At 37.3% G+C, this 72,089-nt stretch overlaps 1 protein-coding gene across 1 annotated transcript; it reads right to left on the reverse strand.

Annotated features, from left to right (window-relative positions):
* Positions 1–30,146: 30,146 nt before the first annotated feature.
* LOC114922672 (S1 RNA-binding domain-containing protein 1-like) lies at positions 30,147–50,464 on the reverse strand. Its single transcript, XM_029284441.1, has 4 exons — positions 50,382–50,464; positions 49,913–50,065; positions 35,444–35,628; positions 30,147–31,688 (listed from the first exon to the last, which is right to left on the reverse strand). Exons 1-4 carry the CDS (start codon positions 50,462–50,464, stop codon positions 31,399–31,401), a joined length of 711 nt encoding a protein of 236 aa, XP_029140274.1. The 3' UTR covers positions 30,147–31,398.
* Between the last annotated feature and the right edge of the window lie 21,625 nt (positions 50,465–72,089).

Raw genomic sequence — 72,089 nt, forward strand, 5'->3', positions numbered from 1 at the left:
TTACCATTCTTCTTTATTCTTAGATCTCCAACAAGTCACTTTGTCTACATATAGGTAGTTCTCAAATTGCAACAGTTCATTTAGTGTCTGTTCAAAGTTACAACGGCCCTGAAAAAAGTGATTTATGATCATTTATGATCCCATGATTAAAATTCATGGGATCAAAATTCAGATGCTTGGCAACTGGTTCATACCTCTGACCGTTGCTATGTCCCAAGGTTACATTTTGTGACCTTCTGATAAGCAAAATCAATGGTGAAGCCAGATTCACTTAACAAACGTGTTACTAACTTAACAACTCCAGTAATTCACTTAACAACTGTGGCAAGGAAAGTCATAAAATGGGACAAATCTCACTTAACAAATGTCTCATTTAGCAACAGAAATGTTGGTCTCAATTGTGGTCATAAGTCAAGGATTATCTGTATTTCAACTCATACTCACCTATCTGTTCATGTCATGTAGGAAAATATGTTTCACCTGGATTACATTCATTCAGATGGTTGTACAATTTTTCTCAAAGCTTGCCTTTGGTTCTTCCATTATCACTGTTTACTACAGCATAAAATGTAGCTATCACCAACCTATGGATTTATGCTTTCATACACACCCACAATAATTAATTCATTCATTCTTTCATACTTTTTTACCCTTTCCATACATAATCACACTTTCCATAAGATTAGACCTCCTTCATTCAGATTTATTTCATCCTTCCTCTTTTTCTTAGATGCACAAAGATGTACAGTATATGTTTTCTTTTGTTTAGTTATGTTCTTTAACTTTTTCTCCTCTTACCTCCCAAGTGACAATTTTCTATATACCATGGACATCACCAGAAGGGGCCATAGATACTGACCTTTGCTGCCCACCATTGCTTTGGCCAACTGAGACTTTAACATGCTCTACTTTTTAGTAAGCTGAAGAAACAGCCATTTGTCCAAAATGGTATAGGGTTTCCTGCCTGAGCAGGGGGTTGGACTAGATGACCTCCAAGGTCCCTTCCAACTTTATCATCATTATTATTATCAAGTAATAATTTTGTTATACCCTGCCACATGCCTGGCATGTATCAGTCAGTTCTGGATCATTTTGGCAATATTATAAGTGAAGCCAAAACTTAATTCTATCCCAATTGTACTCACACTATTCTATGCAAATAAAGATCTTTAATGTAAAGACTACTTTGCAACCCAACATACTATTATGCACATCCCAACAACTTGGTGGAAACATGTAGTGCAATAATGCATACTCTGGATATCCTCTTTTTTGTATTTCTATCATTATAAAAATATTTAACAAATAATATTAGAATGTATTAATGGGTCATGTCAGCTTCATACCAAACGCAGTTCAATAGCATCATCCAATGCAGTATTTACTAATACAATACCTCTGAAGTCCTCATGCAAAAGGAACCATTTATAAGGAGGTTTGCCTATTTATAGACCCAGGCTTGGGAGAATATAATATATTTTTTTTACTGTAATCTGTTCATATTCAAAATTTCAGGAATGCCCTCAGCACTAACAGAACATTTCCTATTTTAATCAATAAATGTATTAAATCATTTCTTGATTTAAAACGATAGATCTCAGTACAGATGGTTTTTATTTGTCACTTTTGTTTCCAGAATGTAGAAGTTTCCCAATGGCACTCATTCAGAAATTTCTTCATTTGTTGCTGCATTTCACCAAAAGTATAAAAAATAACTTAGATTTTAAAAAGGGAAACAGAAATCAGCAAAGCTGTGTTTATATCATTGTGGCTAGTCTGTAGAAAACCCATCTGTAACTATTCTTACAGCTGAAATACTTTACTCATTCAGAAAAGTTTTAAAACTATAAATCTCATTGTTTACCTTTTTCCAATCTAAGTCCTTTTTTTGTGAAATGTAACATAGGATTTTGATCTTGTGGATGAAAGATTAAGGAAATTTGTAGCTGTACTTCTAGAATAATAGGATAAAATAGTTTTTTTAAAAAAAAGAAAGAAAAAGAAATGTACATTAATCTGGGTGAAATTTCTACACATATATTCAAAACAATTTATCAAAACTCTTTGCCCAATTTACAAAACACCCATTAAACCTGCCAGAAACATGCATATTTGTGATACAAGTCAGTTTAAGCTACCAATATCAGTTATATTAGTAACGTAAACTGATTGTCTTCCCCTAAAACTTACAAAATTGTACTTTCCCCTCTCTTAGTTGCCTTTAAAAATTAAATGGTAAAATGCACAAATACTGTAGCTCAACCTATTTTTTTCATACTACCTAATAGTAGTATGAAGCAAATTTGAATTGACTCCTTCTGTCTTTTTTCCTTAACGTATTTGAGATGAAATGTCTTGTTTAATGACTGCATCACTTAGTGACAGAGCTGCTGATCCAACTGGAATTGTTAACCAAGGGCTTTATATATAGGTCCTTGGCATATCCCAGCTGCATCAGTTCCATTCCCCATCCCTCTGGATTTCATCCCATAGATCTGGATGGACCTGAGGCTTTGGTCAATAGGATTGAGAAGACATTTTTATTCATGAGGTACTGCTGTGTTTTGATTAGCTTGTTATGCTTTCCTCATAGCAACGTAATATAAAGAGACTCACAGCATGAGGTTACAGTAATGTTTTTGTTACAATATGATTAAAGCGGCAAGCATTTGGCTGGATCCATTTTAGCGATAACCAGGGAAAAAGATGCTCAGAAATGTGAAAGCCCAGGAGGGAAAAAACCCTTTGTTTCCATCCATTTTTCTACCCAAGAATTTTCTTTCTTAAAATGGAGGTGGTTGGAAAATAATAAAAAAAGGACTGAGAAAGATTTCCTGAATTTTTTGTTTGTTTGGAAATGCCCTAAATCAAGAAATGTACAAATATGTGAAGAAGTAGGGAAGCATTTCTCTATGGAGGTATATTCCAAATGTGTCAGTTTCCAAAAGGACACAAAACAATAAAAACAAAGGTTCAGATATAGACCATGCTGATATTGGTAGTTTGTATTGGATTCAGAAATGAATCTTGATTGCTGCCTTTCTTTTCTTTGCCTTCTTTTCAAAACAGAAAAATAAAGTTTCTTTATCTATTTGATATCGTAGAAAAAAAATCCAGAATATATTACTTTCATAGTTTCATTACAGTGATTCTTGTCTTTTTAATGTTAATATTTTGCCTGCCTGTTTCTCCTAAACAGACAGAAATATAGATGAGAAATCTATACTGCATTTTATAACAACTAAATAATTAAAGTAAATTCTATCAGCAAACATATTGTAAATTTACCATATGTGTTTTCAATGTATTTTTATGTGCAATTTATGAGAATAGAATCAGTAGGGTATGTACTTTGCTATGCTACTATCCTTAAGATGTGGTGGACTCACCTGGATTTCAGCACAATTTTTTGCATGTATGGATATAAATAAAAATAAAAATGCAGATAAATGTAGACACATTTTTTTGACCACATAAATCTCTTTAAGACTCTTCTTCAGCTTTTCAGCAAATAGTCTAAAATATGCCTATTTATATACTTGTAAAATATCACGTATTGAAATACCAATTATCAATGTAAGTAAACCAAATTAATAAATGCATAAAGCGATTTTCTATTTTTATTGCATTCATTTAAATTTCTCCCAAATTTCTATTTCATCATTTTTATCATCCTCAAAATTTCCACAAATTTTGCATCTTAAGAGATGCTATGCAGTCCAAAGTACCTGTGTGTGGATCTTCTAAAGGAGCCCTGGTGTCAGGCACTGCAGACTCTACCATCCCCATAGGCTGATTTTCTAGCCTGAGAAAATAGGGAAGACAATGGGAAAGACAATATGATCACCTGATGCATGTGGTAGCTTCCCAGTTCAGCTGCAGGCTTGATATAAGAAAGCCAAAGGCTTCAAGAAAGCTGATTAAGGGAGGTTCTACATGCCTTCTCATATCAACGTTCTAGTTTTTTTATCCCAATTTGTGAAGCTGAGTTTATTGTCCTTTTGGGAATGCTGTTCCATCACCTGCTTATCTTATAATTGTTCCCTTTCCTCAAAATCTTAAGTATAGACTTTCTTTCTTTCACAGCTGCTTTGGAAGTATAAAATGGCCAGCCACTCAGGTATGAATCAGCAACATGGAGCTAGCCTCTTCTGCTATATCAATATTGCCCTGCCCTGTTATGTGCAGATGTTTGATCACAAAACTACAGAGGACTGACAGAGGATCTTAGCTAGGTCAAGACTGTAAATTTGGCATCACAAATCATAAGGGTTAATGCCTGTCATCTATTAAAGTAATATTCAGTTAGTATTATTATCTATTCACTATGGAATACTGTAAGCACAGTAATCTAATGTGGGTGAATAATAATTTCAGCTAGAGGCTTGGAAAGGATACAGAGCAAAAAAAAATTTCATTCATCCTATTCCTCTAGCCAAATATAACATAGCATATTCAGTTACTGAAAAGGGGAAAAAATCAGAGGTATGTAACTTTCTCCAATTTCTATTTACTCACTTTCTAAGGAAAAAAAAAGAGGTAATTCTGGTGGATGGAAGGAATGGCACAAATCTCATCTCTAAACTTTGAAATAATCACCTTGGTCATCATCAAATGCTCCCAAATTGAAGAAACACACCACCTACTGAATAAGATATTCTCTGGGATCAAATTCATACATGAACAGGAAAGAGACAACAGATTCCCATTCCTCAACATCGACATAAGGAGACTAGACAACAGAGAACTGGAAACCTGCATCTACTGCAAACCCACACACAAGGATCAGATCCTCAGCTTCATATGTAACCACCCCACCACGCACAAAAGAAGCCATGTCCAGATGCTCTTCAGAAGGGCCAGAACACACTGCAGCATTACAACATTAAGAAAACTGGAAGAGAAATGACTGCTTGTCATCTTTCTCCTAACGGCTATCCAAAAAACTTCATATTCGGACACATAGCACCCAAACCAGAACACCCCACACCATGCAAAAATGGGGTGTTGGAAAAGGGGTGTTGGAAATGACAGCCAGAATTTTCCAACCCCTAGGAATAGTAATAACCTACAAACCCACAGCCACACTCTGCCAGGAATTATCCTGAACCAAAGACAAGATACAAAAGGATGAAAGAAACAATGTAATCTACAAAATCAGCGGTAAACATTGCAACCAATTCTACGTGGGACAAACATCACATCAATTAAAAACCAGGATCCATGAACACCAGCTGGCAATCAAATGCCATGATCCCAAATCCTTAATCTCTACCCACACCAACACCAAACAACACCAGTTCAATTGGAGCAACACAAAAATCATTGGCCATGCTACTACCTGTCATGCTCATGAGTTCATCAAAGCCTGGCATTCCACAAGCAATTCCATCAACAGACACATTGATCTACAACCAGCCTATGAACCCCTCGGAATCCAAATCAACTGCACAGCCAACCAGAGACAGCACCGACCCTCAACCAACGTACACAAGCCCCCCCACCAGTAGTTCACCTTCCAATGATCCTGACCTGATGTAACCTCCCTATCACAACACCCATCACAAGACTCACTGATGACTCACATCTGAACCATCACAAGACCCATCACAGACCCTCACTTGACACACCCAAACCTGAAGCCCTTATAAACAGAAGAACACTGAAACTCACATCCCCTAAACTCTTATAAAAATGTTACCTAACTGGTAACGAAACATCCAGAAACCAACCCACAAGCTCAGAGAACGAAACTTCACCCTCAAATAATGAATTATTGTACTGCAAAGGTTGGTTTTATAAAAGAAATTGTCATACCTATTCAATATAACAAAATAGTGGACTTGTACCATATGGGCCATTTATCCAAATTATCTGTTAAACAACCAAATCCCCAGAGACCCTTAGAATTAGGGGCCCGAATCAAATAGTTTGCCATACCAACTCTGTAATATTTGTAGAAAAATGCATCTGTAGCACAGCTGGAGCAGCTGTGTTGGAAAATCAATCATTTTCTGGCAACTGAGCAACTGATTTTCCATCAATCACTACATAAGGCATTCTGTTTGCTTTATAAAACACATAAATTCTGCAAATGCAATAAGTGTGTTCCAACTGATGCAGCAAGAGATAAAAGGCAGCTTGAAAGCTGCTATCGGAGTTAATTTGAAAGATGGTGCATTTAGTTGTACCTGAAATGCTTCATTACAATAATAAACAGATGAAGAGCTCAGACTTTGGGGGGAAGTGAGGTTGGTATAGAAAATGTTAGAAACAATAGCTCTTCTCCGTTACAAGCATTTTGTGCTACATGACAATGTAACTTCTCTTTCTCATAAACCAGTCATTCATGGAAAGGAACTTATTTCTGGGTAGACCAAAAGCTCATAAATCCCATGTCCTTCCACAATTTTCTCCAACTCAGAGTCTAATAATTTATTGGCCTATCTTTTCCCATCAGGTTGCCCAGCAAATCTTACCACCCTGCTTTCAGGTGCTTTGGAAAAATAGGTTGACCCCCTCTTTTTTGTGGCAGCCCCTTAGATATTGAAAAGATGCTATCATCGCTAGCCTTCTCTTTGTGAGGCTAGACATACCCAGTTCCGACAACTGTTCATCGTAATTTAGCCTTCAGTCCCCTAATCATCTTTGTTGCTCTTCTCTGCACTCTTTCTAGAGCAGGGGTGTCAAACTCGCAATGTCACATGACGTGTCATGACGTATCGTGACTTTTTTTGCCACTGTCAGCAATGGGGTGGGCACAGTTTTGCTGTGACATATCTTGCCCGCGGGCCAGCAATTTGACAACCCTGTTCTAGAGTCTCAACATCTTTGTATCACGGAGAACAAAACTAGATGCAGTATTCCAAGTGTGGTCTTAACAGTGAAGTATAAAGCAGTACTAACACTTCACATATTTTTGATACTATACCATTTTTGATGCAGCTGCAGCACACTGCAGGCTCATATTTAAGTGTTTGTCCACTAAGACATTAAAGTAATTGTCTGAGTGCTATGCTGGAAACTATGCTTAAAATATGCTTAAAAACAGAGGGATAGAATCAAGATCACGTGAAGTATTTATACCACTTTACAATGCCTTGGAATACTGCATCCAGTTTTGGTCACCACGATGTAAAAAAGATGTTGAGACTCTAGAAAGAGTACAGAGAAAAGCAACAAAGATGATTAGGGGACTGGAGGCTAAAGCATATAAGGAAAGGCTGCTGGAATTGGGTATGTCTAGTTTAACGAAGAGAAGGATGAGGGGGACATGATAGCAGTGTTCCAATATCTCAGGGGCTGCCACAAAGAAGAGGGAGTCAAGCTATTTTCCAAGGCGCCTGAAGGCAGGACAAGAAGCAACGGATGGAAACTAATCAAGGAGCGAAGCAACCTAGAACTAAGGAGAAACTTCCTGAGAGTTAGAACAATTAACCAGTGGAATAACCTGTCTCCAGAAGTGGTGAATGCTCCAATACTGGAAGTTTTTAAGAAGAGACTGGACAGCCATTTGTCTGAAATGGTATAGGGTTTCCTGCCTGAGCAGGGGGTTGGACTAGATGACCTCCAAGGTCCCTTCCAACTTTATTATTATTATTATATAGTGGCTGTATTTCTCACTCTTCAAAGCTCAAGGAAAAGAAAAACACATTCATTTCTTTCATTTGAACGTTCCTTGTAGAGGTATCCATGAGTCGTGTGTGTCAAAAATCAAGATGGTGATCACAACCAATAACCAAAGCTTTGGCCTCTTTTAACAGTGGGTGCTGGAAACCACCCAGACTCGTTTTATGAGATGGGCGACAAATGAATTCAATATACCCTAAAAAACATTAAAAAATATTTTATCATTTTCTTTTAATTACTGTTTTTAACTGATTGATAAAATCCACTTGATTGAACAGCTGCATATAGTCAACAGCAGGATTTATTGATTTTATTATAGAATGTAAGCTGCATGTTATGATTAAACAAGAACAGATTCCAGTTTTCCTAGCGTGGAGATAGCTGTCAAAATGACAGATCTGGAGACAGATCATCCATAAGCATTGTGTCACAAAAGCCAAAATGGAGCTTTGACTCTGCACCAAAGACACACATCTTTTTCACATTCACCATGTATGACAGGCTAGCAGGCTAGCTTTGGTTGTACAGTCACAACCATCACCATGACTTTTTGACATCTTCCTTCAGATGACCTTAGTTGTGGATGGAGGGGAGACGAAGTAAGTCAAAGATGCACTTCCTTTGCCCTTTGCAAACTGTTTAAATATNCATGCAGATATTGGGCGAAATCCTCGGCCTTCCCCTCCAGGGAATCCCCCCCCCTCAATTGAAGGAGGGAGCGGGTCACCCTGAAGAGGGCGGCCGGGCGACTATCTGATGACGCGATGAGTGAGGAATAGTAGTTAGTCCTAGCCACTCTCATCGCCACTAGGTAGGATCTAACATGTGTCCTTACCTGTGTTCGAGCATATTCAGTTACTGAAAAGGGGAAAAAATCAGAAGACCCATCACAGACCCTCACTTGACACACCCAAACCTGAAGCCCTTATAAACAAAAGAACACTGACACTCACATCCCTTAAACTCTTATAAAAATGTTACCTAACTGGTAACGAAACATCCAGAAACCAACCCACAAGCTCAGAGAACGAAACTTCACCCTCAAATAATTAATTATTGTACTGCAAAGGTTGGTTTTATAAAAGAAATTGTCATACCTATTCAATATAACAAAATAGTGGACTTGTACCATATGGGCCATTTATCCAAATTATCTGTTAAACAACCAAATCCCCAGAGACCCTTAGAATTAGGGGCCCGAATCAAATAGTTTGCCATACCAACTCTGTAATATTTGTAGAAAAATGCATCTGTAGCACAGCTGGAGCAGCTGTGTTGGAAAATCAATCATTTTCTGGCAACTGAGCAACTGATTTTCCATCAATCACTACATAAGGCATTCTGTTTGCTTTATAAAACACATAAATTCTGCAAATGCAATAAGTGTGTTCCAACTGATGCAGCAAGAGATAAAAGGCAGCTTGAAAGCTGCTATCAGAGTTAATTTGAAAGATGGTGCATTTAGTTGTACCTGAAATGCTTCATTACAATAATAAACAGATGAAGAGCTCAGACTTTGGGGGGAAGTGAGGTTGGTATAGAAAATGTTAGAAACAATAGCTCTTCTCCATTACAAGCATTTTGTGCTACATGACAATGTAACTTCTCTTTCTCATAAACCAGTCATTCATGGAAAGGAACTTATTTCTGGGTAGACCAAAAGCTCATAAATCCCATGTCCTTCCACAATTTTCTCCAACTCAGAGTCTAATAATTTATTGGCCTATCTTTTCCCATCAGGTTTCCCAGCAAATCTTACCACCCTGCTTTCAGGTGCTTTGGAAAAATAGGTTGACCCCCTCTTTTTTGTGGCAGCCCCTTAGATATTGAAAGGTTGCTATCATCGCTAGCCTTCTCTTCGTGAGGCTAGACATACCCAGTTTCCACAACTGTTCATCGTAATTTAGCCTTCAGTTCCCTAATCATCTTTGTTGCTCTTCTCTGCACTCTTTCTAGAGCAGGGGTGTCAAACTCGCAATGTCACATGACGTGTCATGATGTATCGTGATTTTTTTGCCACTGTCAGCAATGGGGTGGGCACGGTTTTGCTGTGACATATCTTGCCCGCGGGCCAGCAATTTGACACCCCTGTTCTAGAGTCTCAACATCTTTGTATAACGGAGAACAAAACTAGATGCAGTATTCCAAGTGTGGTCTTAACAGTGAAGTATAAAGCAGTACTAACACTTCACATATTTTTGATACTATACCATTTTTGATGCAGCTGCAGCACACCGCAGGCTCATATTTAAGTGTTTGTCCACTAGGACATTAAAATAATTGTCTGAGTGCTATGCTGGAAACTATGCTTAAAAATATACTTAAAAACAGAGGGATAGAATCAAGATCACGTGAAGTATTTATACCACTTTACAATGCCTTGGTAAGGCCACACTTGGAATACTGCATCCAGTTTTGGTCACCACGATGTAAAAAAGATATTGAGACTCTAGAAAGAGTACAGAGAAGAGCAACAAAGATGATTAGGGGACTGGAGGCTAAAGCATATAAGGAAAGGCTGCTGGAATTGGATATGTCTAGTTTAACGAAGAGAAGGACGAGGGGGGACATGATAGCAGTGTTCCAATATCTCAGGGGCTGCCACAAAGAAGCGGGAGTCAAGCTATTTTCCAAGGCGCCTGAAGGCAGGACAAGAAGCAACGGATGGAAACTAATCAAGGAGAGAAGCAACCTAGAACTAAGGAGAAACTTCCTGACAGTTAGAACAATTAACCAGTGGAACAACCTGCCTCCAGAAGCGGTGAATGCTCCAACACTGGAAATTTTTAGGAAGAGACTGGACCGCCATTTGTCTGAAATGGTATAGGGTTTCCTGCCTGAGCAGGGGGTTGGACTAGATGACCTCCAAGGTCCCTTCCAACTTTATTATTATTATTATATAGTGGCTGTATTTCTCACTCATTTCTTTCATTTGAACGTTCCTTGTAGAGGTATCCATGGGTCGTGTGTGTCAAAAATCAAGATGGTGATCACAACCAATAACCAAAGCTCTGGCCTCTTTTAACAGTGGGTGCTGGAAACCACCCAGACTCGTTTTATGAGATGGGCGACAAATAAATTCAATATACCCTAAAAAACATTTAAAAATATTTTATCATTTTCTTTTAATTACTGTTTTAACTGATTGATAAAATCCACTTGATTGAACAGCTGCATGTAGTCAACAGCAGGATTTATTGATTTTATTATAGAATGTAAGCTGCATGTTATGATTAAACAAGAACAGATTCCAGTTTTCCTAGCGTGGAGATAGCTGTCAAAATGACAGATCTGGATTCAGATCATCCATAAGGATTGTGTCACAAAAGCCAAAATGGAGTTTTGACTCTGCACCAAAGACACACATCTTTTTCACATTCACCATGTATGACAGGCTAGCAGGCTAGCTTTGGTTGTACAGTCACAACCATCACCATGACTTTTTGACATCTTCCTTCAGATGACCTTAGTTGTGGATGGAGGGGAGACGAAGTAAGTCAAAGATGCACTTCCTTTGCCCTTTGCAAACTGTTTAAATATCCTTTGTGAAGCAAATGTTTATATAGTGCTTAGATTCAATGTCTAGAAGCCATTGATTTTCCTTTGATGAAATGAAGAAAATTTATGCAACAAAGAATTGGTTAGCTTTTAAAGGAGTTTTGCCTACTCCTTATCCTTGCTGCAAAAGATTAAAAAGGCTCTCCCCTTTGGATATGTTTTATCAACCTGAGACTTATTTCTGTATCTTTAAGTAAAAACCTATATTCTGGATCAAAACTCAATCAATCTTCCACTCCAGCAAATTTGTCCTAAATATAAGAAAACAGTGGAAACTTCCCATTTATTAATTTTTTTAAAGGTGCAACAATCATTAAAAGGTCTGAGCAATCTGATTTATCTTGAAAAATAATATTCCTAATTTAGCTCTCAACCCATCCCTTTCTCCGCCCACCCCATCTGTATCATTGTCAAATGTAGCTAAGGAAATAATTTACAGATTTCTATGCTCACATGTGGTTAAGCTCTGCAACCCTCCGCTGTGCATAGGTAAATCTCTTCCCCTTTGGGACCCTGATTATCACATTATCTCAAAGATGTTGCATTTTTAATTTCTCTCTGTTTCTTATAAACTCTGTTAATAAAATCTGCACCCTGTGGAATCCCCTCTGCTCATTAGCTATGATCCACCCTCTGGCGACAAAAGTCTGTTTACATTAGAAAAGAGATGATAAAATATGCTTGTTGCAGCTAGCCATCCCCCTCTGAGGATTATATCAGGAGACACGGCTGTCGATTCCTCCCTTCTGAACCTGGCTTTCAGCTGCCCTAGCATAGATTTCTTTCATTTCACTCATTCGGACTTTTAACAAACCGCTACAACTCTCTCCAATCAATTTCTTAAAACACAGTTTAATTATTTAAACAGAGTGAGCTTTTGCTCTCCATCGAAATCACAATCTTTACCCCTCGTAGAACAACATTAAATCATTGTTTAATCCTTATTACTGCCGTAGGCTTCTCTTGCCTAGTGCTGCACTGCAGAAACTTAATTTCAATATTTACCACTTAGATCACTTAAGGGCTGTCAGCTTTAATAACATTTTATCAATTGGATACTTATATTATTCTCAGTTTCATAAAAATAACAAGGCTGGGTTTTGCATTTCAATCATAGCTGGGCTACTCTGCTGATTGTTCAGGGACTTCATTAATGTTGGTCTGTAACGTGAGTGTTTTTCTTAAGTAATACAGATAATACAGTATTTACTAAAGAGCGTTGCTCTTTAGGAAGTACAATAGAAAAACACAAATGAAAAGCTGTAGCAAACAAAGCAAGTACAAAACTGTTCCTTTTGGAAGCATTTTTGTTGTGCACCCTTATTCTGAGGGGAAAAGGCCATATATTCCATTTTTCCATTGTCCTCCTGATGTAATATGTTCTTCCATTGATGCATAAGAGACATTTCTAAGTTTGACAAGTATGCAGTTATTTGCCCTGAAATGCTTGGGGAAAGGTCAAAAATTTAGAGAGGTGCTATATTTAACAATGAAAAACCTTCCTGTATTTGTCTTTGGGGCTACCCCAGTGTGTCCTTGAGAGAAAGTTACAGTAAAGGACTTCTGCATGGGAGAAGTGAGGACATCAAATATTTATTTTTCAACAAACATTTGGTTTTTTCTGCTATGTAACAGAATAACAGAGTTGGAAGAGACCTTGGAGGTCTTCTAGTCCAACCCCCCTACTCAGGCAGGAAACCCTATACCATTTCAGACAAATCTTATCCAAGCTCTTCTTAAAAACCTCCAGTGTTGGAGCAACCACAATGTCTGGAGGCAAGTTTTTGATTAATTGTTCCTACTGTCAGGAAATTTCTCCTTAATTCTAGGTTGCTGTTTTTGCCCCCACTCCCCTAATCATCTCTGTTGTTCTTCTTTGTACTCTTTCTAGAGTTTTCTTCTTTGGCTATAGCTCTTTCCAGGACTCCTCCTTTTGATAGTTTGTTCATACTTTTTGACTCTTGATATAGACCATTCTTATTTTATTGTTGTTATTATTCGGAGCCACTTTCTGTCATATGGAAAGAGGAAAAATGTGGTGTCCTGTTTCAATAGAGGATACAACAATTCTACCACATCATGGAGATGATGATGATGGTGATGATGATGATGATACCGTCTTGTTTTCCAGAAGTTGAAGGCAGAATATATAGTGCTCCCTCTACCAGAACTTCTTTACAACGATCAGATGAGATTAAAGAAAGAATAGCTTTTTACCATTTACTCCAAAGTCAGTCATGGCTGGTCAGGTACTAATTCTGGTTCTGGTTCTGGTTCTAGTTCTAGTTGTACTTCTGATCTGTCTGTCTGTCTGTCTGTCTGTCTGTCTGTCTGTCATCCATCCATCCATCCATCCATCCATCCATCCATCCATCCATCCATCCATCCATCCATCCATCCATCCATCCATCTATCTATCTATCTATCTATCTATCTATCTATCTATCTATCTATCTATCTATCTATCTATCTATCTATCTATCTATCTATCCATCTATATCTGTCTGTCTGTCTGTCTGTCTGTCTGTCTGTCTGTCTGTCTGTCTGTCTGTCTGTCTGTCTGTCTGTCTGTCTATCTATCTATCTATCTATCTATCTATCTGGATTTTATCTGGGATTAAAATTGGTGCCATTTGAAAAAGTAAACGAGTAGCTCTATAAATTTGTTTAATATTAAAAAATAAATGAAACATTATCTTAGGCAATATGTTCATTTTCACAATCACAACTCATCCTAACCAAGAGAGTTTTAATTTTTTTTCACCTTTCAAGATCTTTTTAAAAAATTATTTCTATAACCCAGAATTATATATTTTCAAATGTCTTTATTGCTATCAGGCAGGTACAATCTCAGATATTTCATTGAGTCTTTTGTAATTTGGCAACCAAACTTTTTCTGTACATTTTTGGTTTTTTATATTAATTTTTGCCTCCAAAATTTTTTGTTTTTTAATCATCTGTCTTATTGTGCTTTGTACATGCATAATATTTAGTGTTACATCACCTGCATATTTCTATTTAATTCCTCACCTTGAATTTTGATACCTGATATTTGTTTTCCCTTTCAAATCTTGCTTGCTAATACTTCTAAAGCAATCACAAACAGTAAAGGAGAGATTGGACATCCTTATCCAGTATTTTGTTTATGGAAAAGTTTGCAGTTAGTTGTGACCTTTGCTGGTGATATATTTTTTTCTACCTGGGTTTTATATTAACCTCCAGGATTCATTTTATTTTATATTGCTAGTAAAAATGGTCACACCATGTTGTCAAAAGCAATCACATTTAACAAGATTTGCACTATTTTTTTCTTATTAATATATTCCAATGAGTTTATAGTATTATAATTCTGTGGTTACCCTTCATTCTCCTCTTGTGAATATAACTTCTTTGAATTATATGCATTATTTCTGCAAACAGTTCCTTAAATGTTAGCTAATATTGTGGGGGGAAATTTATAGGCAACTTTCAATAAAGAAAGTGGCCTAAATGACTGAAGTTTCTCTGGATCATTCCCTTCATATTGAATCAAGATAATGCGTGCTTCTTCCCATGCTTATGATACTAGTTCGATTTTTTTATTTCATCCACTGCTTTTGTCAATGATTCCACCAGTTCTTCTTCTGACCCTTGATAATATTGTACTGTCAGCCTGCCTGAGCCTGGTGGCTCTCCAATTTTATTTTTATTTTAACTGTTTATTTATTTTCTTTAATAGTGATGGGTTTACTTTATATTTATCTGTGCTATTCATTAAATTTTTTAAACGCTGAATCTTCAATACATTTTTTCAAACATGTTTTTTCAATATTAGACCTAACATATATTTTCTTGAAAAACATAGGTTTTTTATATGATTTCCAATCTTATGTACAGAAACTTGTTTCCTTTCTTTTTGCTGTCCATCCTTTTTTCCCCCCTAACCTGCTATGTCCCAAATTTCCCTAGTTTGTTTGTTTGCATTCTCAAAATGATTTTGTTTGACAAACTTTACAGTATCTACTTTTGGAGTCCTTCATTTCAATTAATCTAGTTGTGTTTTAGTCTTATTCGATTCTTTCTAGGCTTGTCTTTTTGGATTAATTATAATGTATTTATTCTAATTGTTGAAGTTTTTCTCCCACTTGTGCTTTTCAGGTATTGTTTCCTTTTTTCCCTGTTTGCCACAAGATATATGAAATTTCCTTTCATGTATGCTTTGCTACCAGACAGTTGCTTCTGGCTTCCTACTGTTCTCTTTAAAATTAATTCCTCTATGCATTGTTTAACCAGTTCTCAGATACAAGCCCACATGATCAGACCAAAAATGAAATCAATTAATCATTTCCTGCTATAAATTCCATGTTCCCCAAATATTGCATGGCCATTGGTCATAGGAACTGTACTTCCAACATAACTGAAGGATGCCCACATGGTGTATATATTCATGTTAACTAGATGGAATGACTTAGCAGGCTACGTCAACTCATTTATTGCTTTGATTTTTGGAAAGCACTTTTTTCTTCCTCCAAACAGCAGTTCAGTTATCATAAGCAACTGATAAGTGCTGTTCTGTAGCTATGTTATTTGCATACAGAGGACATGCTTGTCAAAGACTATCGTAGGACTTAAAAGTAATAGTCTTCCATATTGTTACCAGAGTGAGATCCAGCATAAGTAAGCTTCTAAATTTAGGAGTGCGACTACTCCTACAAGGTACAAATTTTGGGCACAGAAATGTCAGATGCCAGCCTTCTGGCTACTCCATGGCTTCCCTTTTGTCTCTTGGTGTGATGATGACATTCCATCAATGCAAGTTGGTTTCTGTACCCAGAATAAAAGGACATTCTGTCTTTTGCCTAAGGCAGCAAAGTTCATGCCCATTTGTGAAGTGATCCAATCATTAATCTCTTTGCCAAGAAACAAGCAAGAGAAAATGCAACTAGCTGCTTAAGAACAGTATGACCCTTCCTAGGCTGGGACCTGAGGTTCGGCAGCCACAGAATGTTATACTTCAGTTAGTGTTGGTGAATGACTCAATCAAGATCTGATTCACAACTGGGCTACCACTCCACTATCTTTATTTTTTATATACTAAAATATTTCTAATAGACCTTGTATAGATAAATCTCAGAGTTCAGTCAAAAAATGTAAGGTGCAAGGAACCAGAACAACTCCACAAACAGGCCAAAGCAGTTAATTTATTGTTGATCATACTACAAGAATCTCACCAGACTGGCTGAATTCTCTTGGGAACCACCAGACAAGGCTCTTCTAGTCTGGTCTATGACATTTCCACTCCAGGAGCAATTTCATACTGGTGAGCCTCTTAACTCCCCTCTCCCATTCAGTCAGTGATTCCATTACAAGAAAGCAGTAAAACAATCAAAGAAACAAACTCTATGAAAAAAAGATAGTACAGTCTGAATACAAATTGGCGAACTGATACTGAATCCCAAAATGTTGGGTAAATAAGTAAGTCTTCACTAGCTACCCAAATGAAGGCAACCATGGCACCAAAGTTACTCCTGGTTGGAAGCCATTCATAACTCGGGTCCCACAACCATGAATGCTCTGTTTCTCATTTCCACAATGGGTGCAGAGAAGAACCCCTTCTTCAGATTTCAGTGCTTGAGCAGATATATACAGAATCCTTGAGAGTACAGTATGTTAGAGATTAGTCATTGCTCACAGTTTGAACTCAGTTCAGAAGCAAATTGGCAGCTTCCAAAAGATGCTCAGGGTTCCAGTTTGGTTAATTATCCAGAATCAATTAAGTAAAGAAAAAAAATAGAAAAAAAGGAAAAGATTCAACATTAGATTCACACTATCAAGATTGCCTGCAATACCATTGCTCAATAAAAGCTGTATTGTTGGGAGAGAAGGAAAAAGTAAAGAACAGGTCTGAATCCTGTGCTTTTTCATCTGCAATCATACCCTCTTTTCCTCATTTCACAAAATAATTTATTCTTGGAAGGGAAAAGTATCAATAGAGAGATATTCTAAAACAGGGTAAGCAATATCCAGCCCTAGGAACTTATGGGGATTCCTATATTGTTCAAGTATTATTGATAAAAAAAATAGTAGTGTTTCCCACAAATCTGAAGCACTTTGCACATTAGAGGCAAACACATCTTGTGTTAGTTTTCTAAAATAGAGTTCACGTACTTTTTCCAAGTTCTTATTCCCAGGCTTCTAAGAGGCCTCAAAGGAAAAGGCGAAAAAGAAGAAGAAAAGCACTGATAAAATCTCCAAAATTAGACATCTTTCTCCAACACATTACATGCTGCTAACTTTGCAAAAGGTTAATGTTCATCCAGCGTTATTCAGCTAAGACTAATAGAAATGGCACTGAGTTTTACGATTATGAATCACATTTTGGCACCAAAGTGTTAAGCATCGGCTGTCCTACCTCTCCAGAAACTAACTGCAAGCCACCTTCAATAGATCTCTTCTTAATGCAATGCCCTCAAAAGGACATAATTAGACCAGAGGGAATTTCTTCCCAAATTGTGAATTTCCTCAGTAACACCTAAGTATGAAGGCAAGCTAATACAGTGAGGGAATATGGGATTAATTTTGAGATTGTCTGATTAATGGATTGCTGCCCATCAATAATTGACTTACGTTTTCCCCATGGTGCCATCTTTATTGGAATCTGGCAAGAGCATCTGCCTACAGAGTCTTTCAATCAGTCCTTGCAGCTGGAAGGATCTTTGGAGAAGTCACAATTGTGAAGCCCATGGGAGTGAGTACTTACACAAAGCAATATACTGTAGAGTCAGGCATATAAACTGGAAAAATTCATCGACGGCATTTCCACTGCTCAGCTCAGCTCTGCACGGAAGCTGTTAGTGGATTCCTGACTTGTTACTATTTTTCCTTGCACAAATTGGTGTCAGAAAAATGATTCAAGGGCATCTGGTTAAATTGCAGCGAGGCCTTGAACAGAATTCTGGGCATTCTGCTTCTCCCATAGGAAGAAACTTTCTTCCCATGTAATTAAAAAAATTTAAAGCATGCAACAGTTAAATCTTGCAAACAACCATGAAACCAATTAGAGCATAAAAGAAAAATGAAACAGCAAGCAAAATAATCAATAAGGCATCATTGAACATCTTTGCTTAAGCAATAACTGGAACGGAGTTGACAAATTCTTTTCTAAGACTCTATGCCCAGGATACAGATTTAGGCTTCAATTCACTGCCTTCCTGCCTCAGCCATCAGAAAAACAAAATCCATTGAGCTCTTTTGAGGACCTTGTATTGATTTCCCTTTCAGGCCTTGCTAATCCATTCACATGTTCCGTTTTTCCTTATCTAAGGAATCCTGGGATTACAGATAAATATCAGGCACTTTTTCTTTCTAATTAAATTCTGTGTTGGTTGATTAAAATTTATGGCTATAATACTATGGAAGTTGGTTGGGATTTACTCTCTTCAGAGCTAGACTGTCATGTTCTTTGTCAGTCTGAAGTCTTATGGCTGTGAAGTTCATTTCGTCACCAATCCTGGAAGATAAGAGGATTCAGCAGAGTCTGAGCCATGTTGCCCTCACCCAGTTTTGTCTGGAAGAGCATCCCCTCAATCTTATTTGAGGCAGGAGGGAGAGTGAGAGTAGGGAACTAAGTAGCTTCAAAAACAGGAGCAGTGCATAGACTCTTTTCCAAATAGAAGTGCCAGAAGTGGTTTCAGAGACGAATTTTCTCCACTGAAGCCTATTAGCTATGTGGAAAATTAAGTTGGCAGTTACTGCAGATTTTCTGTTTCTATATAAAAATACATTTCAAGAAAATGAATAATTACTTATTTGTATGAGTAATTCTATTTCCTATAAATAACGTAACAACCATGCTTGCATTTTTTAAATAAAGAAATGTGAAATAACCTAAAATGTTTACTTCTATTATGTGCTGTAAAATGAATAACTTAGTTATATTTTACCTTCTATCCCAAAGGTGAAAACCTACATGATTTGGCCCAAGAAAACTTGGAGAAAGTAAAGTTTGTCAACATTGTCCAAAATTTTTAATGTTTCTGTTTAAGCATTAATGCTTAAACAGAAGCAGTTAATACATGTTAACTGAACAAGAGACTTTAGGAATGACTTTGTATGCCTTTTTATAGAAATCCTGTCTTTCAAAGTGACAGGACGAGAATGCCATGCTTAGGAAAAAGCAAACCACTCAACTTTCTTGCCTCTGCATCCTCTCTAAGCTGGACAGTATAGAGACAGTATAGAGGCAAGTATACAGTATAGAGTATAGAGACAGTATAAAGGCAAGCAAATTCCTACCTGGAGACAATAGGCAAGCAAGCTGTAAAAGGCTTTATGATACTTTGAACTGATCTACCTAGTGGCAACTAGTACAGCTCCTTCAAAATAGATGATATTCTGCTGAACTGGTTAAAGCCAGGCAGGTGGTGATAGCAATAGCACTCAGCAATAGCACTTAGACTTATATACCATCCCATAGTGCTTTACAGCACTCTCTAAGCAGTTTGCAGAGTCAGCCTATTGTCCCCAACAATAACATTTTACTGACCTCAGAAGGATGGAAGCTGAGTCAACCTTGAGCCGGTCAGAATCGAACTCCAGTTGTGGGCAGAGTTAACCTGCAATACTGCATTCTAACCACTGTGCCACCCAAGGACAGTGTGGGCCCAGACCTCCTGTTCTATTAGATCTGATTGATGCTATCCATTCTGCTGAAAGATCTAACAGAAGGAGGGGGCTGCACCATTTCCCATCATTTCTTGCTGCAAGTTATCCATAAGAGCAACCAGTATGGCTTCCACCAAGAAGCCAGGCTTGCACTCCACTGAAAGGAATCCAAAGAATCCATCTCATCCAGTCACTTTCTCAACCACTTGTCTAAAATAATACTTCTACTTCTGACTCAGGTAAGTATGTAGGACAAAGAGAACAAAGTCTCCTCATAGTTTTCACTATTTCTACTGCAACAGAGAATGGTGAGCTGCTTGGAGAACAGGCTGGAGCTGGGCTGCCCTGGATGAGGTAGAACTGCCCTTGTGGGATTGCTCAGCTAGAGAGTTCCTAGCTACTTGGCTGATAACAAAAAGCTACACGGGTTTGAATGGGAGATGACCAGGCAATTCCAGGGCTCCAGGTTAGGGTAGGAAGTCAAGGGGAAGGCAAATCTCTTCCACACCGTTGTAAAGAAAACAATATGGGAATGTCCTTGATGCTGAGTTTAATTTGAATAAAGATTGATATTTCACTGCTAATAGAAACTTCAATGCCATCTTGAGTTGAAGGAAGTGTTTTAATAATTTTTGCCACTTTATTCCCTTGATTTGAATTGCTCTGTAATGAAACAAAGATATATTACAAAGATATATATAGCATGGGGAAAGACCAGATTTCTTTTCTCTAACATAAACTATTTTAATTTGTTTTGGAATTCACTGGGCTTCATTCAGTTCTTTAAATTTGGAGATCTGATCAGAACTGAGAAGATAAGGAGTGCTGCTGGATCAAAGCATCCATCTAGTCCTTCAGCTAGTTCATTTATTTGTTAACCATAACCAGATGCCTCCAGGATGAAATCTTATAAACAGGACATGAAAGAAAATGGCTCCCCCATCTGTTTGTTTGCTTCTTTATTTGCCTTGTTTCTTCATTTGCTTAAAACATTTATATTAATTATTTCAGTCTTCCTGAGCAATAATTACAAAAAGTAATTATCTCTTATATTTTAAAAAGACACCACACAGAAGGAAAAGGAGAAGAGGAAGGAAAAGGAGAACAAGATTGATTTGCTTGCATAAAGTTCTCATATGTAAATAACTCTTATTACCCTAGCCAGTGATGTACTAGAAAACTCAAAGAACTTCAGATTTAGGATGCTGTGGCTGATGGTTAGGACTCTTTTGCCAGAGAAAAGTCAAAACAAAGCTCTGAATATATCACTTGTAACATTTTCTTATGCTACTATTTCTAAATTGTGATGTATACAGGTACATCATCTTAGTTTTAAGCCTAATACAAGATTCCTAGGCACTGAACTCTACTTTATGTAACTCTTAATCCTAGAAAGAGGCTGGTGGCACTCCTGTGGTCCACTTTCCACACATTAATCCTCATCTTCCCCATTGGAATTCCCCCAGCAACTGCAGTATAGTTCCTACTCCAGCCACTCTATCTCTGATTCAAATCCAATTTTTTCTTCTACTGCTAGTTTCGTTCTCTTAATCTCAAACTAAATCCTTCCTAAAATGGAAGCACTAGGTAAACTAATAGAAGCTGGCTAAAACTACCTATAGATAAGGATAAAACCAAATCAAATATCTACTTTAAAACTCATGGTATCATTCTGTCTAGTCAAATTGTGTGTGGGTCTTCCTCGGGTCCAAGTTAAAAAGAAATCCTGAAAACGCTTCTGAAGGAATTAAGACTTGTCTTCTTAGACAAAGAAAGAGAGAACAGACAGTAAAGAGAACCATCTCTGGTTTCTCCACCAGAGCTAGATAAATAGGAAGGTATGTAGAGTGAGGTGCTTTCTTGGGTTTTTCATTTTTCATTGATTCTTAAGAATCAATGTTTTTCCTAAGATGCTGTCTCTTCATTGGGCCATTCCATTCTACTACTGTTTTTAATCTACAATCCTTGAAAAATCCATTATCACCTTGATTTCTGCTGGCATCAAAACACATAGACAATTAGCAAAATTTTATGATTGTTCTATCTCAAACTGCTGCAAGTCCTGAAGTGACATAGTTCTACACAAAAGTAATGAACAATAAAAATGATGCACACCTCCAATCCCTCTCTGTAATACTCTAACACTGTAGTACAGTTTTCTAATCAAGGCTAAAAAAATCTGAGTGGTGCCTATGATGGAGGACTACACAGCTATCAAGCTATTCTGATCTTTGAAAGACTTAATAAGGATGATTGAAGTCTGGGAAATTGGAGGAAGCTGGGATTTTCAGGTGTTCCTGAAAATCAGGAAATAGACTGTCCATATGCTCCACTCATTTTGAATAAACTACAGTTGTATGGTTGCTAAAACTTATACTACTAGCATTAAATCAATTCAGCTTTCAACCAAGCCAATATCCTTGGACTACAGACATCTGGAGATGGTTTCATACTAGCACACAGTCATCATGGGAAAATCCCTTAGGCAGCAAGATGATTAGAAGACATATAAAGGTGAAGATGATTCAGTAACTAATAACCATGATAGCTCTATGTTACATTTAGATTCAGAGGTTTCAAGTCTCTGACTGGCAAATCCTGGGAAGCAAGGGCGATTTAGATTCTGCTTGTGCACTGCCTCTTTCCCTACATAGAGTGTAAGATGTTCACATCAGTTAGCAAATGCTAGTTGGCAAGGAGGAGCAGAGAGATGTAGTCAGAAATATGGTATCAGCTAACATGCTGGGTTCAGGTGCAATATTGTGTCATTGCTAGTCATGAAGAAAGACACCACTTCAATCTTGTGTGGAGTTGAGAATGTGCCCTTGCCTTTGTCTCAACTGGAACAAAAAAATACAAACCAAGTTTGCATTTCCCAAAGGCATCTGTTTTATTGAAACAACTGCTACCACAATTGCCCTTGAATTCTCAGAGCTTGAGAAAAGCATGGTAAAAATGGTAGTAATTAGGCTGTGATGACAGGAAGCTGAAAACTGCAGTATCTAAAAGGAAAATTGACTTTGAGAATAATAGAAAGTCTGATTCCAAACCTTTAGGCAGTGAGAAAAAAAAATGGGATAGTAACAACAGGGCAAAGAAATCAAAATGATTTTCGGAAAGTGTGAAGTCTGTTCTTTGATTGGCACATTGCCCTCCCCCCCAATTTACCACATTTTTTGGATTATAAAATAAAACAAAAAAATACAAAAAGAAATAGTAGGACCCAATGGGGAGAGAAAAAGGAAAGAGAAGTGAAGGGGAGAGGAGAAAAAGAAAAAAAGCATTGACTTCTGACATTCTCTGTTGCAGTAGAATAAAGCATTAACATCGAACTTCCATTTTTTACTTTTCCACAATAGTATGAACTAGCTGTTTCTATAATGACAAATCAATCCAATCAGTAAAACCCAAAATCAAAGTTTCATTTTTTTCCACCTCAAGCACAAAATCCAGAAGTGATCCCCATGTGGAAACAAAAGTACCTATGCTCTTTTTAAAAAAAATAAAAACAGTCAATTTAGCCATCTCTGCCAGCTCTATCAGCTTCTGTAGCCATTCATCCATAGTGGGAATTGAAATATCCTTCCATTTTTGTGAATACAATAGTCTTTGCTCTCATTGACATATATAAGATCAAAGTTCCAATTTTTTTTTTCTAAGTCTTTTTCCATTTTACCCAGAAGACAAATTTCTGGTTTCATCTTTATCTTTACTTTAAGAATTTTCTGTATTAAGATATGAATCCTACTCCAATATTTCTTTGCTTTATCACATGTCCACCATCAGTGATAAAAGGTCCCTTCTTTACACTTACATTTCCAACATTCATTTGAAATACATTCTGGATAACTTATCTGGTGTTAAATACCAGTAGTACATCATGTTATACAATTTTTCTTTTAAATTGTAATTCAGTGTTTTAAGTTTTTCATCCACATATTCCCCCATTATTCCTCCATCACATTATGTGATGCCCACTGAATCATACAGTGCCCACTGAATCATACAGTGTTTTACATGTTCACTTTCAAAATTCAATTTCAATAACGTTTTATAAACCTTAGCAATAATATGTTCATCACTACCGCATGGTAAAACATTCTAACAAGGGGAAAGTTTGTTAAAAGATGAAATGCAGGCAATATGGGTGAGCTATGAGAGCTGACAAAGTTTGGGATTGGCTCTTTGTACAAACTGGTCTAGTGCCTTTCAAAGAAAAACGTTTCTGATCTCCACATTCTTCTCTGGCTTGGATTGAACTATTCTTTCTCCCTCTCTTTACTGTAAATATACCATATACTAATTATGTCATTTCCTTGGTGGTAAGCAGAGCTATGCAAAGTATAGAAAAAGTATGAAATAGGAAGCCAAACAAATTAAGGCATTCGATAAGAAAAAGAAAACATTATATTTATTTTTTAAATTTATATGCTGCCCATTTCGCAGTTCAAGGCAACTAATAGCTAAATCTAGTTGAAATTAAACCATTTATGATACCTTTCCACACCTTGTAAATCAGACTTATTTTGACCATCTCCATACATCACTTCATATGTTGCTTTGTTCTTTAAATTTCCCATCTCTCCCTTGCTGAGAATCAGATTTGCTATCAGACTCCAAAAACCAAGCAACAGAAGTAGTATTTAGACTTATACTGCTCCATAGTGCTTTACAGCACTCTGTGGGTGGTTTGCAAAGTAAATATTATTTGCATATTGCCCCCAACGATCTGGGTCCTCATTTTAGTGGCCTCAGAAGGATGGAAGGCTGTGGGCAAAGTTTGCCTACAGTACTGCACTTTAAGCACTGCACCATCAGGCATATTTTGATTCTTCCAAGCTGATTTCCTTATTGTTTCTTACCCATTGTCAGGCCCCAAGAACCAAGAACAACAATGGAGTTACTTCTGAGTAGTTGCCTTTATTGTTCTTCACCTGAAGACAGAATCTTATCAGACTAAAGCAGACCACCAGCCATATAAAATATATAAACTGGGAACTATTAAGGAGAAGCAATCTTCCCCCTCTTTCTCTCACACAAACAATCTAAACTGAGTTGTCTTTTGCTTTTCTGGAATGCACTCCCTCCCTCCTAGGAATTCCATCACATTTACACCTGCTATCTTAACTTTTAAAACTCCCTTGCTGTAATGGTATGTAGGAATGACCTTGGGAGACAGGGAAAACATGTAACAGCCAGCTTAGCTCACAAAAGGAATGTGAGTATGGCAAACAGAAGGGCCTTCTCTAGTTTCTTTAGCTGAAAATGCAAAAGAGGTAAATGTACTTTCCAACTTGCAAGATTCAATTAATGTAACTTTACTGTAAAGTAGCATTAGTCCATCTGGTTGTGCTTCCTGTCTAGACTATCTCACTAGGCTGACATTGATCTTGCAAGTCTGAAAGTCTTCACATTTACAACCCAAGAAACTAAAGATGATCCCTTCTGAGATATTAGCCACACCCACAATCCTTTTGTGGCCTACTGTAAGCTGCCTCTTGTTTGACTATTCCCCTGACTCTGGCTTTCCCTCATCTCCCAAGGTCATTCTTACATATCTTTACACCTGAGAATACACCTGCTGAGAATTCCGTCAACTCCATCTAACCAAAGCTTTCTTAGTTTTCACATCTCCTTGACAGAATCACTCTTTATATATTTGTTTTATTCATCCTCTCTTCGCTGACCAAATCACCTCAGTGGCCTTCTCTCCAACTGGTCACTCACTTTTGCATATGTGATTGGATGGTTTCTAAGAGGGAAGAGGTGTGATGGTCTATAGTGATGCACAAGGGAGGGAGCACATTCCAAGGAGAGAGGTGAGACAAGAGGCAGCACAGCCTGGAGCTGGTAGGAGACAGAGGAAGAGATTTAGGACAGCCACTCCCTAGAATCTCCCAGGATGTATCGATTAGGGTGAGAGTAGTATAAGTTTATTCTGGCAAAATTCTGTCTATATGGTGTGAGCAAATAAAGAACTGAACTTTGCTGGATTGCTCTATGTCATTCTTGGGCTGGATCTGACAGATTTCCATCCTATTCATTCAGCACTTATTAATTCTTGACCCTCCATATAGGGTGAATAACTTAAGGGTTCCTCCAAACCAATTGAGATCATCTTCTTCTGAATGGACAGTGTTGTTCTGTTCAAAGAGTAAACGTGAGACAGAGTGGAAATAGTATTCAAATTGGAATTTTTTTTTCAACAGCATTACATGTCTAAATCCTATTAGCTGGAGAATAACTACTAAGGAAACATAATGTGTTTGTAACCTGACTTTGAGCTTCCTAGAAGGAATTGACTAGGCATTATTGAAAACATGATACAGAAATAAGAAGCTTTTTGGTTTGATCTAGCAAGTCTCTTTTTACTTTTTTTTTTCAGAGAACTGAAGAGTGCTCAGATCCGCATGTTTATTTTCTAATTATTATTCTATAGAATAGCACCACATAGCCAGTCCCAATCAAAGCCTGTAAAGGAGAGGACTAATTAGCTGCAGCCAAAGTGATGCTTCTTCACTTTCAATGGTTTTCTTCCCAGGGAAGGCACATTTTTGCTAAACAGCCCTGGAAATCATAAAGACAGACCTCAATGTGACTACTTCTGCATCTTGCCAGGATAGGCTGCAGTTTGGCCACAAAAATCAGAAAATGCTTTTAGCAGCTGTTGCTGATTAGGTAGCAGAATCAAAGACAAATCCAGAAGGATCTTGAGAATGTAGAATCGCTGGAACTGAGTAGTGCATAGAGGCTGTCTAGTGAAAATGATACTGGCCATAAAAATAGTCATTATTCTCCCTCTCCTCTCTCCCACCCCCCATTGTCTGAGCTTAGCTCCAGCCAGCTTGTCTTCATCCAGCTGATGATCTCATGCAAGGAATGAAAGAAGCACAGTAATAATAACAGCGTTAAATGTATTGTCCCATATAGTCACAACATGTGTCCTAGACAGGCGGGGTGAAATCATGTTCCAATAAAAGACCCTTTGGTCCAGAACCTAGACATGATAGAAGCTGCGTGGCAACCATCCAAAGCAGGAGTCTTGTTCCCCGCTTATCTTTGCATGTCCTCACACCTTAGCTGTCCCACCCCTATAAGCCACAGACGTCCAAACTGAGGAGGGAGCAGGGAAATGCATTTCCTTTACCGGACAGTATTGGGGAGGACTAAAGATTTCACATACTCTGTTCTGGCATATAGAGCTTGGTTTTCACTGAGGACTTGTTTTCATCTTCTGTTTCTAATTCTGCAGCTTTGCCTTATCTGTGTCGATATCTCAATGGATATGTTATCTATGCAGACACGTGAATGTGCAGATAAAGGGGGACCTGTTGAAAACCTGAGACCTGCATCATATTGCAGGTTTGGAGAAGTGCAGTGCTTCTCCAGACTATTTCCATAACACCAAGCTCCTCGGTTCTGTAAGCCCCTTTCTTCCTTACTAGGAATGTGCAGCAACATTCTGGACCCAAAGGGAAAAAGATGTTTCACAGCACATAACGCATTTGTTTGCCACTCCTTGAACCAAGTACATTTTTCCTTAAAGAAAAACCGTAGCTACGGAGGGCAGCGGTGAGATATCAGGAAAAGGATGCATAAAGGCCAGGTTCCATGTGAACACTCCCAAGGCATCTTTTGTCTTCAGATCTGAAGTGCTGCAGAGACTTATGTCTTATCCTTGTTGGTGAGAAATTGACCATTTCCCACTATTTTAAGTTTAACCTGACATAACATTCTAAGAAATCCCCCACAAATTCTGTCAAAAACCCAGGAAAAAAATGCACAATCCCAGACTGACTCATATATTTGGACATAGCTGACAAACTTGGCATCATCCTACTGTCTAGTCTGGCCCTTGCTGCTTCAAGAAACTTTGAATGAGGTCCTCCATCACCAAAACCCTATTCACCCATAATGAACTAAATAATACAAAATAAAAATACAAAGCACCTATTGTTACATTAATTAAATTTTTTCTTTATAAAAACATTTAAAAGCTGCGAGGGAAGATATAAGGAAAATAATTGTTACCTTCAGCATCTCCTTATCTCTCTGTGTTGACAGCTTAAAATCTTATTTAGCTGTTCCAATTATTGTTCCAAGTAATGTTTTCCCTCTCCTCCCAAGTTTTTTCCTACATATGATCTGTCATGCCTCTTTGATGATATTGGAGAGACTGGAAACTACCTGATTCCTACCAGTTCCTTTAGGCTGATGTGGACATACCTCCTCCAACCATCAATCATTGGCCACTGCCTTTCACGGGCATTTTGTCTGCTGGTGTAATGGTTATCTGGCAGTTCAGAAACAGCATTACATAAGTTCTTTTATATATGTCTTCAGTAGTTTTCCAGAAGAGGATTGGCCAAGTGTTTGAATAAACAGCCCAACACTTTTAGAGGAGTGTTAGAGCTGCAGTCAGAAATAGCTTAACAGATTAGCAATGCCTGTGTTCTCCACACCAATAATGTGTCTTTCAGGCAATTTAAAAATCGCTGGAACTTTTGTCCCAGAATTTGCCCAGAGTCAGCTAAGCCTGCCCTGTGAAAGACAGCATTTGGCTCTTGTTTTTCATCCTGGAAAATGATGTTGTGGGGAGGGATGCAGCAGGGGGTATCTATCAGTTATTGATATTATGCTATCCATCAAAAATATAAGAACATCATCACTAAGGCAGAGTAGGATTCAGCCATTAGGGAAGTGCAATTTATATTAGCATAGTTTTCTGCTGACTTGAGGAAGGCATATTACCGGTATTACATCTGTGAGGAAGAGATTACTCCAAAGAAATTATACTGCCACAGAGAACACTTCCTTCCTGCTGGGCTAGGTAACCTATGCCTATAAAATATATTCTTAGTATCCACAGGAGGCCTGCAAGCAAGGTCTATAGACAAGAGTAAACTCACTCAACTATACTGCTTTCAGTTTTGGAAGTAGCTTCCTGTAGAGCTATTTATAGTAGTTATTAAGATTATTAAACTAGCAGCTATCTAAATCTCTCAGGATCAACAATTATTTGTCTGCCTATCTGTGTGCCTATGTCTGTCTATCTGTCTGTCTATCCATCCATCCATGATAAAAATCCTAAGTATAGCCCAGCACATTTGATAGGCTGTACATCAGATTGGTTAATAACTGGCCAAAGCATTATTTTTTAAATATTGATTGATTGACTTCAAATATTGCCAATTCAAATATTGTGATCTCACCATTTACAAAAACTAAAAAAGTCAAAACCAGGAATATTAAACATGAATTTAGAAGATCAGCAATAAAAAGCCTGTCCAAAGAGAGGTGTTTTCAAGATTTTTTTTAAAAAGCAACCACCTCAAAAAGTTGTGCCCTTCAACTGAGCAACAAGGGCCTTCCAGAGAGCTATGGCAGCTACTGAAAAGACTGAAATGGCTTTGAGGATAATAGAAAGTCTGATTCCAAACCTTTAGGTTTGTAGGTAGGTTTCAGTATTTTCTTAGGTAAGCTGATTCCAAGCCAGGTTTGGCTTCCATGTGTAAGTTATTTTACAGATCAAAGGAGCTTTAGTTGTCTTTGCTGATTGTTCATAGTAGCCTATATTCACAAATCATATCAGAACTTTTTGTGAGATAACCTTTTGTATCATTTACAACAGTGGAAAAAGTTTAGATATCAGTTATATAACAAAATTTAAAATAAATAAGACATCTAGATAAAGCCTCCAACACATTTTTTCATGTTTTATGCAAATTTGTCAATGCCTGGTATAAATTACAAAGAGTTTAGATATCTTTTTTTTAAGCAAATTGCATTCTCAGCTGCAGCTTTTCATTCCTCCAATGTAATGTAGTCTCGAATATTTCCATCTGTGGGCATAAGTAATCTCATCAAAATAATACTTACTACTACTACTACTACTACTACTACTACTACTACTACTACTTCTTCTTCTTCTTCTTCTTCTTCTTCTTCTTCTTCTTCTTCTTCTTCTTCTTTTCTTCTTCTTCTTCCTCCTCCTCCTTCTTTTTCTTCTTCTTCTTCTCCTTCTCCTCCTCCTCCTCCATCACCTGCCCCCTGAACATGTCTAACAGTATTTAGTTTTCATTATATTAATCATAAATGAGGAATGTGAAACAAGCATAAATCATAAAAACAAACAGTGTTGGTAATACTGTTCCCACAGCAGAGTTCACAAAGTAGTTATCTAACAAAACTAGTTCTAAAAATGTTTGTACAAAAGTAACTATGTGCTGATGTCCAATAATAATTAAGACAAAAAGACTCAGGCAAATGTATTTTTTAATAAACATGTTTTTCAAGGAAACATTGGTCAATTTTTTTAAAATGAAAATGCCGTTTATCAAAATTACAATGTATTGTGTAACTCAATACATATATTAAAAAAAAATCTGCACCTGCTGTAAAGTTTTTTCCAGGTTGATATAACATTCCCTGTAATTTGGGATCTAAACAAACTTGATTTCTATTATTGCTATTCCCTTTTAAAAAGAATAAGCTAGCAAAGCTAAAATAAGCATAAATTAAAACCTTTTAAAGAAACATTTTTAGGAACAGATCCATAGAGCCACTACTGAGGCGAGGCTGCAAAGGAAAAGACAGATTCTCTCTATAACAAAAACGGTTAATAATTACATGGAAGCTAATAAAATTTTACACATAATGTAATGCTGGAGTTAATTGCTCAAGTTACCCTTGAAATTTAAACAATTTTATAAAAAAAACTGGGTCAGGCCTGCATTATTTCACATTATGGTAATGGAATAAGGTGGCTGAATGTTCCTTCATGCAGACAAAATCCTTCCTCATACAAAATTAAGCTGATATGGAAAGAGTAAGAAATTATTTTTTTCTGATATCCTTATATGAAGAGAATGTTTTATACAGGCCAGGCACAAGTTTACCATAGAGAGATTTCTGATCAAGGATTTTTTCTGATATGATTTTTCCCATTAATAGGAATGAAAGATTGTGGAAGGGAAAATGGTCAAAGACATGAACTATCATAACCAAATTGTTAACTACAATTGGAGATACAATGTTCCATAATACTCACTTAAACATTTGAATATTTTTTTTACCTTTTTAACAGTTAAATTTGAAATATACAACTATGGAAATGGGAGTTAAAACAAGCACCTAGAAATCAAGTACACCCTTGATAAAATATTGTAGGTTAAAGCTTGACATTTTGATTAGTGGGATTTAGTCATTTCCTTTGCTTGAGGAATGATGGTTTGTTTCAGGCACTTATTAAACCACATACATGTTTCACAAATGCCTATGAAAGTATTCTATCTTTTAGTGGGTTTCATGGAAGCCAAGGGCTGGATGTAAGAAATAAGTGACTTTCACAACTGTTTTAAAGAACCACTACAAGTAATTATAGCTAAGTTAACAGCCTTTGCACTCTAGATTACTACAGTAACTCATACAACTTTTTTGTCAATAGCCAACATGCTCTTTTAGTTGTAATTTGAATGAAGATTCTAACTTGCTCCTCATTTTTCTACTACATTATCCTCATCATGGTTGAGATAGTAGCCCTTACTATGAAAAACGTCTACAAATTGCTCACAATACACGTATCAACTCTAAACTTATTCTGGAACGTGAAAGATCAATTTCACGCACTCTGACTTCAACTTTTTCTCCTGGACCAAGACCGAGGCTTCTTCTTTTCTTTGCTTTTGAAAGTTTGTCTTCTGTTATGCTACGAATTGGAATTAGTCCTGCTTTACCCACTCCAATGTCAACAAAAACTCCAAAGAGAGTAGCGTTTTCAACTCTTCCTGTGAGAATAGTTCCAACTCTTAAATCTTCAGGACAAACAATGCTTTTTTTGAAATCGGGTTGATCAAAATCTGTATGAAAGGAAAAATCAAAATAAAAACAGAAAGATGATTTTAAAGTAAAACTTTGGAAAGAGAACTTTCTAAATTCCAGTTTAGGCAATCTACAGATGACCTCAGTTTTATTTTTCAGACTCACAATTTCTATTATAGATTTGTTTGGATTCCCATAAATGAAAAGCATCATGAACTGATGGTTATAATGCTATGTCCAGTGAAACATAACCATTAATTTCTAATGTACAGTAGCTGGGTAGATTCTGAGGGATAATTTTATTTCATGCTAGATGGCACTAAAACTATGAAAACATAAGTGGTATATCAGATCAGCACTTGTCTCACAGCGACCAAATGTATTTTTATGAGAAGTATGAGTCTGCCCATTAACATCACATGTTGCAACAGCAAAGGGAAAAAGCCTTGCTTAATGATCCCCCCCTCCCGCTTTCCCTGATGCATTCATTAAATGAATGTGAGGACTGTTAAACAAAATATAGGGTGCCTCTGGGCTGGGGAGCAATTCATTGCATAATTAAAAATTCTGCTGTATAACCATATATTGCTACCATCTATTATTTCTATTATTTCTTTTCACTGGTGCTGGCAGCTCAAAAATAATGTCCATCTAACCATCTTTTCAAATATAAACCTTTTCTTTCGCAAGTCACAGCTGGTTCTGAAAGAGTCATGGTCAGTCAAACCGTATTATCTGTTAGTAATGATCTGAAATTTACTGGGATTAATTTCACCTTATAAGGGAGATGGGGGAGCATAAAAATTTAATAAATAAATAAAACCCACAATAGTGTTGACATAACACTCTCCCATCCCCGGATTAATTTAATCCCAGCCCTTTTGGAAGGCATTCAAGACTTATTTCCCCCCCACAGATAGTGGGTCTGAGAGTGATATAAATAAGATCCATAAGTAACAGGTAGCCAAGGATTTTTACAGATTCTTCGAGGCGTTCTTGTGTGTATTAGTGGTTGGGGACAAGAGAAGAAATATAGTTATAATTGCAGGATTAGATTAAGCCAACCGTTCCCTAGCCCATATCCTCCAGATATGTTAGACTATAATTCCCACCATCTCCAAACCAGCAGTGTCAATTGTTATATTAGGCTGGCCGAATATGGGGGTTGTAATGTGATACATCTACAAGTCAGCAGGGTTGGTGGACTGGCTCATAAATTAGCATGACATATATAAACTAGAGTGAAACTAAGATATATATCCCCTGGCTTCTCTGCTGCGAGTTCAAAAACTTTTGCTTCCACGTTTCATTAACAATGTCATTTGAACTACAATTAATATGAAATATAGATTGTTTAAACAAGTCAGTTTTATAACCTATAGATTGATGTTCGTTTGTTTCAAGCAATAGTTGAATGGCACAGCAATGGGTTCTAAAAAAAATGAAAGAAAAACTTCCATACTCCTTGCTGCTGTGCTAGGGGAAAAAAAAGCATTGAAATATGAGCTTTACTCCTCTTGTGAATTCTCCTATTCTGATAGGGTGCCTGCCACTGTTTCTTTAAAAAATATATTTACTTAGCCATAGCCTATTCAATGACGGAATTATTTTTATTTCAATTGCTGAGTTTCTATCAAGCATCACAGCCTGATGCAACCTATTTGTATGACTTCCTATGGCAACTGTTACTGCCATAATCTATATTGCAGTTGAGAGCAATACTGCAAAAACTTGTTCGGAGTCTACAGCTGCTCCTAATTTCAGTGCAATTTAATTAAAGGTATGGTCCAGTTCACTGCATCCTATTGTCAATGTTAATCTGATCCTGAAAGCTCTTTGAGTCTATTCAAAGCAGTCAACACTTCACTAGGGATGTTTGAGGAATTTGGATATGAACTGACCTGAAAGAATGTCTGAGATCCACTCGTTCCCATACTTACTAAACACTTCAGTGGTTAAATAATAGTGTACTAAAGCATGCTTTAAGATGGATATTTAAAAAGAAAATATATTTCATATATAATATGACTATATTATTAGTTCATGTTCGTGAGGTATTTTAGAAATATATATTTAAATGTCATAAGCTTATGTGTAATAAGCTGTGATATGAGCTGCAAATAAATGGATTTAACTATTATCAGTTAGATCAGTGGTCTGCAACCTTGATAACTTTAAGACTTGCTGGCTGAGGAATTCTGGGAGCTGAAGTCCACAAGTCTTAAAGTTGTCAAGGTTGCAGACCTCTGAATTAGATAATTGCAGTACATAGTACATGAGGTTGCCTTTGAAAACAGTATGGAAACTTCAATGAATTCAAAGTACAGCATCAAAAATCCTGTCTGGGACTAGCTGCTTGAACAGTTTATGCCTGCTCTTCCCCATCTATGTTAGTTGTCAATCTGTCTCCAGATGCAATCAAAGGAGCCACAATGGTTAGAATGCAGTATTGCAGGCTAACTCTGCCCACAGCCAGGAGTTTGATCCTGATTGGCTCAAGGTTGACTCAGTCTTCCATCCAGTCAATAAAATGAGGACTTAGATTGTTGGGGGCAATGTGCTGACATTTGTAAATCATTCAGAGAGTGCTGCATACGACTATGGACTGATATATAAATCTAAGTGCTATTGCTAAAGTTCTGGCTTTGACTATTAAAGTCTTAAACAGCTAAGGACCAGGTTATCTGAAGTAATATCTTTTCCTATATGTAGCCATCTGGATTTTCAGTTTATCTAATGATTTCCTTCACTAAAAGTCCCTTCGCTAAAGTAAGTGAGTGGCCCTTTACAAAGAGGAGAGCTTTTTCTGTGGTGCCATCCCATTTATGGAATTCCCTAACCTTATACTATATTAAATATATTTCCCTAGAGAAGCTCAACCGGCACCGACATCAGCATCATTTTGATGACATATGAAGACATTTTCTATTTCCTCAGGCTTTTAAAATGCCCTTTAATTCATATTGTTTTAGTTTCTAAATAATTAGCATGCTGCTGTCAACTTTATATGGTGTTTTTATTTTGTATTTTTATTCAATTGTATCATATATGTCTTTACTCAGAGTGTATTTTTAATGTGCTTTATTGTAAACTTTCCAGAGAACTTTAGCCATTGAATAATTAAAAATTAACATAAATATTTAAAAAAATCAATAATATATGTTGCCTTAATTGTAGGTTGGACAGGAAAGCTATTTGATTCCAATAACTAAATAGTGTATATATATCTCCTGGAAACCTATTGGTGAAAGTTATATAAATCACTTCTCACCAGCCTCACTCCATTTTCTGAAACAAATTTTACCATTCTTTTCACCATTTTACCATTATCAAAGTCTATGTCTTTAGAAAATTTTAGGATAATGCCAGTTTAAACAAATAAACAAGATTTGCAATAAATATCTAAGCCTAAAATATGCTCTCTGGTTCATCTAACCTTTAAGACACAATGATCCTCAGAAAACAATGCTAGATTCATGTTTTCCATACTACTTAGGCAGGAATAATGGAAAAGATTTACAACTCACTTTCAAAGTCAGATGAAACAGTAGAGCAAACACAGATAGCCAGGGATCGTGAATTTTACCAGGACCATACTTCTCTGGTTTTGAAGTATAAAATTTCTTAATGATAAAACTAATTTTTGTTACCTACCTCACAAAGCAGTCTAATACTTGTCTCCTCCCAAACAGCTTAATGTACATACAGTAACTATCCAACTAAAATGTCACTAAAATGATAAACAAAAACTGACATATCAAAGGCAAAAGAACAATATCTTCAAACCTCTTACCTTTCCGAATGTCAAAACTTTCTGGCTGAGTCAACCCATCAATTATTATTTGCAGTGTTTGTTCTGTTGTATTCAATTGTTTTGTAATTCCATCAATCCCTTCTCTTTCAATTATTGAATTCACTTTCTGCTGCATTTTTGACTTTCCTATTTGGCAGTGACTTTCTCCAATAAGTATTAAAAACCTTTTATATAAAATAGAAGCAGGATGAGAGTAGAAAATATTATTACTTTTGAATTATTAGATCACTCTAAAAAAAATAAAGGAAGAAAAGTCTTTCAAGCCTACATTACATGGAGAAAAAGCTTAAATTGGCAGCACAAATAGACAGCAAAAAGAATATTTCTCTATCTCTCCATCTGCAACTCATCATTTAGATAAGAACAACTTTTAATGCATATACATAAACATATACATTCAATTATGGCAGAGTTCCCCAAACTTTCTGGCTTTGCAAACTGTCGGGGTGAGGGAGAGGACGCGCGCAGCTCCATTTGCTCAAGTGGCAGGCATGCATGCATGCCGCTCACTGAAATGGAGCGTGTGTGCATACACACACACACGCTTGCCAGCTGCTTGTGCAAGTGGGGATGCGTGTGCACCTGCCACTTCTGTGGGCCGGTTCCAAATGGCTCATGGCCACGGCCTGGGAGTTGGGGACCCCTGAATTATGGTACTGGGAAGGTGAAAACTTTTCTGAAGTCCCCGTCTAATAAATTTGGTTAGCATGCATAGTTTATGTTTAAGAAAGGGTATGATTAATTCAGTGGTTACTACTCATGAATTCTGCATATTACCTAGAGTTAGAAATAATGTTTTTAGTTATCAATTTCTGATGAACAAAATCATGTCCTGTTTATGGCCATGTCTTAGCATGCAGTTGATGACTGTGGGAACAAAATGCTGGAAAAGATAGGCCTTTTGCTGATACATCAATGTGTTTCTTATGATCATTACACCAAAACCATCAGCATACATAATCTCATTATTGACAACAGTCCTAAACTGACAGTCATAAAGTTTGAGATTGCAGCAATGCATAATAATGTGGATATATAGTTCAGCGATCCCAAAGAACAATTTTGTCCTGAATAATCTGGACTTCATAATTATGAGGGAGAAAGGAGAATGAAGTATGTATCTTGAGAGAATATAGAAGAGTTGTTTGCCACTGCAGGAACTGAAGGACTGTACTTAAGCAGATTCCTGATCAGGAAACAGCCCCAGGCAGTGCCGACATTTGCTAAATAATTTTTTTGATGGATAAATATTTTTTTTCTGTATCAAATCTAAGCCACAAGAAGGTGTCATGATTTTATTGCCAGGAAGACATTCCAAACTACAATTCTATTAGCTCATCACTGAGTTAGCACAGTTTTGCTCTCAGCAGCTTCTGACAATCTGGTACTATGAACAACTAAACATTTTCTGGATGAACATATCAGAGATGATCAGCATATTCAATAACGAAAAGGTGCTTTGCAGCTTTTATAGGGGAGCGATGTGAATTTAGCAGCTCTCTGAGGTTTGTTCAACTAGCTATGCCTTTTTCTGGGATTACACACAGAAATCCTGAGAGTTATAGCTGCTTTAAAAAAGTTACCAATATATCTTATAATTGTATCTCTTTGTGCTCCAAATTTTCTTTTGGAATCAAATCAGAAGCACTGCACAACCCTACAAAACATACAGCTTTGCTATGGAAAATGAGCACTTCAGGCACATGTTAACATTTGTTATTATTATTATTATTATTATTAATTTGATTTATATACCGCCCTTCTCCCGAAGGACTCAGGGCGGTGCACAGCATATTAAAAACAAGTAACAATAAAATACCAAAATAAAATAAATAAATACCAAAATAAAAACCCCTCTAAAACCAAATTAAAAGCCAAATATTAGTAGCTGTGTCGTAATTAAAATTATATTAAAATCATCCCTAACTAAAATCCTCCCTAGGTCAGGCCCGCTTGCTGGAAAAGCCATGTCTTGAGGGCGCGGCGGAAAGTAAGGAGATCCGGAATCATGGATGCATGATTGGATGCATCTTTTTTTTTTAAAAGAAATGAACCACAAATTGATACCCAGTTTGGTTCCTTTATTATTTGAACATATATTTGACATAATATTAAGAGCTAGAAATCACTATTGCTAGGCCAAATCATGCCCATTTTTTAAAAAAAAAATTCTATGAAGGAATTATTTTTTACAGCTTTTTGCAGATGATAAAGAATCTTAAATTGTGGGAGGAAAGGAAATTTCCTTACTTTGTTGGAGGTGATAAAAAGATAATAATTGATTTAAAATACAACCTTTGTACTTCCGTGGGCAGTTGTGAGGACTGTCTTAATCTTCCTTCCTATCAGGTGCCTTCTGGGGTTTAGCAAGCGAACCTGCCCTGTCAACTGGTAAATCTCTGAAGAAAACCAAGAAGTCTGTGCAAACTGATGGAAGCTTTTGTTCTCTTATGTTAGAGGAAGCAAAGCAGGTGCTATCTTGTCCTCCCACAACGAATATTCAGAAGAAATCCTCCCCATTCAAAATTTACATTGCTTTTTTTAATCTCCCCTCATCTTTCACAAACAGAGGGAATTAAAAAGGAAATGAAAAAAATCTGCACATCTTTAGAAAATACCCACACGAACTGTACAATAATAAAAGCAAGATATGCCAGAAAAGTAGGACTTTTTTAATGTTAATACTTAACGTTCCAGGAAGAAAAATTAAAAATTTCTGCAAGGATAGTATTTTATACTAGTCAATAAAATTATATTACATATCATTGTATTGCTCTTGTGAATCTCTTCCTCTGGGTCTTCTTACATTTAACTGTGGTGAATTAATGACTTGGATATTAGGAATATCTTGGTCCTTGTTTATTTAAATAACATATTTGCAACTTTAATAGAAAATAATTCCTATATGTTTCTAAAATGTACTTTAGATGCTTAGCATAAATTTCTCTTTCAGCTTATCTTTGAGTAAACAAAAGATGCAACAATACAACTAAGTAGGACAGGACTGGCATTCATTTAGTTCTTAACTAACCACAAACCCCAAAGATTCTACTATATTTATCCAAAAGGAAGAAAGACAGGTTAAATATGAGCACATGACATATTTCCTTATAACTTTACATTTAGATACATTCCAAAATGGCAACAGGACACAAAATCCAATTAAAATGAACTGAATAGGTATGATTAAAGTCAAATGCTTGCAAAAGAAACCATCTGATTTATAAAATTAATTGAGCTCTCATCTTCCTACAAGCTTTCTCACTCATATGCAATAATCTCAGTACACTCATACATCCTCCAACAGAAACAGTAAGAAGAAGAAAAAATGCGGATAGGATAAGAAGTACCCCCATTAGAAAGGAAAAAGAATGAAGGGATACTAATTAGGATGAAAAGTGATAAAGAAAAAGGCACGAATAGGAAAGGCAAGGCAAGAGAGAAACTATGGAAAGCTAATGCTGGGCTCAGCAAATATAAATAAATGGATGCATAACTTATAAAGTTATTTGTTTGTTTGTAAAATAAATAGCCACCTATCCTGCCACACGGTAACTCTGGGCAGCTTACAATATTAAAAGATAATGTATAATTTATAACAATATTCAATTCAAATTCAATTCAAATTTAATTTATATACCGCCCTTCTCCCATAGGACTCAGGGCGGTTCACAGCATATTTAAAAAACAGATACTATACACAAATACAAAAAATACAAAAATACAACAATATAAACCCCAATAAAAACCGAATTAAAAACCAAATATTGACGGCTGTGTTTCCAATTAAAATTGCTTCTAAAATCATCCCTACCTAAAATCCTCCCTAGGTCAGGCCCGCTTGCTGGAAAAGCCATGTCTTGAGGGCGCGGCGCAAAGTAAGGAGATCCGGAATCTGAGTGACATATTTTAATATAAATACAATACTATAAAATCAACCTTCAAAGATGGGGAAAGGGAATATAATGAGAGGGGAACATCTGTTGTTGATCAATCCACCACCCCCAACATGAAGCCCCTCCATTGGCATCCCAAGCCAACTGGCAGAGCCAGGTCTTTTAAGCTCTTACAGAAGATCAGGAGGGCTGGAGCTGAGCTCTCTTCGGGGTGGGGGGTAAGATGTTCTAGTTTAGAGGGCTCTCACAATGGCAGAGAAGGCTCTTCTTCTGGACACCCCCCCCCCAGCTGGAATACCCTGGCTGATGGGGCCTGCAGCATGCCTTCTCTGCCGGCATGGGTGGGATGGGCCAATAAGTCCTATAGATTCAATGGGTTTCATTACAAGGCATGGCTAGAATCTTTAGTCCTCCTCAGTTGTAAAATTAGGCAATAGTCTTCTCCCATTAATAAGACCATTCTAACTCACCCTCTGCCATTGCTCTACACAGTAGAGGATAAGTACAATGGAGGCAAAAGAGGGCTAAAGTTTCTACTTCTGTATTGTTTCTGCCTTGCTGAGAAGGATGTTAAGAGTCCACGTGGCTATGTATTCAAGGACTCCATTTCACATATTTCTAAAGGTTTCACTCAGTGAGGAAGAAGGAATGATAGGTGGTTTCTCCTTTTTTATTATTAAATTTCTATGCTGCCCATCTTATTGTTACATACTGAAGGGATTTTATTGTGTTTATGATTTTAGTATGTTTAAGCTTGACACTAGCAGCTATTATATATATATAGTAACCATTTTATATTGATATTTGTAGTGTCACTATGTAATTAATCATTGTTTTGTTATTTTGTAATCATTATTTTGTAGCCAATTGCCTGAGTGGATGCTTTATGTATATTGGAGAAGTAAAAGTCTCATATTAAACATACAGGAGATTGCTTACATGAAAAGAGCATGGTAAGGGGAGGGGGAAAAGGAGTTACGGATGGAATCTGGGTTGCTGTGTATGAGTCATCATCTTGGAATTGTTTTTCTGTGCTACCTTGCTCCTGATACAGAGACCTGATCTTTTTGTTCTGAAAAGGTATAAAAGCTAGAAGACATCTTTCCTGGTTGTTGCCTTCATCCTTCTACCAACCACGAAGAGGGGTGAGGTAACCCCTCTCTGTTTTGATCAAAATAAAGTTGTAATTCTTTGCTGAAAGCTCAGAAGTTTCTTTTGGCTCTTTCAAATTCCTGAGTAGCGCTGGGACAATTGTGAGGCTAAGTGGAAAACCTTACAATACTATGTATTTGTACCTATAGGGCTCCAACTCTGGCATTTGTCTCTGGCAAATGATAAGCAACCTTCCCAGTGTAAAATGAATTATTTGGGGAAAGTTTAGGTGATACCTTTGTGCATGGATTTCAGCATGCAAAGAATGGCGAGCAACTCCTCCCCTCTCAGAATCACATTGTGACCTCATGAATAATTACTTGGCACCAGGAACAAATGCCTGCAGCAGTGGCTGTGGCTGTTTGCATTTGATAATAATAATAATAATAATAATAATAATATTGCTGGTCTATGACCGTAATAAAGTTGTTTATTATTATTATTATTATTATTATTATTATTATTATTATTATTATTATTATTATTATTATTATTATTATTATTATTATTATTATTCATCACCTCCGTGGGTAGGTGATTCCACTGCTGAAAGGCTGCTACTATTAGGAAGCTGATCTAAAATGGATTCAGATCTGCCTTCCTTTAACTGAAATCCATTATTCTGTGTCCTGAACTTTAGGACAGCAGCAGAAGTAGTAACAACAACAACAAAAGCCTGGTACGCATTGTACACAATGTGACACCTCTTCAGTTATTTGAAGACTGCTGTTATCTCTTCCAGTTATCATTTCTCAAAGCATTTGATTTTCTTTTTCCAAAATGAAAAACATATTTATCCACTACCTTTTTCTACTTTCATCCCATATCTCTAACCTATCAAGAGCACTCTGAAATTTATTTACGTCCTTTTGAATATTAGGTAGGTCATTTACAAAGCAACAAGAATTAACCAGATAAATTGTTATTGACTTTGAAGAAAAGTGCAGTAAACAATTTCTCTGCATCACAATCTCCAAAATTTAATATCTACTTTTGATCATATATTATTTGATTGCTGAGGTGGATTGTAGGTAGCCTTAAAAACTAAAAAAGCAAATAGCCTGCATTTATGACTTTTGCAGGTTTGTAAAGCAAATGAAAGCTGAAATAAGATTGCAAGCATAGTCCCAGTTTCACTTAGTGACCATTTCACTTAATGACAAAGTTGGCACTCCCAATTGTAGTTGGTATCAAGGACTACCTGTACTTTGAGCCTCAGAACTATATAAATTAGAGTTAACAAATTTAATCTGTTTAACTGCTAGACTAATCAGCTAAAACATTAAAATATTAATTGACATGGAGGGAGTAAATATTTTACTGAGTGACATATTTTAATACGTTGTTTTGAGAATTAAGTCAATGTATATTTAAAATATGAGGCCATTTCTATTTTGATGTAAAAATGTAAGGAAATGATTTAAAAATGAACATTGCTCTTCTACTAAAGAGAAAGCAAAAATAACAAATTATAAAAACCATAATTATAAAGCATTTTTAGTTTTTCCTTTCAAATCCGTGTGGTCATGATTGCTATTTTATTGCTGTAGTTCTATATTTTACTCAAAGCTTCCTGGAAAAATACATTTGAAGAGTGGAATGTAAAGAACAACACTGCAGTTCAAACTCCAGTTAGAAACTTTGACAGAGCTTTGGATAGATTTTTTAATGGTTAGCAAGCTATTTTTTAAATAACTATTATTTAAAACATTTCATTGCCAACGTTAATCATTTTTCCCCAATACTGTTAAAATTCAGGCTTTCAGCCAATATATAGTTTGCTTTGGTTATTTTGGTGGATAATAACAGAATGTAGGAATTTTGGGGGCAAAGTTACATTCTATAAAGTTATATTGTACCCAGAGGTGTTCTATGATTGTCAGTGGTGACTAGATTTGCAGGTAGCAACAAAGGAAGTTTTCCAACGTCAGATCTGTCATCTTTCCTTAGCTAACAATGTCTGCTTTGATTAGCTTAGTGTGGTGACTCAGAGGTAAAAGATGCTGAGCTTGTCAGCTAGAAAGCTGACAGCCTAGGTTCGAGATCTGAGCACTGCACAATGGAGTGAATTTCCATTACTTGGCCCAGCTCCTGCCCACATAGCAGGTCAAAAGCATGCAAACGCAAGCAGATAAATAGATACCACTTCAGTGCGAAGGTGCACCTACAGCATATAGTCATGCTGGCCACATGACCACAGAAATGCGTTTGGACAACGCTGGCTCCCTCGGCTAAGAAATGGAGATGAGCATTGCCCCCTAGAGTTGGACACGAAACAGGGGAAATCTTTACCTTTATTAGGTTAATGGCAAATTATATTTGATTTAAGAGCTCCTTCCTTGTTATGTGTTGGTATCTTTTAATGGAAAAAAATCCAATTTATTGCAGTAAACTAAAAATGTTGGGCAAAATGCCCTGGTTGTTTCTAACCAATTTGCCCATTTAAGAAGGAGAACGAAAGTTTGTGGAACAATCCAACAGTCAAGCTCAGAATTTATAGTCAATCTTATAAATTTATATTTAAAGAAACAATTCCACTTGTTGTACACTTTTAGAGCAACATTTGATTTAGGGAAAACAGTCATTCCTATATCAACTGTGTCCTTCCTTCCTTCCTTCCTTCCTTCCTTCCTTCCTTCCTTCCTTCCTTCCACTTCATGGATCATTTTCACCCAAATAAACAGCCTTGGAGGGCACTTGGAAGAGAAATCAATATTAAAGATAAAACTCCATCTCAGCGGTAATGCATATTGACCTCCTCTATTTTTAAATGTCATTGCTAAGAACAAAGCAAATTCTTTTGGGTATAGAAAAACATCCAGTTACACCAAGGTCACAGAAAATGGAATAATAGTATAATATCATTATGCTACACAACACTATGTGGAAGGAAGAACAACACTATAAGCAATTTCTCTCTGCCTTCATTTATTTTTTGTTGGGCGGAACAATTGATATACTGAAGCTGACGTAAGAACACTAATTTGATATAAAATGCAAACAAACACAAAATTTTACTATGCAGATATTTAAAGTTTATGAAATCATATGCTAAATGCTGAAATACAAATTAAAAGATCAGTGTTAGAAGTTAAATAGTAAACTCTTTTTATCAAATACTCAACAAATACTCTAATTTTATTAATTAGATGAAAATGCAATAAGGAAGATAATATCTCCATATTTGATAAAGTAGATCACAACCTACTACTTGATAAATGTGGGTTAAACAGCATCACCACCAAATGGATCCGTAGCTGACTGACCGGTCGTACTCAGCATGTGGTCCTCAATGGAACCGCATCTACATGGAGGGAAGTGTGTAGTGGGGTGCCCCAGGGCTCTGTTCTGCGCCCAGTGCTCTTCAACATCTTTACCAATGATTTGGATGAGGGGATAGATGGGGAAATCATCAAATTTGCAGACGACACCAAGCTGGCAGGAATAGCCAACACTCCAGAAGAAAGGCTTACGATACAGGAGGTTCTAGACAGACTTGAACACTGGGCACTATCTAACAAAATGAAATTCAATGGTGAAAAAAGTAAGGTTCTACATTTAGGCAAGAAAAACCAAATGTACAGGTATAGTATACGGGGTACCTCGCTCAATAGTAGTAACTATAAGAGGGACCCCGGAGTCCTAGTGGACAATCACTTAAATATGAGCCAGCAGTGTGTTGCAGCTGCCAAAAAGGCCAACACAGTGCTAGGCTGCATTAACAGAGGGATAGAATAAAGATCACGTGAAGTATTAATACCACTTTACAATGACTTGGTAAGGCCAAACTTGGAATACTGCATCCAGTTTTGGTCACCATGATCTAAAAAAGATGCTGAGACTGTAGAAAGAGTACAGAGAAAAGCAACAAAGATGATTAGGGGACTGGAGGCTAAAGTATATAAGGAATGGCTGCTGGAATTCGGTATGTCTAGTTTAATGAAGAGAAGGATGAGGGGGACATGATATCAGTGTTCCAATATCTCAGGGGCTGCCACAAAGAAGAGGGAGTCAAGCTATTTTTCAAAGCGCCTGAAGGCAGGACAAGAAGCAACGGATGGAAACTAATCAAGGAGAGAAGCAACTTAGAACTAAGGAGAAACTTTCTGACAGTTAGAACAATTAACCAGTGGAACAACCTGCCTCCAGAAGCGGTGAATGCTTCAACCCTGGAAGTTTTTAAGAAGAGACTGGACAGCCATTTGTCTGAAATAGTATAGGGTTTCCTGCCTGAGCAGGGGTTGGACTAGATGACCTCCAAGATAAAGTAGATCACAACCTATCACAACCTTATTATTATTATTATTATTATTATTATTATTATTATTATTATTATTATTATTATTATTATTATTAATCTCCCACCTTCCCATTTTGGCTGACATTCATAATTAAGTATATTGAAAAATTCATTGATGCATGTTGGAGGTTTTAGGCTGCAGTTCTACTTGCTATTATGTAGACGTAAGCCCTATTGCCGTGGTGGCGAACCTATGGCACGCGTGCCACAGGCGGCATGCAGAGCTGTCCCTGTGGCCACGCGCACCATCGCCCAGAGGGAGGTGGGGCCGGGCCGCTCCCCTCCCCCTCTCCACATGCGCCAGCGCTCTCGCTCTCTTTCTCTCTGCACTGGGAGTCGGAGCAGCTGCAAGAGCTGGGCAGATCCGGGCTGGATGGTGGAGGCAGGGCTTTTTTTGTCATACAACACAGGTTGTATGAATGGAAGCTGCCAGCGCGAGTCCGGGTATGCCTGCAAAGCAATTTTGCCCCTCCCCCACAGCCGATCCAGACTCCAGAGGCCTTTTCCAACCCTCCAGAAACCGGATCGGGTCGCTGGGGGGGCGCAAAATCGTTCCACGGCCATGCATCCAAGCTGGACTGGGCTGGACTGGCTGGGCTTGGAGCCTCCTCGCTGCTTCTTCCCCCATGCTGGCCATGCCCACTGTAGCCACGCCCACCCCACCTGGCAATACATAAGTGGGTTTTGGGTTGCAGTTTGGGCACTCAGTCTCTAAAAGGTTCGCCACCATTGCCCTATTGAATCAAACAGAACTAACTTTTCAATAGGTAGATATAGAAGTTAATTCTTAGGAAAGTAACATTAGACACATAACACTGCTAGTGTTTATTTCAAGTAAGTTTTTAAAGGACTCCAACTTTGAAAATTTTACTTGAAAATGTCAATATTCTCATGCAAATGTCAGCATTCATCACATTTTGGACAGTCACTGTAATCTGTACGTTAGTATTTATTTTCATAATTCATGATGTTACCGCATTCTAGGTGAATTTGCTGAAGCTTCAATAATAAAAAGAAATGCTAATTCATGTTACAATTTTTAAAGATAATGAATAGGCTTGAACATCAATTGGGATTAATGAAAATTGTCATTTCCAGAAGTTTCTATAGTATACGTTAAAGATCTGTCAACAAATGAACCTGTTTGATACAGCAAATAGGCTAATTATTTGTGTAGACTAAGCATCTGAATGCAGATACTATTAGTGTTCCAAATATCTAGATAAATACTGACTGCTAAGAGGCTAGTTTAAGACATACTTTTGAAATTTCCTTGGTTTAACCTATTTCCAAAACTATGTGAAAAAACTATTCCAAAGAATAACCTACTAGCTACAATTAAAAGAACAAAAATACAAATTTCTTCACTTATATCTCATACTATATGAGTGCATTTCTGCTTGCTCTCTAGTTAAGGTATAGAATGGAAGTCTTCCTACTTTTCTTCTTGCACGTATCTCAACCTTCAGAAAGGTATTTCTTGAATGCCAGAATGTCCCTGTAGGAGGCTTGGACTGCAGTTTTTGGACTGCAGCGAAAGAAGAGCAAATCTGATATAGGTAAAGTGCTTTTCTGTCCAAGACGAGTTACAGTATATCTGGCGCTAACTGTACCTAGCCTTTTAGCTCTTTCCTTTTGGATGTAGGAGGCAAGGTAGGCGTATGGAAATAGCAAGGCATGCTTTTGCAATCAACTGGATCTTTATAAAAGGTGCTAAGATAGGTTACATCTTATTTCAATGTACTGATACCAAATAAATGTTACTAACCCTAGTTAGTCATGAAATAGAGAGGGATTCCCTTATTTTAGCAATACGATTTTAAGTGGAAAAAATGTATCTATGCCTGCTTTGCTGAAACTTCAGAAAGCCAATATCAACCAAACCAGGTGCTTCCTGCAAGGATTTTTTAAAAATGTAAGCCTTGTAATAAGCCTAATTTTGTTGCTATCACTACCATTTCTATTGGACAGTTAATATGCGTATTGCCTTAGCCTTAAGAGGTAAAGTAGTTTACAGTTTGTGATTCTTCAATCAGAATACAGCTGGATAGACCTTGGAGATCTTCTAGTCCAACCCCTGCTCAAGCAGGAGACCCTCTACCATTTCAGACAAGTGACTGTCCAGTCTCTTCTTAAAAACCTTCAGTGATGAGGCACCCACAACTTCTGACAGCAAGCTGTTCCACTGATTAATTGTCCTCACTGTTAGGAGGTTTCTCCTTAATTTGCTTCTCTGCTTGATTAATTTCCATCCATTGTTTCTTGTCCTGCCCTCTGGTGCCTTGGAGAATAAGTTGACCCCCTCCTCCTTGTGGCAACCTCTCAAATACTGGAATACTGATATCATGTCCCCTCTAGTCCTTCTTTTCTCTAAACTACCCAAACCCAAATCCTGCAACCGTTCTTTATATGTTTTAGACTCCAGGCCTTTAATCATTTTAGTTGCTCTTCTTTGCACTTTTTCCCAAAGTCTCAACATCTTTTTTGTAATGTGGTGACCAAAACTGTATGGAATATTCCAGGTGTGGTCTTACTTAGGCTTTATAAAGCAGCACTAATACCTCACGTGATTTTGATTCAAGACAAGAAGGGCCGCAGAATAAAAGTAAGGAAATAAACATAAAAAAGCAAATAACATATATTATCACAGTGGTCCTAGAATATTCACGAGGACCCAGAGCTGTGCAGACTATTCTAGAATATGAAATGGAGAATATGGCTTTGACACTACTTTTTAGGATAGCCTTTTCCAATCTGATGTTCTCCATGCAGACCATGGGAAAAGGTTGGGAGGGGAAGGAAAGGAATGGTATTAATGGTCTTTAAAGCCAAGTAATATTCAAAAAGACATATACCCAAATGTATATCATGCATACATCCCTTAAAATGTAAATGCTCTAAGTCCTCAGGAAATAAAACTGATAAACCAGATGTTACAATCTGGTTTCATAATATTATGATTTACTTATCAGCTTGTCTTAATGAGCATTAAACTTACCCTAATTTAAGTCACTGTCTTGAAAGGGTTTGTGGAGGTTTTTTTAAAAAAAAAAAATAAAATAAAATTTAAAATATGATTAATTTAACAAGGTTTCAGTTTAACTCAAAATTTTATTACATTTGCATTGAAAACAAAGGATAAAGGGATCATCTATAGTACTCAGTTAATGATAGTTAATTGTTATATCCATTATTATGTTAGATTGAATCTTTATAAACTGAAAATAATTATAATTTTTTTTGGGGGGGTGTCGTAATTTAATAACTAAGCACTTGCTATTTGCCAGATGCCGTAAGTTGCAGTTGGTTATTTCTCTGGATCCCACTTATTTGAGACATGTCAGAAACATAGTGGGTGTTGACAAGGAGATGCTTTGAGAATTATGCTGCATACAAAAAACTGTTAAAATCTCCCCCCCCCCCAGCCTTTCTGACAGAGTTAAATGACACATCTATGACAGTGTGTATGGAACAATTGTAGGGCACATGTTACATAATTCTAAGCATTCCTACTTAGAAGTCAAAATGACATGTGGTATTGAGTATTTCATCTAATATTAATTGATAATAAATAGAATCAGAACAAGCATGGAAAGGGAATTTACCTTAAATTCACTGCTGTAATCCTGATGAAAATATTTCTACTAAAATCATTAAGAGGAATTTGATATCAGACAAAAATTCCCGCTTTACTCAAATACCTTTACTTCTGTGTAAACATGCTAAGGTTTATGCTCCTGCACAAGGGACTAATCCATAAAAGCCAATTGTTTCACTTTTACTTCTCAAGTTTTATCTTTCTCTCTCTGTAGACTCAGCTGCAATAAGCATAAGTCATTTATTCTTATCAAGCATTTTTTGATGCTTAAAGAAAACTTTTATTCACTAATATTTATAGTTAAATATGAGCCAGCAGTGTGTTGCAGCTGCCAAAAAAGTCAACACAGTGCTAGGCTGCATTAACAGAGGGATAGAATCAAGATCACATGAAGTGTTAATACCACTTTATAATGCCTTGGTAAGACCACATTTGGAATACTGCATGCAGTTTTAGTCCCCAGGATGTAAAAAAGATGTTGAGACTCTAGAAAGAGAACAGAGAGGAGCCACAAAGGGGACTGGAGGCTAAAACATATAAAGAACGGTTCCTGGAATTGAATATGTCTAGTTTAATGAAGAGAAGGACGAGGAGTGACATGATAACAGTGTTCCAATATCACAAAGAAGAGGAAGTCAAGCTATTCTCCAAAGCACCTGAAGGCAGGACAAGAAGCAATGGACGCAAACTAATCAAGGAGAGAAGCAACTTAGAACAGACATGTCAAACCCGCGACATCACATGACGTCATGTGACGTATCGGAACATTTCCCCCATTGCTGGCAATGGGGTGGGTGCGGTTTCATCACGACGCGTCTAGCCTGTGGGCCGGCAGTTTGACCCCCCTGACCTAGAACTAAGGAGAAATTTCCTGACAGTTAGAACAATTAATCAGTGGAACAACCTGCCTCCAGAAGCTGTGAATGCTCCAACACTGGAAGTTTTTAAGAAGAGACTGGACAATCATTTGTCTGAAATGGTATAGGGTTTCCTGCTTGAGCAGGGGGTTGGACTAGAAGACCTCCAAGGTCCTTTCCAACTCTATTATTATTGTTATTATTGTTATTATTATTATTATTATTGTTGTTGTTGTTATTATTATTATTATTATTATTATTATTATTAATTATTCAAAGGACTTAATCATCTTAATTTTGGAAAAATCCATTTTGCTTCCAAAGTGACAGTGATTCAGCTATCAGAAGACAAAAAGCTTGCTAAGTAGATGCAAATAATAATGACATCAGCAAGTATATCAGGAAGGTTTACTGAGTACTGGAGAGACCAAACTGTCCTACATGAAAAACCAAATGAAAAACAGAATGGAGGTGTGGGAAGACAAAGCATTACATGGCCAATATATTAAACAACTAGCAGGGAAAGCAGATAATAACAAGACCTGGCAATGGCTAAGAGCAGAAAAATACCAAAACCAAAGAGACCATTCTGGCTGAACAAGGCCAAGCTTTAAGAACAAATGCATACATTTCTTCATTGCTTACCTCATTGCAATATTATATGATTCAGGGTGGATACATGTTTGATCCAAAGGATTTGGCTGCTGAATGACATTTGCTGCAGCTTTGGTTTTCTTTTTACACCCTTTCTCATTTGTGACTGCTTTATGACCTCCAGCTGCAAGCTCACTCTGTTGACTGAGATCCAAATCAAAAGAGAAAAGGATGTAGTTATCATTAAACTAGTGAACATCATATGTTTCTTTTCCGTTTCTGCCCACTGGGCAAAGCTACAAAACCTCAAACTCAATATACACATTCTGCAAACATTGCTAACAAATGAGCATGTGCATTATAACTAGCTAATCCTAAAAATTCTGCATATTGTGCAGAATATGTGCTCTAATTTAATTATTTGTATTTCTGTCAAGCTCCCTTGAAATTGAGCAACTTTTTTTTTAAAAAAACCAACAGGTTCAATATTTCAGGTACAGAGAATAATGTAAATGTTCACCCCACAGCTTCATTCATGAAGCACAGTGCAATTGCAGAACACATGGTTTGTAGTTTGAGGGCATCAGATTCAATTTTTGACATCCTCAAGTAGCCTGAGAAAAATCTTGAAATGACACTGCTGGTCTGTATGGCTAATACTAAATTAATAGACTATGGTTAGAACTGTTGTAAGATTGATTCATATGTTTCCTATAAACAGTTCAGACATCAAACTGAGAATCCCTCTGCTTTTTTCTTGATAACTGAGATCATTTTTCATTTTCCCTGCTTTTGTGTGGGTGCGTTTGTTGACTTAAAACCTTAATATGTTGAATCGGTGTGTTTTATTTATTTTTTATTGTACACAGTCATTGTATCTGATATCCCACCCCATATGCCAAAGAAAACCTCACTCATAAACTTACTATTACACAGCCAAAGTGGTCCACGCATAGAACTATTATCAACTTATATTTCTATTTAATTTTTATGGGTTTTCATTGAATTCCAAGACCAATCGTAGATCGGAAGATATGACTCCATATATTAAAAACATGTGCATCAATATGAGAGCCAGAATTTCTTGCACTGTCTTACAATATGTTTTTTCCCTTCCCCCCCCCCATACCAGCTGCATCTCAAATGCCGCTACAGCTTCCTTTGATATCTTAGGTTGGCTAGTGCAGCAAGTTCAAAGTTATTAATATGGGGGGAGAGGGGGAGGGAGGACTATTTAAGATATCTCTATATCCAAAGTTGTGTTAACCTTCAGCTTCTGAAATGAGTCTTTGTGCTTAGTCCCAGGGTGTTCAATCAAATTGCTATTACATTTCTGTTTTGCTTAAAATTTAATTGAACAGTCATTTGGTGTTTCTTTCCTTGGAAATGATGAGAAACTTTATTACGACATATAGTCTTTATGTGCCAGAGAATATTCGTCACTGGGCCAAAGTCAAATTGGCATTGTAAGACATAATAACATACAAATATGTCTAAGGTAGTTATTACTATTGAGGGCTGCAACCTCTGGGTGGGATAACGTGGAAAAAGAAGAGAGGAAAGAGATTCTGCTTATTCTCTCCCTGCACTCCCAATAGAATTTCTCTGGATGTTTTTTCTATAATGTTAGAATACCATCTCATATTTAATTATATTTATTACATTTGATAGTTTCTTTGTAAGAGTAAACAATATTTATTAAAGTTAGATGGATCAATATCTCAACTTTTATGTCACATATCCTTCCAAGGTGATTCATAAGCAACATTTACTATTTTGTAAATACAAAACCAATGATATCAATACATAACAACTCAGCGTGTCTTCCCACATGGCAGCTGATGAGGATGGATGGGAGGTTGGAGTAGTGGAAGATTAGTGGGGGAAAACTGTCTTGTCTCCATCTGAATGTTTATTTCATTATGTTAAGAGATGGTAATTAATATCTAAAAGCTGAGTTATGAACTTCATAGCTGAGCTGAGATGTGAATCTATCACTCGACTGCCTAAATCACATTGGCTTTCTATGACCCCTCTTATGCTATAATTGACTAAATGTCAGACTACAAATTACTTTCATCCTAAATGCAGACTCTCCAGTCAAGGATTCTAACCTATTACCTTCTGGGGGTTTTCTTTTATCAAATCTCTACTTACATGTGGAAAATAAGTAATCAACCTCACACCCCTTTAATGTTACCTGCAGAATGATCTGATGTATTCCTGATCGATCCTGATAAAGCCAGCACATTGTTGAAAGGATTTTGGTCCCAATCCTTTGACATCTTTAAGCTGTTCCCGATTGATAAATGGTCCATTTTTCTGTCGCCATTCAATAATATTTTTAGCTCTGTTGGCATTCAGTCCTGCAATATGTCTAACAAGCATAATAAAAGGAGATTTGGAATTACATTTCATAAAAGGAAGCAATAAGTAATATCAAAGCAACATAATACAGAGACTGCTTGCTCTAGGATGATTGGAAAAAAGCTTAATTGTAGCTGCCCTACTGTTGAAGTGATAAATCCAGAGATCTCCATTCAAACAATGGCTTTTTCAGTTAGTAATACAGAATAGTACAGTTTTACTAATTCTGAAAGTTTAACTGTTGGTTGGTTTCCCTATAAAGTTTCAGAGCTATGAAACTTTACCACACATATGTTTAAGAAAAACACAGTCGAGAAGGAGGAGAAATACTTGAGAGATAGCAGCCAGGATATATTAAAAGGAGGGGAAACCAAAACGGAGGAGAATAGCAAAGGAGGAGCACAATGACTTCCCAAATACAGAAATTAAGCATCAGAGTACATTTAGTGACTGTGTGAGGAAGCCTCATTTTGTAAAACTGTAACATAAGACTATCTTATAGATCCGGGGTCCCCAATCCCCGGTCTGCGGCATGCCAGCAATCGGTCCGTGCAAACAAGCGAAGCCCCATCTGCGGGATGCAGGCAGCATCCAGTCCGCAGAAAAACCTTTCTCCATGGAACCTGTCCCTGGTGCCCAAAAGGTTGGGGGCCATTGTTATAGATCCAAACTCAGAAAGAATAAAATCAAGCAAGTAACATAACAATATGAAGAAAGAAAACCAGCAGGAGATAAAGAATTTCCCAATCCATGCACAGGACTATCTGCCTAGTGCAGTGTTTCTCAACCTTGACAATTTTAAGGCATGTGGACTTCAACTCCCAGAATTCCACAGCCAGCAGTTGAAGTCCACATGCCTTAAAATTGTCAAGGTTGAGAAACACTGGCCTAGTGAGTCTAGGTCATGGTCTTGTGCCTGCTGCAGTAAGACCTGGATCTCAGGAAACAAGTCAGTTCCCTTGAAACCAAGATGGTTGAGCTGAAAATGGTTAGAGAATCAGATTGGTATGTAGAAGAGATCTTTTGGAATGCAATAACTTTGTCCTACTCCCAATATAAAAACTTACCTACCATTAGGGTGAAGAGAAATCTTGGGAAAAAAGAACACTTATGAGATGAGACATTACTACAGAAGAGGGCCATTTCTTAGGTGACAGGTCTAATAGCAAAGATTTTAATCTGAGGCTGGAGGGCTTTTGATTTAATATTTGATCATATAATACTCTGATGTGGGGTGAGATATAAGTGTTATGGAACCTATAGGAACAGTGCCTACAATGCTGTTACATTTAACCTTCATAAAAATGGCAAATGGCAAACAAGTCATGTGAAGTCACAGTTGATTAAAAAATAGGGAACTACTGAAAAATGCAGAGCACTGGTGCAAAACAGACTGCAAGTAAATGAGAGCCTAATCTCTTAATAATGCCTGGAAGTAATTTAAAGCCACAATGACTGATGGCCAATTGGAATGTATAAGAAAGGTTTAACCACAAAAAGACCAGCAAAGCTTTCTAGCAATTTTCAGGAAGCTATAGAAGTTAAAGCTTCCTTCAAGAAATGGAAATCTTATTCAAGAACTAAAAGGAGCAGTAATTTTGACAGAAAAAAACAGTAATATGATAATAGTGCAAAATAGTAGTTGAGAACTGTAAGGCAAAAAACACATTAAGAGAAACAAACCCCCCCCCCCATTAACATATTCAAAGGAAAAGCTGGCACAGAAGTGCTTGGGTCATCAGACAACATAGCAATGAAATGAAAGTTTAAGACACTGCAGAGAAACAAGAAAGTTATCTGAACCTGTGTTAAACTTATCAAAAGGAATTCAAATAAATTAAGCAAATTGCAGAAAGTAGAGGCATTAATCTAGGATACTTTGAGAGACTGCACAGCAACAACTCACCGGATCCTGATGACATCCACCTGAGAATTCTCAAAAAATCTCAGAGGTGAAAGTGTTTAATCTCTCAGCAAAAAAAAAAAAAAAAGGACTAGAGGACTGGCAGGTAACTAACGTGACACCAATTTTAAAAAGGGAATTGGGAGATTATAGACTGCTCGGCTTAATATCTATTCCAGGGAAATTGATAGAAATAGGAATCAAAGAAAAATCAACAACTAAGAAGTCATAGAAATAAGATCTGCTGAAGTACGAATTCCTGCCTCAATAAATTTTCCCGGTGACCACTTTGGAAACAGCTTTTTTCTGGCTTATTTGCATCATCTGAGTGAAGCACACAGAACAGAGACCTTTTTAATAGCAGTTTCCCTTCCAAGGTACGGATGCCCCCCCTTCCTACATTACTAACTTGCGAGGTGACAAGGATGGCCTTTCCTGTCATGGGTCATATCTCATGAGACTATTATTTTTAAGTAGGTTTGATTTTATATGTATTTTGAGCTTATATTTAAATTATATTTGGTTGGATTTCTTGGTCTGATAGCTATCTAGACTATTGTCATGGTTCCAATAGAACCATGTGAATGAGGGGAGGATATAAACCATGAAATAAAGAAATGCATTCATAACAACAACAATAATAATAATAATAAAGTTGGAAGGGACTTTGGAGGTCATTTAGTGCAACCCCCTGCTCAGGCAGGAAACCTTATACCATTTCAGACAAATGGCTGTCCAGTCTCTTCTTAAAAACTTCCAGTGTTGGAACATTCACAGCTTCTGGAGGCAGGTTGTTCCACTGATTAATTGTTCTACCTGTCAGGAAATTTCTCTTTAGTTCTAGGTTGCTTCTCTCTTTGATTAGTTTCCATCCATTGCTTCTTGTCCTGCCTTCAGGCGCTTTGGAGAATAGCTTGACTCCCCCTTCTTTGTGGCAACCCCTGAGATATTGGAACATTGCTATCATGTCACCCCCTAGTCCAGTGGTTCTCAACCTTCCTAATGCCGCGACCCTTTAATACAGTTCCTCATGTTGTGGTGACCCCAACCCCCCATCCAGCTGACCGGGGGGTATCAAAAACTTGACCCCCCCCAAAAAAAGAAAAAATGGGAAAGTATAGGTAGTCCTCGACTTACAACAATTCGCTTAGTGACTGTTTGAAGTTACAACAGCACTGAAAAAGAGAATTATGATCATTTTTCACACTTATGATTGTTGCAGCATTTCCAGGGTCATGTGATTTACATTCGGATGCTTGACAACTGATTCATACTTATGACGTTCACAGTGTCCCAAGGTCACGTGATCAATGGCTATGGGGCGTGGCCAGCTGATCACTCAGGTTGCAGAGTGCCTGTGGGGGGAATCTGTGGGTCTCTGGGATGGGACTGGGGTGGGTGCCTGCCTGCCTTCCTTCCCTCCCTTCTCTCCCCTTGTCCCTTCCTTCCTTCTTTTCCTTCACCTCCCTCTTAGTCTCTTCCTCCTTCCCTCCCTCTCCCATTGTCCTTTTCTTCCTTCTTTTCTTCCTTTCCTTCACCTCCCTTAGTCTCTTCCTCCTTCCCTCCCTTTCCCATTGTCCCTTCCTTCTTTCCTTACTTTCCTTCACCTCCTTCTTAGTCTCTTCCTCCTTCCCTCCCTCTTTCCCATTGTCCCTTCCTTCTTTCCTTCCTTTCCTTCACCTCCTTCTTAGTCTCTTCCTCCTTTCCTCCCTCTCTCCCATTGTCCCTTCCTTCCTTCTTTCCTTCCTTTCCTTCATCTCCTTCTTAGTCTCTTCCTCCTTCCCTCCCTCTCCCATTGTCCCTTCCTTCCTTCTTTCCTTCCTTTCCTTCCCCTCCCTCTTAGTCTCTTCCTCCTTCCCTCCCTCTCTCTCCTTGTTCCTTCCTTCCTTCCTTCCTTCCTTCCTTCCCTTTGTCCCTTCCTTCCTTCCCTCCCTCCCTTCCATTGTTCCTTCCTTCCTTCCCTCTCTCATTGTCCCTTAGTTCCCTCCCTCTTCGTCCCTTCCTTCCTCCCCCCTCCGTGCCCAGGAAGGGACAAGGGGAGGGGGACAGGCTGCCAGCGTGGCTGGTGGATTTGCTGCCGGTGGCCATGGCGACATGCCAAACCTGCCTGTGCACAGACAGACGCAGAGGAGAGCAGAGGAGAGCTCTGCCCAGCTCACTTGCTCAGCTTCACCGGACTACAGCTTCGCCGGGCTACAGCTGATTCGCGCTTCTGCTAAATTAGCAAGCAGCATGTTTTCTAGCAAAGTTCGAGCAAGTTTGCTGGGCAGGAGCCAAGGAGAGCTGCTACAGCTGACCTGCTTCTGGGCTGCTCTGCAGAAGCGCGGATCAGTTGTAGAGGCTCGCCCCGATCCTGGACAAGAGGGAAGGAAGGAAGGAAGGGACAAGGGGAAAGAGGGAGGGAAGGAAGGACAAAGAGGGAGGTGAAGGAAAGGAAGGAAGGGACAAGGGGAGAGAGGGAGGGAAGGAGAGACAAAGAGGGAGGCGAAGGAAAGGAAGGAAGGAAGGTAGGGACAATGGGAAAGGGAGGAAAGGAGGAAGAGACCAAGAGGGAGGGAAGGAAAGGAAGTTCTAGCCAGCAGAGGCTTGGCAGCCCGGCTGCCGAGGAACAGAAGAGCGCAAAGCCAAGGAGAAGAAGGTGGCAGTTTCCTCCCAAAAGGGGCTCCTTTTCTCCATCCCTTCCCTGGGTTTGTGGGGAATTTCTTGTCACCAACGCTGACAGGTGCTCCTTCGAGCCCGCCGCAAGCTTTCTCGCCCCCTTTGCTTCTCCCCCCCTGCTTTCGTGAGGATTGTGGTGCCCTTGGGAAGCTGATCGTGCTTTGAAGCTTAGGAGAGGAGGAGTCCCTTCCTCCTTCCCTCCCTCTCTCCCTGTCAAGCCCCGGCGGGCTCGACATGAATGGGTGGGGTGGCAAAGCAGATTGGCGGCCGTCGCCAGACCTCCCGGCTGACAAGCGCAAGTTCGGGGGTCGCCAGCTGACGGGCGCAGGAGTTGGGTGCTGCGGCGGTCTCCCCCTTCGCTGACCTGCGCGCACGAGAAGAAGTCAATCCGGTTGCTGCACAATGAGTCTCTGGGGAGGGCGGGGCCTTGCTCTGCGCCTGCGCTCTTCATGCGCCCCCTGCAGGGCACATTTGATAGAGTTTGTGCAGACTGCCGCCAAGCAGCATATTTTCCACAAACAAGTGAGGTGGAGCGGAGGGGGGGGAGGGAGAGAAGGCGGTTGACAAGCCCTGCCTAAGACCATCGAAAATATGTGTTTTCCGATGGTATTAGGCGACCCCTGTGAAAGGCTCGTGCGACCCTCAAAAGGGTCGCGACCCACAGGTTGAGAACCGCTGCCCTAGTCCTTCTCTTCATTAAACTAGACATACCCAATTCCAGCAACTTTATAAATTCCAGCAATTTTATAAACTGCTATGCCATATACAAGTCGTAGATGGCTATTTTTGTTTTGGCTATGCTGTTGGTGAAAGGGAGTGAGAGAACATTCAGATGTGCATATTCACTGCTAAGTAATAAAGAAAGAATTGACATTATCTGTGGATACAGAGTTAACTTTAGCTTTGGTTGTGAAGGTGATTCCATTTACAGAACAAGTGTTGCAGTCATAGGAATAAAAATACAACTAGGGTCCAAGGAACTAGTCCAAAGATATAGAACCACTGTATGAATACTTTGAGATTTGAAACTATCTAAGTGAAAATTTTCAAGCTCACCTTAATAACGTTTCTGAGCAGATGTTAATATCGACTCCTACGAAGCTGACACATTCCTCCACCACACTGTCCAGGGTTGCTTTGAGTAGTGTCTGAGATACATCGTGCTGTAAATTGTGAGGGGGAGAGAAAGAGAAATCCAATAACACTTGAGTAGTATTTGATTACTGTATGATGGAAACTATTCAGAAATGAGAATTCCAGAGAATGGCAGTATTAATAAAACATGTGCGGGTATAACATTGACACATAAAAGAACCCAAGAGATGAACATCTGATATACTGCCACTGTTTGTATTGTGGAACTGGTTGAACTCATTTGAATTTATTTTTAAATTGCATATTCCCCCTCTAACCAGTTTGCAAGAATTTCAGATAGGCACCATATATATGACAGACAGCCTATCATGTTATCATTAAAAACAGAGACTCATAACGGGGCCAGACACATGCCTATTTTATGCAATTTTCTCTAAGAATGAAAAAGAGGAAATGAAGTGTTGGTTTTGCACATGCCAGTTTCCTCTAATGTTCATATTATGCAGCAAAGTATTTAAGAGAGTATTCATATTACAAAGTTTTAAATTCTGTAGGTGATGGTAAAGAGGCTTATATTAAAGCTTTCTGGTAAGAATACCTAATAGCTTGATAGATTTGTTATAAAAACATTAAAAAGAAAATGTGAAACAGAAATTATGAGAAATTCTCTCTGTTAACAGTATATAAAAACTGGAATCTTGTAACAGTAATAGCTGATAGATACAAGGTAACAGGGGTTGGGGTTTAAAAATAATACATCACCAAAATCATTTTACCACTTAATCTGTTTCCCACTTCTGCACAATATATGATTAATATTAGCCTGTGCCTATTAATTTATTTTAAAAGCTTTAAAAGAGTATTCTGAATCAAATCCAACTGAAAGCTAAGTAATTGGATGCTTGGCAATTGATTCGTGCAATTCCAACAACATTCAGGGAAAAATACACAGAACCACATGTACTGAATGGCTGTGTATTTACAGTACATATATATTCAGTTTGAGGACAGAATATAGTTACAACATGTTATAATTATTAATTTTAAATAAATATTATTTATGTTTTTTTTAAAAAAAAAAGTTGCTAGAAGTGTAAAAGATCGATTTAGAATTCAGTGCATCAAAGTTGCCATAAACTCTTAGCAAAAAGTTTTCTTTCTTAGTGACAGAAATTCTGGTTCCAATCACCATCATTAAGCAAGGTGGAGGTGACCACCTTGTCACCAAGCCTCAAGTTTGTCCTGATGGAGTTTTAATACATGATTAACCAACCTTAATCTGCCTTCAAAATGTGCCAGAATTTCAGTACTTGGAACTACTATTCAGCTAGCTCCCCCTTCCCCAGGATGAAGTCAAATAATAGAAATTTCAGTTGAATACCTGAAATTAACCCTGATTAACCTCAATGGAACTTTTGAATGGAAATTTATTGCCTTGCATTGTAAATAACATGATTGCACTTAGAAATGAAAATAAGAAATGAAATAGGGGGAAAAAGGGAAATGAGAAAATGAAAACATACAAGATATGTTTCAATACCATGAAAATAATTACTGGCACTGGAAACTTTGATAAGATAGGTTTCTAAGTTGAATATATATATATAACTATAACTATAACATCCTCCAACCATCTTCCTTTTCTCCCCCCTTCGCACCACCATCCCCCCACGACGTCTTTCTCATCTCTCCTCCCTCTCCAGAGAGGGATGGTGGTGCGAAGGGGGGAGAAAAGGAAGAAGGGAGATGGTTGGAGGATGAGAACGAAGGAGTAGTGAGAGTGGTGGGAACACGGGTGAGAGAGGAGTCAGACAGCGCTACGGGGAAGAAGGAGGGGCGAAGTAAGATGGGATTGCAAGTGGCCATGAAAAGAAAAAAGGTTAGTGAACAGCAAGATGAGGTCCCNTCACGAGATCGAGGAGCCGGGTGCAAAATGCATCACTCCCATAAAAACAGCCACCCACTGATGGTTAGCCACCCTGACGAAGCCGGCAGGAGGCCGGCGAAAGCTAGGTGCTTTTAATTGTAAATAAACTTGTTATAGTTTTTATCTCCTGGTGGTCTCACGGTTGTGATTTTTCGGACATATATATATATATATATATATATATATATATATACACATATATATATATATATTATATACATACATACACACATTTTTAGCCATGCTTTTCAAAACTTTCCACATTCTTAAATCTGCCTGAATTCTCTTTTTTCTATACCAGATACACACATTTAGTATAGCAATACATGAGGACACTACTGCACAAGCCTTCCAGAGCCAAGGTACATGAACTCTTTGTAAGTTGAAGACTTAATAAAATTACCATGTTGCTCTTACAAGTCACTTATAGAAAACTCAGTTGATCTGTAGTGGTTTTGTGATTTTTGGGCAATTTGGTTGGCTTCTACCTAGGATCTCAGATTATTTCACCCTATTTTATCTTCTAAACCAAATAGCTCTTTTAATGTTGTTTTAACAATATAAGGTGTGCTGCCACATCAGATTGCTTAGAATCATATTTGCATTTTATCAAAGTGTGATTAATAGTGGATTGATCTTTAATTAACTTCCAATAATTTCCTATTCTTTTATCATATTTCATCAGGTCTAAGTATGCTACTATTGAGATGTACAGCAAACATATTGAGATATACTGTATATAATAAGCAATAGTAAAAAATGTGTGTTCCTCAGGGTTGAAATGGTGAGATTTTGGTTTTTACTGATTCCGTTTCTTTCTTGCAATTTTTAATTACAAACCCAGATTAACATAGTCAGTGAAGCAATGTTGTTACCTAGTTTGGTAACGAAACTTTTGCAAGAAGAAAATCAAGTTCAACAAACACCAGTATCCCAACATAGATGATATGATAGGAAAATTTCCAGTGCTCACAAGAATACCAAATTTCATAGATATTCTGAAAGGTCATGTTGTTTGCATATATATCATGCTGCTGATTCAATATTCATTCTGCAATCAACCACATCAATATTCCAGAATCTTTTTCACAAGTACTAGAGAGCCATTTTGGTGTGATGATTAAGGCATTAGGCTAGAAACTGGGAGATCATGGCACCTTATGCACAAAGACAGCTAGGTGACCTTGAGCTAGTCGCTTTCTCTTAGCCCTAGGAAGGAGGCAATGGCAAATGACTTCAAAAAAACCTTGCCAAGAAAACTGAAGGGACTTGTTCAGAGTCTCTGAAAATTGGACATAACTGAATGGAAGAAAAAAAATTATCACACAAAAAACTATGCATCTGTCTTTGTTAAATTACCAACTATTATTCATAGTCCAACTCATCAACTGTAATTCTGTCTTCTAAGGCATTAGTCGTACTTGCTTTAACATCATTGGATAAGCATTCTGTCCACTTCTTCATTTAAATCAGTTATAAGAATATTGAAGAGTATAGGAATCTTGTGGCATCCCACTTGATATTTCATTAACAGTTTAGTATGATTTTTGAGCCAGGTATGTTTTATCTAACAGACATGTCACCCAGTGAACTGCTCATGGAATTTCCTAGCCAAATAAAAAATGACATTAGGCCAGTGTGCAAGACTTATACTTGATAAACCCATTCTGATATTTGCTATATTTCTTTTAAGGTGCTTATATATCTCCCTAAGTCAATCTAGATTTCTTAGTCTCTATTGATTCTCCCTTTTTGTTGATGACTTTTCCAGTCATCTGTCACTTTATCAGAAGTTCAGGATTTTTCAAAGATAAGACATAAAAGTTCATCCAGACCACCAAGTCGTTTCAGTATCCTAGGAAGCAATTCAGCTGGCTCTGGAAATTTAATCTTATTCAGAATAATAAGGTATTCCCTGACCATGTTTGTATTACTCCGAAGCTTCAACTTTGCCCTTTCATCTTGCTCTTTACAACTGACTGATAGAACACATGCTCTCTTGTGGGGAAAATAAAGCTTAAATGAGCCTGAATCCCAATGGTTCATGGATATGTCTTTTTATTTGTGTCTGTAAATGTTACTTCATTTGATATTGCTTTCCTCCAGAATGTGTTTCTGACTTCCTTGTTTAATCTATAGCCACGAGATTTCTCAACATCTGTTAAGTATAGAACTGAGAAGACATAGGAGTTGAGTAGCTGTGGGTTTTAACTAAAATATTTATTTGATTTCTAGGTCAGAAACTCTAGGGGCTACAGAACCATAGTTTCCTAAGGTCTGGTTTTAAATAGTTTACAGAAAATCATTGAAGTGGGAGCAATACAGATTTTCTTTATTAGCATTTTGTAACGTTTATTGATTTGATTATAAATATATCTAAAGAAATCATTTTTGCTTGTTTGATAATCTCAACTCATTATGAGCCTAGCTTTCCTAACATACACATACCAAGTCCAAGCTACCTGTTCTGGGCACATTCTTGGTAACTTCACTCTCATTCTCTTTTCTATGTTCGCTGTTTTCAGATCCTTTCTACGCTTTTATATACCCAGATTTGTTTATTTAACTGTCCTCCATTTTTCCCTCATTGGAAATGTAATTATGTTTTTCATATTTTCTTCTTTAGTAACTCTTACCAATCTTTTTCCAATTACTTTCTCCTGTCATTGAATCCTATTTAATATTGCTTTGATTTTATTAAAATCTGCTTTTTTAAAGTCCAAAGTATGCCTTTGACCATATTTAGTTTTTGCTCTTCTTAACATCAAGAACTCAATAGCTATCTTTTCCCCTTATCTCCTTTTCTTCAACTGCATCTTCCCTGTTGGTTAGTATTAAATCAGATCCTTTTATGCCATACTCCATTTTCTAAAGGCAAGAGTAATCAGCAAGATAACACAGGAATTTCCTGGAAGATTCATGCTTGGCCAAGTTTCTTTTGCAACAGATGTCAGTGTAATTAAAATCTCCCATCACTATGACTTCATAGTTTTTGAAAAATCACACAAGTGGTCATAGCCAATTGGGGGAAGTCTGTTTTGTCTTTTTATTCTAGGGATGCTAAAACTACCTGAAAGTGCAGCTTACTTCTCTCATAGGAAATCCCATCACCGAGTACTGAAGACATGTGCATAATCTTGAAGAGTTTAGCAGAGCTCACAAAAAAGGCATTTTAAGGATATCATTCTCTGTGAGCTAGGCATCTCTCCTTTACATCATTTGACTCATCATTTTAATTGGATCTAATATATATTATTTATCTTGGAGGCCTCTTTGTATAATTTTATCTTGAAACGTACAGTAAAGAAACTGCATATTCCAAATCTAAAATAGAACAAATATAATAATAGTGTGAGACTATTCAAATTCTGACAACTTCTGGAGCTAGTAAGAAGTTAGAGCTATTTGGGATATTGAGTTTGGGTCAACTGATAGATGATGATAACAAATCTTTATCATATTCTGTCTTAAGAGATCAATATTATCTACCAGATATAACCCAATGGCATTACAATTACAACATTTGCTAACAACATTTTGGAAACAACAGCATTTTCAGCTTTTGAAACATCAGAGATGACAACTTGTTAAATCCTTTAAAACTAAAAAAACATAAGTTTCTATAGATAATTGTTTTGGGAGGAAATAATGGATTATATAAATATGACTGTGCAACAAAAGCTAAACTTTTCAGATGATAATATTATTTGTATTTGTACCTACTACTTGATAAGATAGAAAAATGTGGTTTAGACAGCATCACCACCAGATGGATTCATAACTGGTTGACCAACCACACTCAACATGTAGCCCTCAATGGAACTGCATCTACATGGAGGAAAGGATGCAGTGGGGTGCCCCAAGGCTCTGTTTTAGGCCCGGTATTTTTCAACATCTTCATCAATGATTTGGATGAGTGGATAGATGGAGAACTCATCAAATTTGCAGAATAACATCAAGCTGGCAGGAGCAGCCAACACTCCAGAAGTTAGGCTTAAGATACAGAAGGATCTTGACAGACTTGAACATTGGGCACTAACAAAATGAAATTCAATGGTGAAAAAAGTAAGGTTCTACATTTAGGCAAGAAAAATAAAATGCACAGTAACAGTATAGGGGGTACCTGGCTCAATAGTAGTAACTGTGAGAAGGATCTTGAAGTTCTAGTGGACAATCATTTAAATATGAGCCAGCAGTGTGCTGCAGCTGCCAAAAATGCCAACACAGTTCTAGGCTGGATTAACAGAGGGATAGAATCAAGGTCACATGAAGTGTTAATACTACTTTATAATTCCTTGGTAAGACCACATTTGGAATACTGCATCCAGTTTTGGTCACCACGATGTAAAAAAGATGTTGAGACTCTAAAAAGAGTGCAGAGAAGAGCAACAAAGAAGATTAGGGGAATGGAGGCTAAAACATAAAGAACGGTTGCTGGAATTTGGTATGTCTAGTTTAATGAAAAGAAGAACTAGGGATGACTTAATAGCAGTGTTCCAATATCTCAGGGGTTGCTACAAAGAAGAGGGAGTCAAGCTATTCTCCAAAGCACCCAAAGGCAGGACAAGAAGCAATGGATGGAAACTAATCAAGGAGAGAAGCAACCTAGAACTAAGGAGAAATTTCCTGACAATTAGAACAATTAATCAGTGGAACAACTTGTCTCCAGAAGTTGTGAATGCTCCAACACTGGAAGTTTTTAAGAAGAGACTGCACAGCCATGATATAGGATTTCCTGCCTGAGCAACGGTTAGGTCTTATTTTGAGGGAAATACGGTACTAAATGCGTCCATCTGGCTGACCATCTTAACTAGGGCTTATTTTGGGGATGGGATGGGATGTATATTACGAGCATCCTGAAAAATCATGCTAGGGCTTATTTTCTGGTTGGGTCATATTTTTGAGTACAATAGTACTTTGAATCTGAGAACCAGACAATGTAAATGGAGTCTCCATGCCTTACTATACTGTAGTATCGGAAAAATAAAGATATAGCTCCTTTTATTCAATGCACTGAAGGCCTGATTGCACTTGCCACCTATGAGTGGAGTGCCCTTAGGAATATACTTTGCATGGACAAATATAATGAAATATTGGATGCATTTATGCAAAACACAGTAGATTTAAAAATGAGAGTTATATAAATCTATGAGAAATGTACACATATTTGATTAATTACTTTAGATAACTATATTTAATTGTAAATACTATTAATTGTACCATTTACTGTTGTGATATATTGTACTTTTTGTTTTATTTATTAAATTCATACGCCACCCATCTCATTGTCATGCAACTGTTTTCTTTCTTTGATAATCTTTGTATTTTTATATTCATTTTGTTCTTGCTTGTTTTTTTGTTTTCATCACTATTTTAAAAACAATAAAAGAATAAATTAAAAAGGTAGAGCTGTTTCTACCCTTCTCATCTGGTAGGCAGGAAAGGAAGGAAGTTCTGCACAGATTACTTTTGCTTTTCTATCAGAATAGAAAAGGATTTTTATTGTCCATCAATGTTCCTATCAACATATCTTGAATCAACTTTCTATTTACCTTCTGGGAGAGAAATAAAAGTATTGACAATTGATGGCCCTCAGAATTTATACTTCACAGCTGGTACCTGGCCCAATTCTACACCAGCATTTCCAGAGTAAAATATGTGATCCAAAATCCTGAAAGAACTGTGAAGAGCAGTTCCTTAGATGCAAGCTAAAGGCATCATCTGTATTCTACTGCAGTGTAACTATGTATGGCTGCTCTTAAAGATCACTAACACTGCAGCTAATCTAAAATGGAGCGACATGGATAATAATAAGCATGCCACAGAATGCTCATGTTTCTGCTTCATTGGTTGCCCTGGTTGCCAATTTGCTTTTGGGTGCAATTCCAAGATGATTAGCACCTTTAAAGCTCTTCAGCATATAGTAGGGGTCTTGCTGGCTGAGGAATTCTGGGAATTGAAGTCCACAAGTCTTAAAGCGGCCAAGTTTGAAGACCGCTGGCATATAGGCTCTTGCTAGCTGAGGGACCATCTGTCTCCTGTGGCCTATCCTGGTCATGATTGTCAGCTTGCTTCAGGTCCTCTGGATCAAATGGTGCCTTCTGATGGAACGCAGCAGCATCTCCCCCCCATATGAGTTTGGCCTCTTTTCCACTTTTATTGAAATGGTTGTTTAAAATGTGGCTTTTCCATCAGGCTTTGGGCTAGGAGTATATTTCATTGCTATGTCCAGACATCATTGATCTTTATTATATTGTTTTTCTTTTTTTTTTAGTGTTGCAAGCTGCTTAGCATTGTTATGCAGTTGGGTATACAGTACATGTGAATAATAATTATAATTTGTAGTTTCATAGAATGAATTATATTCTAAGCAATCTAAACTGTAATTCCAATTTTCTTTTGTAACATGTATCTTCTAGGTGAGCATTGGATGACTATTTTCTCCCAGCAAGAACTGCATTTCCAAAAGAATGGGCAGGATGAAATTAATACAATGATTCATTTAGCCATGATTTTTGAAAATACAATTTTTATTTTGGCCTTTGATTTTTCTCACATTGGGAATCAATGATGCCATTTTAAACATTGCTATTTCCCAAAAGGTCACATATGTTAATTCATGTTAGTTCCCATTAGGACATATAAACGATAGGAATGAGAATAATCTTTGCAATTGCACATGGTTCAATTGCTGGATGACAAGCTAACAACTGCAGTTTTCTTAACATGGTGCATTCCGAAATCCTAAAATATATTCATGCAGTATTTCTCTCTACCATCCTTTATAAATCTTGAAATTTCATTATATGCTTTTACCACGTATTCACTGCTACTTCTGTCATACTGCCCACTCACCCAATTGTTTATTTTGTTATATAACTCTGAGGAGTGACTGGATTGTCTGAGCAAGTAATTTGGTTAACAAAGCACAAAAGGGAGACAGAGAGAGAGAGCAAGGAATCCTTTGAAAGGCACAGCTATTTATATACGGTATTTTATTCTTCAAAAAAAGCATTATTGCCAGTATGCTGCAAGTTTGACTAATAAATACATGCAGCTTAATACCTGCTATAAAGCTCTCACACTTCCATTAAGAAAGAAGCAACCACAAATTCCTAACAGTGAACAGATAACAGCTGTACCAGATGGAACAGGCATCTGCTGTCTATCTATGCATGATGGAGTGTTGTGCCAGGAGAGAAAACTTCACATATTTAAATGCAAACAATGGGATTCTTCTTTCAACCTCATCTGAAAAGAAGAGCCCAAACTCCGATTCCTGCAATAGTATTTTTAATTAGGATGCTGTCTTGCAGTTTGCTAATATTTTGCAAAATATTCAGAATGGAAAAGAACAGTAGAATATTTTACCATTCTTACGCTAGAATTCAGCTGTGACAACACTGACAACATAAAGACTTCAATTTTTCTTGTGCATTACTTATTCATGCTTATCCATCCAAAAGCAGTCTTTTTCTTTGAACATAATTTAGTAGTTGTAAAGGTTTAAAAAGCCAAACACCTTACTCATGGAGCATGAACAATGGAGACTTAGCCACCTTCCAAATAGTTATCAATTATCTTAAATGAGAAATGCTAAGGTTAGGTAGCCACATATACTAAACAGCTAAAAGAACAATGATTAAAATCTTGGAGATGATTTTCCATTTCCAAAATGTTAAACGTTGCAAAATATTGGAAGACTTATGAGAATTATGTACCTTTAAAAATGATTTTTTTAAAAAGGCAATATCCAGAATATTTTGTTTTGCTGACCACACACTTGCTAAGTTTGGTTGCAAATAAAATTTGGGTTTGAAAATAAAATTTGCGCTGCAAATAAAATTTGGGCTTTCATATATTTTAAGGCTGTCATCAGCAAAACAGAAAATCTTGAAGGACAGATCATTGAAATGTCTGCTCACAACTGCAGCAATAAAAATAACAATGTTATATACTGTAATTACTCATCAAAGAGATTTGATGATTTTAAAATTACACTTTAACCCTTAAGCTATATAACCAGCAGCTTGTAAACCTGGTTTTATTCTTGTTTCCCTTTGAAGCTATTCACTAAAGTCAGAAGAAAGATTGTAAGAATTTTTGGTTTGCATGGATATTGCTTTACATTATTTCCATGACAAATCTGCCATCTTAACACGCAAAGTAGGGATGATGAATCTGTGTTCACAAACCACAAGGTAAACAACCATGCTTTTTCCAAATGATAACTTACATTTAAAGGTGGTGAATGCTAAGATATTGTTATATTAGCCATACTCCAGTCAAAATTTGAAGACTGAGTCAGAGAGTATTGACCTTCAGAGAGTGAAGAAATATCATTTTTTTCTCTCATACTTGTATGATAAAGTGGAATATATATTTGCAATAACTTTACAGATACACAGGAAGAATAGAAATACAAGGCAATTCACCAGGTGAAGGACACAATGACTAGTGATGTTTGTTCCAAAGACACACAATCACTCATGAAATTTTTGGATGGCCCAGATGACACCACCTCCTATGTGATACTTTCCTGTGATTTATGATCAAGTTCTTATTGCAGAAAAATAATTAGAAATAGCTGCTCCATGTTTTTTAGGAAAGCATTAGTTTTCCTTAGGATGGCACTCCAGGTGACCTCTAGGTTGAGTGCTTTATTGCCGATGTGTCAATTCCTGGGGACAATTTTAAGACCTTTAAGCTTTTGCCTTACAGTTCTCTGCTAAATAGACTCGGATTAAACAGCCTTTTAAACAAATGATGCTTTTAAGCAAAGAATCTCCATAAAAAGCCCTTTAAGACAGGACTTCCCTCTTTGCTGAAGCATAGCACATGGAGGGACTTACAACTGGAATCACTCCTGGGATACTTACTATAGTTCTGTGAATAACATGTATGTAGTTTCAAATGTGTATGTCTTGTTATATTGCCTTTCTCCCAAAAATTGAAATTTACAGTCAATACATGACATTTTGCATATGGGTGGACTGATTGGTAGACAACAAACATTTTCCACACTTTCATGTGGAATTAATCAACAGGGAGGGAGGGGAAGAACTTTACATTTTAAAAAATACATTTCTGAAAGTTCAGACTATAAATTTTAATCATTAGCGGAAAAATTTGGTTTTTATTGGAAAAAACTCCTTCAATGTACAGTCCTCTGATGTTTGATAAAAGAGTTTTACTTCAACATTCCCTTTTGAAGATTTTTTTTTTAAAAAACAAGGGGTGGGCAAATTAGGGAATCTTCCCCCCCTAGTTTGTACTTTTATTGCTTCATTTGCTGGCTTTTCAAAGTAAAATCCTGTTTGTTTCGTGTAGAAGTGCATTCAGTGTTGATACCTGAAAATATCCCCAAAGGCCAAAAGAAAAAATCAATTTTTATTTCAATCAATCAAAACTTTTGACAAACCTGAAAATACTATTACATTTTAAATTGTGTTCTGGATTATTAATCTCTGTTGAATTTATCTCAAGCATTTATTTGAAACAAAATGAAACACTACCAATCCATATGTCATGAGTATAACTGCACTGATTGTTTACAAAATAAACAGTGGGATTGAATTCAAATACATAATTCAAATACATACATATATAAATGTATATCTGATGTACCGTTCTGAGAAGATGAGAATACTTTTAATTCCTACTTGTTATTCATTGTAAATTTGTTGGTACTGTAAAACTGAGACTAATGATCTTATCAATAAGGTTAATTTAAACAACAACAACAACAACAAATGTATACACAGATTTAACCTAAATTCAACTGTAGAGTATCTGATTTACAGGCAGAGGTGCCAGATGTAGTCCTTGGCATTTCTTGCTAAACAAAGAATAAATGCGATGCAAAAGATATTCTTAGAGCTACAATTACAAAAGTTGTCTTAATGGACAAGCATTCTGATGACAATGGTATTGTATTCAGCCATTTCTTGAGTTTCTAACACTCAATTGGTTATCCAACTTACTGCCAAGCTGGAAAGCATTTTGTTCCAGATCCAAAACTCTATATCTCCAAGTACTGATTTTGTGTCATCAAGTTGTCAACTATGAGAATCTATTCTCAATCTGGTCTTTCAGGTCTTCCAATATTGCAATCATTGCCATTGTAAATGAGTCCATTCATTTTGCTGCTGGTCATCTTCTTCTATTTCCTTCCACTTTCCACTTTTCTTTCTTCCCAGCATCATAGGTTTCTGTAGAGAGCTAGGTCTTTGCATAATGTGTTCAAAGTAGGATAATTTGAGCTTGGTCTTTTGTGCTTTGAGTGAGAACTCTAGATTGATTTGTTTGATGATCCATTTTTTTTTGTTTTCTAGGTTGACTGTGGTATTTTTAGGAATCTTCTCCAACACCAAGTTCAAAAATCTTAATATTTTTTCCAATCTGCTTCTTCAAAATACAACTTTTCCCTCCATGGAATGTCAAAGGCTAGAGTTTCCTAAAGTTTCTGGCTTTGCAGACTGGCAGGGGGGGAGGGGGAGAGGCGATGGTTCCGAGTAAGTGGCCGGCAAGTGTGCATGCGCAGCTCCATTCACACAAATGGCATGCATGCGTGCAAATGGAGCACATGTGTACGTGGTCACCCGCTGCTAGAAAAAGTGGAGATGCATGTGCACACATGCTCTCCCACAGTTTCCATGACCTAGTTGCAAACAGTGGGCCACAGTTTCCATGACCTAGTTGCAAACAGTGGGCTGTAGCCAAGAGGTTGGGGACTCCTGTCATAGGCAACACAATTGTCTTCACTATTTGATCTTTGTAGGTATCGACATATCACAGCATCTGAGTACTTTTCCCAAGGTCTTTATGTCTGCAGTACCAAATTCTAGTCTAGTATATTTCTTGACTATTATTTCTTTACTTTTAATGGTTAATCCTAAGGGGCAGAAGCTATCCACACTTTAATATATTCTTTCCCAATTCATTGTCAATCTCCAGGTGTGGTCCTTAGCATAGTCAGTTACCTTTTGACAATGCTAGCCATCTCTAGATACACCAAGAAGGATGGTAATCCCACAGAGCTGTTGCCTGTAAAAGCACTCATTTCATTTGGATTTATTTATTTCTATGATTTTCATGTTGCTTCAATTTGACCAATGCTGAGCAGCCTAAAGTCAAAATAGTGGATAAAAAATACAACCAACAAAATCAATGTAATAAGGGAGAAAAATCACAATAATTACAATCTCATCAAACCATATCATTGTCTATATTCAAGACAAACATTCTAACGTCACGTGGTTTCTGAAATTCACTTGCTTCTTAAATATCATTAGAGATTGGGATAATCTTATCTCTAGGGGCAAATTATCTAAAGTGGAATGGGAATTTACAGAATAAACTTATTTTAACACCTTGGATTTTCCAACAGCTGAGCAGTCTCATTATATCTTCTTACAAGGCATACAGATTGCATGTGAAATAAGCAGTCATCAGATCCCAAAGTGGCTTTATATTATAACAAGCAACATTTTGATTTGCATCTGGAAACAAGCTAATAGCCAGTGAGACTTCTCTTATAAACATATAATAGGGCAGTAACAGTTTGACCCCTTAAAAAGCCAGTTAGGAATTTCTAGGTATTTGAGAGTAGCCCCAGGTAGAATGAATTGTAGCAGTCATGTTGAGAGGTAATTTGGGCATGAGTCCACAGGTAAAGCAGGTGAAATGTCTTCCAACTGTTCTTTTAGTTAGAGCCATGAGTTCGGGAACATCCCCAGATTGCAAGTCTTCTCCCTCAGGGATAGCACAACCCTATTTAGAACCAATACTGGAGTTGTCCTGGAATCAAGCAGTTAGTCCATCTTGCATGGATTGAGCCTGAATCAATATCCAGAGCCTGACAGCCTCCAAGCAATGAGATCACCAGACTGGCTGACAAAGTTTCATTAGAACCTTTATTATTTCTTTTTTTTGTGTTGTCTGACATATTTCTATAGATATTCCATCAATTCCTGCAGCTGTCCAACTTGGTAGTGACCGAATGCTATTGTAACTTTATCTTCTAGGTTCTTGTAAATAGAGAATTCTGTCTATAAGATCTAGGTTCTAGGATGTTGACATTTTTCTGTACAGAATTTCACTATACACTTTCCATTTTTTATTTTAATCAATAACCTCCAATCTACTGGTATCTTTTATCATATCGGTTCAAGCAGCCAAGCATACAGAACCACTTGCTTTTTTAAAAACACATATCTGATACTGTATATAAACATAGTACAACTTTAATTGGGTTTATACATTTTATGGGTATATAA

This window comes from Protobothrops mucrosquamatus, unplaced genomic scaffold, assembly GCF_001527695.2.
Source record: "Protobothrops mucrosquamatus isolate PMUCROS unplaced genomic scaffold, P.Mucros_1.0 scaffold602, whole genome shotgun sequence".
Lineage (NCBI taxonomy): Eukaryota > Metazoa > Chordata > Lepidosauria > Squamata > Viperidae > Protobothrops > Protobothrops mucrosquamatus.

Bases quoted from the DNA above. Each gene is read 5' to 3' on its own strand.
- LOC114922672 (XM_029284441.1), bottom strand. From the start codon at position 50,464: ATGTCAAAAATTGAATCTGATGCCCTCAAACTACAAACCATGTGTTCT. The intron at 35,629-49,912 runs GTAAGCAATGAA...TTTATATAAAAG, and splicing joins TCATATAATATTGCAATGAG to GTTTTTAATACTTATTGGAG. The intron at 31,689-35,443 runs GTAAGAGGTTTG...CCTTTCATACAG, and splicing joins AAGTTTTGACATTCGGAAAG to ATTTTGATCAACCCGATTTC.